Source organism: Ambystoma mexicanum, chromosome 1q (genome assembly GCF_040938575.1).
Source record: "Ambystoma mexicanum isolate Mex_15411 chromosome 1q, UKY_AmexF1_1, whole genome shotgun sequence".
Lineage (NCBI taxonomy): Eukaryota > Metazoa > Chordata > Amphibia > Caudata > Ambystomatidae > Ambystoma > Ambystoma mexicanum.
This window is the reverse complement of record NC_090922.1, coordinates 2852253-2924341: the sequence shown is the minus strand read 5'-3', so window position 1 is coordinate 2924341 and position 72089 is coordinate 2852253.

Below are 72089 nucleotides of genomic sequence, written 5' to 3'. Positions count from 1 at the left end.
TTTGACCCTCCTTTGTATGGGAGAAGAGTGGTTCAAAAGACCAGGATTCGACTGAACAAACGCACGAACAGAGTACAAAATGGGAATCCACCAGAATTCGCATTTACCAAAACGCGAGAAAAGTACATTTTCGAGCTGTTTCTGCTCGTTTTTAGCACGTTTCAATACGTCTAGCGGGTTACAGCTATATGTTGAATAATGGGGTTATAAAGCATTCTGAACACTATCTTGTGGAGCTCATTGGAAGGCTGTAGGAAGAGGAGAGAAGGCAGGGAACACGCATCTAAACCAGAGAGCTGGGAAGCGAGTACATGCAACGCGGAACGGTGCAGGGAGCAGGGACAGAAAGGATGAACGCCTATGAGGAGGAGCAGCTGGTAGTCAGCCTGCTCTGGAGAGGAGAATGTGATCACCAGGGGAGTGCAGCCTGTGAAGTAGAAGGGACGATGAACACAGGGCGACTGCATTAACAGATGGCAAATACACGTTCCAAAACAGTCAGGAAAGCTGATAATGCCTTGAAGATTTCAGCCGTATACATTCAGCCTGTGAACAGCAGTAGACGTTGACCCCCCCTTGTATGGGAGAACAGTGGTTAAAAACTTCAGGATTCGACAACAAACGCACGGACAGTACATACATGGGAACCCATCAGAATTAGCATTTACAAAAACGCGAGGAAAGTACATTTTCTAGCTGTTTTTGCTAGTTTACAGCACGTTTCAATACGTCTAGCGGGTTACGGCTATATGTTGAATAATGGGTGTTATAGAGCATTCTGAGCACTGTGTATCTTTTGGAGCTCATTTTTTGATTTGAAGGCAGCGGGAAGAGGAGAGAAGGCAGGGAACACGCGTATAAACCAGAGAGCTGGGAAGCGAGTACTTGCAACGCGAAAAGGGCAGAAAGGAAGAAGGCCTCTGAGAAGGAAAAGCGTCTAAGCCAGAGAGCAGGAAAGCGAGGGTTTGCAACGCGAAACTGTGCAGGGAGCGGGGACAGAAAGGGAGAACTCCTCTAAGGAGGAATAGCTGGCAGTTAGCCTTCTTTGGAGATGAGAACTTGATCACCACGGGAGAGGATTGTTGAGAGGGTTACAGAGGGGGAGGTCTGAGATCAGAAAATCCTGAGTGTTAAGACGGATTTCTGAACTCTGTCCTGGTGGCGCAGAAGTTCAGAAGGCCAACCTAATTACTTGGAACAGGGTAACCTCTGGACAAGCCAGACCAATCAAGGTAGCGATCGCGGCGGTCAAGACTAGGTCTCAAGAGGGGTGAGGGTGACTGAAAGCCCGCAATGAGCACACAAAGCAAGAGCGCTTACAAACTACTCCAAACAGTTGTTATATCAAAAATATAAACACATTTATTTTAAGGCCTTTAAAACAACGACCGTAGCGAGAAAATCACAATAACACAGTATTAAGCCAACACATACCAAATCAACACAATATATATACAAATACACAGTCGCAAGCGTTTAAAGCATGACATATGTAGTCCACCTGCCAGGGAAGGAAAACAGGCAGTGCGATAACGCTTTAGAGTCAGTTCGCCTTTAGAGGCACCTAACTAGATGGAAGTCCGAGCCCTGCGAAGAGTGGAGCCTTGTGCTCAAAGTACCTGCCACGCCGGTGCCAACGGGCAAAAGGGGAAGCTCTTCGGAGGAAGTCAGGCAGTTCGGGTTAGTGCACAGCAGAAGGAGAACAGGTTCCGAAACTCAAGCGCAGCCTCCACAGCGAGCAGAAGCAGAGCGCGAGTACGGCCAAAAGGGTGCTGTTTTTACACAGCAGGGGAAAAGCAATGGGATACTGCAGGAGGGCGACCAGATCCTAGCTAAGCTACTCACCGGTCCCCGAAGCAAGCAGGCCCAGGCTTCTCCACGTTAGTTTCAGCAGCTGGCAGGTTCAGAAGAGCAGGGAACGCCTCGTAGTCGTGTAGAGCAAAAAGACGTCCCAATCGACGAAACCAGCACAGTTTTGTTGCCGCAGCAGGACAACGGAGCGGCTGTGTGTATTCAAGCCAAATGTACACTCCTCCCTTCAGACTTGGGAACGCCAAGTGTACGAAGCGTGGGAGAGTGACAAGGACTCGAAATACAACACAACCTGGCGGCAGTTACAGAGCAGGACTCCCTTGTAAGCTGGTCAGTCAACTGGATGGCCCAGAGACACTTCCGAAGGCTTACTTGGCAGGAGATGATGAAGTCGCCGGGAATAGCTGTTCCTGCTATTCCAAAGGTCGAAGCACCAGCACAGGCCTTCTGGTTCGATCCAAGGAGGAAAGGGCTTCACAGGACGACAGCAGTGCAAAGGAGGATTCCTTCAGCGGGTCACCAGCGATTCCTCGGTCCAGCCTCTTGGTTGCAGGATACTTGGCTCCTGTATTCCTTCGTTCGTGAGAACTCAGGAGATCGACATGGTAGTGGTGTTTCTAGCCCCCTCTTATCCACGGTTCCCTTCGCGCCAAAACGGAGGGGAGCCAATGGGAGATCCGCTCATCAAAACACATACCATACGTGGACCAATCACGGACCACGGTGGTCCCAGGCATTCACCCCACCCCAGACTCTCTGGCACCCAGGATGTGTATTGGGACCAGACATCCCAGCCCACACCCTGGAGGCACACAAACGACATGTAGAAGCCCGCGAAAGCAACCACGTTTCGCGGGAAAGTACATGCCCAAATAAGGAAGGCCCCGGGTCGCCCGACCTGGGGAAGGTGAAGGGAGCAAGACGGTCAGTGGACAAGACAAAGGAGCCTCGTGGTCTGGCCATTTTGGGAGCCAGGCCACCATTTTGGGTTCAGTGCGAAAAACGTGCTCAGAACGCCAAAAGGAGCTCAAAATAAACAAAACGATCGCTGCCACCATTCGAGTCCCTGAATGACTTGCACCGATCAAATACCATCCTAAAAGAGTATCTAGGGCCTGTAGAAGGCTAGAGACCCAAGAGAGCTGTAACTTAGCTTACAGTGCCCTCTTGTGTCGTGTTGCACTAAAGCTGCGACACGATAAAAGAAACTACGGGAAACAGCGTTCCCCGGCACTGACTGTCTTAAGGGCATGTCAGTTTCCCCATAAGAAAAGGAGCGAAAGCCCAGAGAAGTGCGGCAGAAGGCTGTACTTCTCTGGCAAAGTCAAGAACAAGGTTAAAAACAATAGCAAAAAGTTTAGGGGTTGCCACATGGAAGGAAAATTCCCTACAATTACGAAATATTTCCTAACACTCGCCCCTCCCAGACTATGGACAGGGGGAACTAATCCACCCCTGGATGAGTCTCTTGTTCAGGTCGGTAAAACATTCTGGACAACCCATCAGCATTGCTATGTTGGACACCTGGCCTATGCTCAATAGTGAAGTCGAAGCCTTGTAGACTTATGGACCACCTAAGCAACTTTGGATTCTCCCCCTTCATGTTCATTAGCCACTTTAACGGCTTATGGTCAGTCTGCACAGTGAAGTGGGTCCCATAGAGGTAGGGCCTCAGCTTCCTTAGGGCCCACACAACAGAGAAACATTCTTTCTCTACCGTGGACCATCTGAGCTCTCTGTCCTTAAGCTGGCAACTAATTAAACCGATAGGGTGTTCCTTACCCTTCTCATCTACTTGTGATAGTACAGCTCCTATCCCAGTGTCAGAGGCGTCCGTCTGCACGATAAAAGGTCTTTGATAATCAGGGGCCCTGAGGACAGGGGCCTGGCACAGGAGTCTTTTAAGCCATTGAAGGCCTTCTCACACTCGTCGGTCCAAGTTACCTTCTTGGGTTTCTTCGGAGTTGTGAGGGCAGTCAGAGGAGCAGCTATGGTGCCATAGTCTGCCACAAAATTGCGATAATAACCCGTGAGTCCTAAGAAGGCTCTCACTTGGGTTTGCGTAGTGGGGGTAGGCCAGTCTTGTACTGCTTGTACTTTACTGGGTAGAGGCTGTATCCTCCCTCCACCTACTTCATGTCCAAGGTAAACCACTGAGCCTTGTCCAATCTGGCATTTACTAGCCTTTATGGTCAAGTGGGCTTTCTGAAGAGCCTGGAGCACAATCCTGAGGTGTTTCACATGGTCTTCCCAGGTGGCACTGAAAACTGCTATATCGTCCAGATATGCAAGGCAGAATTCGTCCAACCCATTCAACACATGATTCACAAGCCTCTGGAAAGTGGCAGGTGCATTCTTCAATCCAAACGGCATTACCAGGAATTGGTAAAGGCCATCTGGAGTAGAAAATGCTGTCTTCTCCTTGGCATGTTCTGCTAAAGCTATTTGCCAATAGCCAGCAGTGAGGTCAAACGTGCTGAGGTACTTGGAGGCACCCAAAGTATCCACCAGCTCATCTGTTCGAGGCAAGGGGTGTGCGTCTGTCTTGGTGACAGCATTCAGAGCCCTGTAATCCACACAGAACCTCAATTCAGAAGTGCCTGCCTTTGGAACCAAGACCACAGGACTGGACCAAGGACTACTAGAGGGTTCAATCACCCCAAGGTCTAACATCTTGTTGACCTCGGTCTTAATATAAGACCGTACTTTATCTGACATCCTGTATCCCCTACTTTTGGTAGGTACACTGTCTCCTGTGTCAATGTTATGTTTGCACCAAGGTGTCAAACCAGGGGACTGTGAAAACAGGGGGGAAAACTGCCTAAGCAAACTTTTCACCTCAGCCTGCTGATCAGAAGTCAGGTGAGGGGCCACTCGGACACCCTCAACGGAGCTATCTGAAGGACCGCTCTGGAACAGGTCGGGGGGAGGTTCTGACTCCTCTTCGTCAACATCTGAAGCCAGTAGCAGTGCTGCGATTTCGACTCTTGGGACGAAAGCCTTCAGCCTATTCACGTGGAACACTTTTGGAGCCTGTCCAGGCCTTCCAAGGTCCACTAAATAGTTCACCTCACCCAGGGGCTCCACCACTATGTAAGTGCCTGACCATTTGTCCTGTAAAGCTCGAGGCCTTATTGGATTCATGATCAGGACTTGCTGACCAGGTGTAAAGTTGATGAGGGAAGCTTTCTGGTCGTACCAATGTTTCACCAGCGCTTGCCCTGCCTTCAATTTATCACTAGCCAAGCCCATCAGAAGTACCATCCGTTTTCTGAGCCCTAGCACATAGTCAACTACATTGGTAGTAACAGGGGGAGTGGGCATCTCCCATCCCTCTTTGACGATGGCTAAGGGTCCCCGTACGGGATGACCGAACAGAAGTTCGAAGGGGCTGAAGCCAACACCTTCCTGTGGTACCTCTCGGTAGGCAAACAGTAGGCATGGTAAAAGAAGATCCCATTTTCTTCTCTGAGGCTCCTCCAGAGCCCCAATCATGCTCTTTAACGTTCTGTTGAAACGTTCCACCAGACCATTGGTCTGGGGGTGATATGCAGAAGAGAACTTGTAGGTGACCCCACATTCTTTCCACATAGCCTGCATATACTTCGACATAAAGTTGCTGCCACGATCTGACACAACTTCTTTAGGGAAGCCAACCCTAGTAAATATGCCGAGTAAAGCTTTTGCAACTGACTTGGCAGTTACAGTTTTCAATGGGATGGCCTCAGGGTACCTGGTTGCATGGTCGACCAGCACCAGGATAAACCTATTGCCCGAGGATGTTTGCGGGTCAAGGGGACCAACGATGTCGATCCCTACCCTTTCAAATGGTACCCCCACAACTGGGAGCGGTACCAACGGAGCTTGGATTGTCGCGCCAACTTTACCAGACAACTGGCAGGAGGCACAACTCCTGCAGTGACTTTCTACTTGCACCCCCATCTTGGGCCAGTAGAAGTGCATGGATAACCTTTGCTTGGTCCTCTTAATACCAAGGTGACCAGCAAGGGGAACTTCATGCGCCAACTGCAGGAGGAAGGGCCTAACAGCAAGGGGAACCACCAACCTCCTATGGTCTCCTTCTGTAGACTCTGTGGGCTCACTATACAGGAGTCCACCTTCCCAATAAATCCTATGCTTCCCAGGAGGCTCACCCTCAAGCTGGGAGCAGGCCTGTCTCCTTAGGCCTTCCAGAGATGGGCACTCACGTTGGCCTTTACTGAATTCGTCCCTATCAGGACCTCCTTCAACTAACAAGTCTTTTAGTTCAGGATGATCGTTGGGGTCGAATACTTCAGGCATCGCCACCTCCTCGTCAGGCTCGGGCGATTGACCAACTTCCTCCACCGCAGTGGTAGGCGAGCTCGGGGGAATATTCTTTTTCCCCCGTCTTGACTTGTAGACTCCTTTCGCCTTGGGTTTCCCCTTCGGCTGGGGCGGCGTATTGGACTTGGCCAATGCTGCCCGTGCTTGAGACCGTGTGTAGGGTCTTTCGGCAGTGTCTCCTACGAGCCCTAAAGCTCTGAGATCATTGCCCAACAAGACCTTTCCTGGGACGTTTCTCTGAATGCTCACTGGAATCCTGACTGCTGTACCATTTAAAGTAAGATTTACAGGGATCACGGGAAACATACGGAGGGGGCCGTCAGCCAACTTAGTGGGCATCAGAGTAGCTCTGGCAACTTCCTCTGAGTCTACCAAGGTAGAATCCACTACAGTTCGACTGCACCCACTATCCCTAAGAGCTGGAGTATCCACTCCATTGATCAGCACACTGTCTTTAAAGTAGTGCTTGGTATTATCCGGAATCCTAGCATAAGCCTCTGCGACTTTAGGCTCCCAGGAACCCAGGGACACTAAAACTACCTCAGCCTCTATTCCGCTGGGAAATGAGTCTGAGGAGAAGGATGCTCCTGTAATCTCTTCTTCCTCGTAGGAGGAGAAGGCCAGATTAGCGGAGTGGACCCCCAAAGGTCTAACCTTACAACGGGGATCCCCCTTCACATGGTCAGTTGCTCCACAAGAAAAACAAGCCCCAGTGGGTCTGTTTACGTAGGGAGGCTTATTGTAACCAGAGTTCTGTTTCGGAGGCGCACCTCCACTACCCTGTGAGTTCTCTTGTGTCTTACCCTTGTTTTTCTTTTTGTGGCCCTTTTGGGAAGAAGATTTAGCAGATTCCCCACCCTCCATATCTTTGGACTTTTTCCCCTCCTCCTGCTTACCAGGATGAGTTTTGTCCTTATGGGACACTCGATGTGACACCCATAAGTCTGCTGCAATGGCCAGCTTCTTAGGATCTATCTCCTTCGAATCGGCCAAATGCTGCTTAAGCTCCGGGGAAGAAGAAGCAAAAATGTGTTCCAGCATGACAAGATTTATCATGCCGTCGAAGGTAGAAACCTTATAGCCTTCGACCCAGCCAGTTAAGTTTTTCAAAGATTCAGCGACATAAGATACCCAAGTACCACCTTCCTTTTTCTTATACTCTCGAAAACGCTTTAAATATTGGGCCGGAGTCTTCCCAAACTTTAAAATGAGAGTCTGCTTTAACATTGCGAAATCAGCCCGCTCAGCCTTCGACATTTCCATAATGGCACTACAGCCAGAATGGTGCAGTCTACTGAGCAACCACGCAATCTTATCAGCATTGTCAACTTCCTGGACCTCGCATGCATACTCAAACGCATTCAGCCAGTCCATAATGTCATTCCTCTCTTCATACACACTGAGCAGATCTTTTGGAAACCGTGGATGAGAGGAAGCCCCAGAACCATGTCCAGGACCCTTGGATCCATTTGCAACCTGAAGCTTGGCCAGTTCCAACTGGTGATCCCTGTCTTTTTGTTTTTCTGCCTGTTCGATTTTTAGTTTGGCTATGCTGAATTCAAGCTCCTGCTGCCTAAACCGCAGCTCTTGCTTCTTGAATTCAAGCATAGCCTCCCCATCAACACTGGCAGAGGAAACATTAGACATTACATCCTCCGTGTCCTCGTGGTCGCGATGGATCAGTGCAGCGGCAGAACCGTCGGTTCTACCAGTGAGAGCAGCCCCACCACCTTCTGCACTGTCCTCGGAAGTTATAGCGTCAAGCTGCGCTTCTTGCCACGCCACGATTCTCTGGATCATTTCCAATTTTGTGCCTTGAGAGGAAACACCTCTCTCCGCACACATCTTTTTCAGCGTTTCTGATTTGGAAGCATTTAAAGTTAACAAGGTATTTGCTTCCATACTGTTTGATAGGACTATGGCCTTTTTAAAGTTATATTACAACAATTCACTACGTGTACTGTTTGGAATAACCTGAAATGCCTTAGTTCGAGCGCAACACTGGATACCTTCAGTCGTATCCCACCGCTGTACACCAATTTGTTAAGACGGATTTCTGAACTCTGTCCTGGTGGCGCAGAAGTTCAGAAGGCCAACCTAATTACTTGGAACAGGGTAACCTCTGGACAAGCCAGACCAATCAAGGTAGCGATCGCGGCGGTCAAGACTAGGTCTCAAGAGGGGTGAGGGTGACTGAAAGCCCGCAATGAGCACACAAAGCAAGAGCGCTTACAAACTACTCCAAACAGTTGTTATATCAAAAATATAAACACATTTATTTTAAGGCCTTTAAAACAACGACCGTAGCGAGAAAATCACAATAACACAGTATTAAGCCAACACATACCAAATCAACACAATATACAGTCGCAAGCGTTTAAAGCATGACATATGTAGTCCACCTGCCAGGGAAGGAAAACAGGCAGTGCGATAACGCTTTAGACTCAGTTCGCCTTTAGAGGCACCTAACTAGATGGAAGTCCGAGCCCTGCGAAGAGTGGAGCCTTGTGCTCAAAGTACCTGCCACGCCGGTGCCAACGGGCAAAAGGGGAAGCTCTTCGGAGGAAGTCAGGCAGTTCGGGTTAGTGCACAGCAGAAGGAGAACAGGTTCCGAAACTCAAGCGCAGCCTCCACAGCGAGCAGAAGCAGAGCGCGAGTACGGCCAAAAGGGTGCTGTTTTTACACAGCAGGGGAAAAGCAATGGGATACTGCAGGAGGGCGACCAGATCCTAGCTAAGCTACTCACCGGTCCCCGAAGCAAGCAGGCCCAGGCTTCTCCACGTTAGTTTCAGCAGCTGGCAGGTTCAGAAGAGCAGGGAACGCCTCGAAGTCGTGTAGAGCAAAAAGACGTCCCAATCGACGAAACCAGCACAGTTTTGTTGCCGCAGCAGGACAACGGAGCAGCCGTGTGTATTCAAGCCAAATGTACACTCCTCCCTTCAGACTTGGGAACGCCAAGTGTACGAAGCGTGGGAGAGTGACAAGGACTCGAAATACAACACAACCTGGCGGCAGTTACAGAGCAGGACTCCCTTGTAAGCTGGTCAGTCAACTGGATGGCCCAGAGACACTTCCGAAGGCTTACTTGGCAGGAGATGATGAAGTCGCCGGGAATAGCTGTTCCTGCTATTCCAAAGGTCGAAGCACCAGCACAGGCCTTCTGGTTCGATCCAAGGAGGAAAGGGCTTCACAGGACGACAGCAGTGCAAAGGAGGATTCCTTCAGCGGGTCACCAGCGATTCCTCGGTCCAGCCTCTTGGTTGCAGGATACTTGGCTCCTGTATTCCTTCGTTCGTGAGAACTCAGGAGATCGACATGGTAGTGGTGTTTCCAGCCCCCTCTTATCCACGGTTCCCTTCGCGCCAAAACGGAGGGGAGCCAATGGGAGATCCGCTCATCAAAACACATACCATACGTGGACCAATCACGGACCACGGTGGTCCCAGGCATTCACCCCACCCCAGACTCTCTGGCACCCAGGATGTGTATTGGGACCAGACATCCCAGCCCACACCCTGGAGGCACACAAACGACATGTAGAAGCCCGCGAAAGCAACCACGTTTCGCGGGAAAGTACATGCCCAAATAAGGAAGGCCCCGGGTCGCCCGACCTGGGGAAGGTGAAGGGAGCAAGACGGTCAGTGGACAAGACAAAGGAGCCTCGTGGTCTGGCCATTTTGGGAGCCAGGCCACCATTTTGGGTTCAGTGCGAAAAACGTGCTCAGAACGCCAAAAGGAGCTCAAAATAAACAAAACGATCGCTGCCACCATTCGAGTCCCTGAATGACTTGCACCGATCAAATACCATCCTAAAAGAGTATCTAGGGCCTGTAGAAGGCTAGAGACCCAAGAGAGCTGTAACTTAGCTTACAGTGCCCTCTTGTGTCGTGTTGCACTAAAGCTGCGACACGATAAAAGAAACTACGGGAAACAGCGTTCCCCGGCACTGACTGTCTTAAGGGCATGTCAGTTTCCCCATAAGAAAAGGAGCGAAAGCCCAGAGAAGTGCGGCAGAAGGCTGTACTTCTCTGGCAAAGTCAAGAACAAGGTTAAAAACAATAGCAAAAAGTTTAGGGGTTGCCACATGGAAGGAAAATTCCCTACAATTACGAAATATTTCCTAACACTGAGTATTCCCTGCAGTGTGTAGGGCCAGCGACATGAAGAGTTGCAGATCTCGTAAAAGTCCAGGTCAGGAAGCATACAGGTTCATGTTGAATTCTCCAAGTAGGCGGAGTTGAGTGGTAGGAGGCTAAGATGGAGAAGTCCATCCACTGAGAGAGGAAGGGGGTAGGCAAATAGCCACGGTGAGCGAATGGCCAGGAGAGAATGCATGCAGACAAGGCATTCGTGACAGGAGTCGGCCTGCAAAGGAAATCAATTTACTACAGGAATCAAGGATAAGCATTGAGATGGCACATCTCATGCTATAGGGTCTCAGGATTGGAATGGGAAGGATTTAGATATCACATATGCTATAGGGAGGGTCTCAGTTTTGATATTAGAAGCATTAAGATATCACATCTCATGCTATCGGAAGTGTCTCAGGATTGGAATGGGAAGGAGCTGGATATCACATCTCATGCTAAAGGAAGGGTCTCAGGTTTGGAACGGGAAGGAGTTGGATATCACATCTCATGTTATAGGAAGGGTCTCAGGTTTGGTATAAACATTGAGATATCACATCTCTGCTATCCGAAGTGTCTCAGGATTGGAATGGGAAGGAGTTGGATATCCCATCTCATGTTATAGGACGGGTCTCAGGTTTTTTATCAAAATCATTGAGATATCATATTGCATGCTGTAGGAAGGGTCTAAGGATTGGAATGGAAGGAGTTGGATATCACATCTCATGTTAAAGGAAGGATCTCAGGTTTGGTATTAGAAGCATTGAGACATCACATCTCATGCTATAGGAAGGGTCTCAGGATTGGAATGGGATGGAGTTGGATATCACATCTCATGCTATAGGAAGGGTCTCAGGATTGGAATGGGAAGGAGTTGGATATCACATCTCATGTTATAGGAAGGGTCTCAGGTTTGGTATAAACATTGAGATATCACATCTCTGCTATCGGAAGTGTCTCAGGATTGGAATGGGAAGGAGTTGGATATCCCCTCTCATGTTATAGGACGGGTCTCAGGTTTTTTATTAAAATCATTGAGATATCATATTGCATGCTGTAGGAAGGGTCTAAGGATTGGAATGGGAAGGAGTTGGATATTCCCATCTCATGTTATAGGAAGGGTCTCAGGTTTGGTATTAGAAGCATTGAGATATCACATCTCATGCTATAGGAAGGGTCTCAGGATTGGAATGGGAAGGACTTGGATATCACATCTCATGCTACAGGGAGGGTCTCAAGTTTGATAGAAGCATTGAGATATCACATTTCATGATATCGGAAGGGTCTCAAGATTGGAATGGGAAGGAGTTGGATATCACATCTCATGATAAAGGAAGGGTCTAAGGTTTGGAAGGGGAAGGATTTGGATATCACATCTCATGTTATAGGACGGGTCTCAGGTTTGGTATTAGAAGCATTGAGATATCAAGTCTCATGGTATAGGAAGGGTCTCAGAATTGGAATGGGAAGGAGTTTGATATCACATCTCATGCCATAATATGGGTCTCAGGTTTGGTAGAAGCATTGGGTTATCACATCTCATGCTATCGGAAGGGTATCGGGATTGGATTTGGAAGGAGTTGGATATCCCATCTCATGCTATAGGAAGGGTCTCAGGTTGGAATGGGAAGGAGTTGGATATCACATCTCATGTTATAGGAAGGGTCTCAGGATTGGAATGGGAAGGACTTGGATATCACATCTCATGCTATAGGAAGGCTCTCAGGTTTGCAAGGGGAAAGAGTTGGATATCACATTTCATGTTAGAGGTAGGATCTCAGGTTTGGTATTAGAAGCATTGAGATATCACATCTCATGCTATCAGAAGGATCTCAGGTTTGGTATAGAAGCATTGAGATATCATATCTTATGCTATCAGAAGAGTCTCAGGATTGGAATGGGAAGGAGTTGGATATCACATCTCATGGTAAAGGGAGGGTCTCAGGTTTGGAAGATAAGGATTTGGATATCACATCTCATGTTATAGGAAGGATCTCAGGTTTGGTATTAGAAGTATTGAGATATCACATCTCATGCTATCGGAAGGATCTCAGGTTTGGTATAGAAGCATTGAGATATCATATCTTATGCTATCAGAAGGGTCTCAGGATTGGAATGGGAAGGAGTTGGATATCACATCTCATGCTATAGGGAGGGTCTCAAGTTTGATAGAAGCATTGAGATATCACATTTCATGATATCGGAAGGGTCTCAAGATTGGAATGGGAAGGAGTTGGATATCACATCTCATGATAAAGGAAGGGTCTAAGGTTTGGAAGGGGAAGGATTTGGATATCACATCTCATGTTATAGGACGGGTCTCAGGTTTGGTATTAGAAGCATTGAGATATCAAGTCTCATGGTATAGGAAGGGTCTCAGAATTGGAATGGGAAGGAGTTGGATATCACATTTCAAGCTATAGGAAGGGTCTCAGGATTAGAATGGGAAGGAGTTTGATATCACATCTCATGCCATAATATGGGTCTCAGGTTTGGTAGAAGCATTGGGTTATCACATCTCATGCTATCGGAAGGGTATCGGGATTGGATTTGGAAGGAGTTAGATATCCCATCTCATGCTATAGGAAGGGTCTCAGGTTGGAATGGGAAGGAGTTGGATATCACATCTCATGTTATAGGAAGGGTCTCAGGATTGGAATGGGAAGGACTTGGATATCACATCTCATGCTATAGGAAGGCTCTCAGGTTTGCAAGGGGAAAGAGTTGGATATCACATTTCATGTTAGAGGTAGGATCTCAGGTTTGGTATTAGAAGCATTGAGATATCACATCTCATGCTATCAGAAGGATCTCAGGTTTGGTATAGAAGCATTGAGATATCATATCTTATGCTATCAGAAGAGTCTCAGGATTGGAATGGTAAGGAGTTGGATATCACATCTCATGGTAAAGGGAGGGTCTCAGGTTTGGAAGATAAGGATTTGGATATCACATCTCATGTTATAGGAAGGATCTCAGGTTTGGTATTAGAAGTATTGAGATATCACATCTCATGCTATCGGAAGGATCTCAGGTTTGGTATAGAAGCATTGAGATATCATATCTTATGCTATCAGAAGGGTCTCAGGATTGGAATGGGAAGGAGTTGGATATCACATCTCATGCTAAAGGGAGGGTCTCAGGTTTGGAAGGGGAAGGATTTGGATATCACATCTCATGTTATAGGATGGATCTCAGGTTTGGTATTAGAAGTATTGAGATATCACATCTCATGTTATCGGAAGGATCTCAGGTTTGGTATTAGAAGTATTTAGATATCACATCTCATGCTATAGGAAGGGTCTCAGGATTGGAATGGGAAGGAGTTGGATATCACATCTCATGCTAAAGGAAGGGTCTCAGGTTTGGTAGAAGCATTGAGATATCACATCTCATGCTATAGGAAGGGTCTCAGGATTGGAATGGGAAGGACTTAGATATCACATATCATGCTATAGGGAGGGTCTCAGTTTTGATATTAGAAGCATTGAGATATCACATCTCATGCTATCGGAAGTGTCTCAGGATTGGAATGGGAAGGAGCTGGATATCACATCTCATGCTAAAGGAAGGGTCTCAGGTTTGGAACGGGAAGGAGTTGGATATCACATCTCATGTTATAGGAAGGGTCTCAGGTTTGGTATAAACATTGAGATATCACATCTCTGCTATCGGAAGTGTCTCAGGATTGGAATGGGAAGGAGTTGGATATCCCATCTCATGTTATAGGACGGGTCTCAGGTTTTTTATTAGAATCATTGAGATATCATATTGCATGCTGTAGGAAGGGTCTAAGGATTGGAATGCGAAGGACTTGGATATCACATCTCATGCTATAGATAGGCTCTCAGGTTTGGAAAGTGAAGGAGTTGGATATCACATTTCATGTTAGAGGAAGGATCTCAGGTTTGGTATTAGAGGCATTGAGATATCACATCTCAGGCTATAGGAAGGGTCTCAGGATTGGAATGGAAGGAGTTGGATATCACATCTCATGTTATAGGAAGGATCTCAGGTTTGTTATTAGAAGCATTGAGACATCACATCTCATGCTATAGGAAGGGTCTCAGGATTGGAATGGGAAGGAGTTGGGTATCAAATCTCATGCTATAGGAAGGGTCTCAGGATTGGAATGGGAAGGAGTTGAATATGACATCTCATGCCGTAGGAAGGGTCTCAGGTTTGGTATAAACATTGAGATATCACATCTCTGCTATCAAAAGGGTCTCAGGATTGGAATTGGAAGGAGTTGGATATCCCATCTCATGTTATAGGAAGAGTCTCAGGTTTGGTATTAGAAGCATTGAGATATCACATCTCATGCTATAGGAAGTGTCTCAGGATTGGAATGGGAAGGACTTGGATATCACATCTCATGCTATAGGTAGGGTCTCAAGTTTGACATTAGAAGCATTGAGATATCACATCTCATGCTATAGGAAGGGTCTGAGGATTGGAATGGGAAGGAGTTGGATATCACATCTCCTGCTATGGGAAGGGTCTCAGGTTTGGTATAAGCAGTGAGATATCACATCTCATGCTATAGGAAGTGTCTCAGGATTGGAATGGGAAGGAGTTGGATATCACATCTCATGTTATAGGAAGGATCTCAGGTGTGGTATAAGCATTGAGATATCACATCTCTGCTATCGGAAGGGTCTCAAGATTGGAATGGGAAGGAGTTGGATATTCCCATCTCATGTTATAGGAAGGGTCTCAGGTTTGGTATTAGAAGCATTGAGATATCACATCTCATGCTATAGGAAGGGTCTCAGGATTGGAATGGGAAGGACTTGGATATCACATCTCATGCTATAGGGAGGGTCTCAAGTTTGATAGAAGCATTGAGATATCACATTTCATGATATCGGAAGGGTCTCAAGATTGGAATGGGAAGGAGTTGGATATCCCTTCTCATGCTTTAGGAAGTGTCTCAGGTTGGAATGGGAAGGAGTTGGATATCACATCTCATGTTATAGGAAGGGTCTCAGGATTGGAATGGGAAGGATTTGGATATCACATCTCTTGCTATAGGAAGGGTCTCAGGATTGGAATGGGTAGGAGTTGGATATTACTTTCTTGCTATAGGAAGGGTCTCATGTTTGGAATGGGAAGGAGTTGGATATCACATATGCTATAGTTAGTGTCTCAGGTTTGGAACGGGAAGGAGTTGGATATCACATCTCATGTTATAGGAAGGGTCTCAGGTTTGGTATAAGCATTGAGATATCACATCTCTGCTATCGGAAGCGGCTCAGGATTGGAATGGGAAGGAGTTGGATATCCCATCTCATGTTATAGGAAGAGTCTCTGGTTTGGTATTAGAATCATTGAGATATCACATCGCATGCTGTAGGAAGGGTCTAAGGATTGGAATGGGATGGACTTGGATATCACATCTCATGTTATAGGTAGGCTCTCAGGTTTGGTATAAGCATTGAGATATCACATCTCATGCTATAGGGAGGGTCTCAGGATTGGAATGGGAAGGAATTGGATATCACATCTCATGCTATAGGAAGGGTCTCAGATTTGGTATAAGCATTGAGATATCACATCTCATGCTAAAGGAAGGGTCTCAGGATTGGAATGGGAAGGAGTTGTATATGACATCTCAGGCCATGACATCTCAGGCCATAGGAAGGTTCTCAGGTTTGGTATAAGCATTGAGATATCATATTGCATGCTGTAGGAAGGGTCTAAGGATTGGAATGGGAAGGACCTGGATATTACATCTCATGCTATAGAACGGCTCTCAGGTTTGGAAAGGGAAGGAGTTGGATATCACATCTCATGTTATAGGATGGATCTCAGGTTTGGTATTAGAAGTATTGAGATATCACATCTCATGTTATCGGAAGGATCTCAGGTTTGGTATTAGAAGTATTGAGATATCACATCTCATGCTATAGGAAGGGTCTCAGGATTGGAATGGGAAGGAGTTGGATATCACATCTCATGCTAAAGGAAGGGTCTCAGGTTTGGTAGAAGCATTGAGATATCACATCTCATGCTATAGGAAGGGTCTCAGGATTGGAATGGGAAGGACTTAGATATCACATATCATGCTATAGGGAGGGTCTCAGTTTTGATATTAGAAGCATTGAGATATCACATCTCATGCTATCGGAAGTGTCTCAGGATTGGAATGGGAAGGAGCTGGATATCACATCTCATGCTAAAGGAAGGGTCTCAGGATTGGAATGGGAAGGAGTTGAATATGACATCTCATGCCGTAGGAAGGGTCTCAGGTTTGGTATAAACATTGAGATATCACATCTCTGCTATCAAAAGGGTCTCAGGATTGGAATGGGAAGGAGTTGGATATCCCATCTCATGTTATAGGAAGAGTCTCAGGTTTGGTATAAACATTGAGATATCACATCTCTGCTATCGGAAGTGTCTCAGGATTGGAATGGGAAGGAGTTGGATATCCCATCTCATGTTATAGGACGGGTCTCAGGTTTGTTATTGGAATCATTGAGATATCATATTGCATGCTGTAGGAAGGGTCTAAGGGTTGGAATGTGAAGGACTTGGATATCACATCTCATGCTATAGATAGGCTCTTAGGTTTGGAAAGGGAAGGAGTTGGATCTCACATTTCATGTTAGAGGAAGGATCTCAGGTTTGGTATTAGAAGCATTGAGATATCACATCTCATGCTATAGGAAGGGTCTCAGGATTGGAATGGGAAGGAGTTGGATATCACATCTCATGCTATAGGAAGGGTCTCAGGTTTGGTATAAGCATTGAGATATCACATCTCATGCTATAGGAAGGGTCTCAGGATTGGAATGGAAGGAGTTGGATATCACATCTCATGTTATAGGAAGGATCTCAGGTTTGGTATTAGAAGCATTGAGACATCACATCTCATGCTATAGGAAGGGTCTCAGGATTGGAATGGGAAGGAGTTGGATATCAAATCTCATGCTATAGGAAGGGTCTCAGGATTGGAATGGGAAGGAGTTGAATATGACATCTCATGCCGTAGGAAGGGTCTCAGGTTTGGTATAAACATTGAGATATCACATCTCTGCTATCAAAAGGGTCTCAGGATTGGAATGGGAAGGAGTTGGATATCCCATCTCATGTTATAGGAAGAGTCTCAAGTTTGGTATTAGAAGCATTGAGATATCACATCTCATGCTATAGGAAGTGTCTTAGGATTGTAATGGGAAGGACTTGGATATCACATCTCATGCTATAGGTAGGGTCTCAAGTTTGACATTAGAAGCATTGAGATATCACATCTCATGCTATAGGAAGGGTCTGAGGATTGGAATGGGAAGGAGGTGGATATCACATCTCCTGCTATGGGAAGGGTCTCAGGTTTGGTATAAGCAGTGAGATATCACATCTCATGCTATAGGAAGTGTCTCAGGATTGGAATGGGAAGGAGTTGGATATCACATCTCATGTTATAGGAAGGATCTCAGGTTTGGTATAAGCATTGAGATATCACATCTCTGCTATCGGAAGGGTCTCAAGATTGGAATGGGAAGGAGTTGGATATTCCCATCTCATGTTATAGGAAGGGTCTCAAGTTTGGTATTAGAAGCATTGAGATATCACATCTCATGCTATAGGAAGGGTCTCAGGATTGGAATGGGAAGGACTTGGATATCACATCTCATGCTATAGGGAGGGTCTCAAGTTTGATATTAGAAGCTTTGAGATATCACATCTCATGATATCGGAAGGGTCTCAGGATTGGAATGGGAAGGAGTTGGATATCACATCTCATGATAAAGGAAGGGTCTAAGGTTTGGAAGGGGAAGGATTTGGATATCACATCTCATGTTATATTACGGGTCTCAGGTTTGGTATTAGAAGCATTGAGATATCAAGTCTCATAGTATAGGAAGGGTCTCAGAATTGGAATGGGAAGGAGTTGGATATCCCATCTCATGTTATAGGAAGAGTCTCTGGTTTGGTATTAGAATCATTGAGATATCACATCGCATGCTGTTTAAAGGGTCTAAGGATTGGAATGGGATGGACTTGGATATCACATCTCATGCTTTAGGTAGGCTCTCAGGTTTGGTATAAGCATTGAGATATCACATCTCATGCTATAGGAAGGGTCTCAGAATTGGAATGGGAAGGAGTTGGATATCACATCTCAAGCTATAGGAAGGGTCTCAGTATTGGAATGGGAAGGACTTGGATATCACATCTCATGCTATAGGAAGGCTCTCAGGTTTGGAAGGGGAAAGAGTTGGATATCTCATTTCATGTTAGAGGTAGGATCTCAGGTTTGGTATTATCTTCTTTTACTATGCTTAATGTTTGCCTACCGAGAGGTACCACAGGAGGGTGTTGGCTTCAGCCCCTTCAAACTTCTGTTTGGTCATCCTGTACGGGGACCCTTAGCCATAGTCAAAGAGGGATGGGAGATGCCCACTCCCCCTGTTACTACCAACGTAGTTGATTATGTGCTAGGGCTCAGAAAACGGATGGTACTTCTGATGGGCTTGGCTAGTGATAAATTGAAGGCAGTACAAGCGCTGGTGAAACATTGGTACGACCAGAAAGCTTCCCTCATCAACTTTACACCTGGTCAGCAAGTCCTGATCATGAATCCCATAAGGCCTTGAGCTTTACAGGACAAATGGTCAGGCCCTTACACAGTGGTGGAGCCCCTGGGTGAGGTTAACTATTTAGTGGACCTTGGAAGGCCTGGACAGGCTCCAAAAGTGTTTCACGTGAATAGGCTGAAGGCTTTCGTCCCAAGAGTCAAAATCGCAGCACTGTTACTGGCTTCAGATGTTGAGGAAGAGGAGTCTGAACCTCTCCCCGACCTGTTCCAAAGCGGTCCTTCAGATAGCTCCTTTGAGGGTGTCCGAGTGGCCCCTCACCTGACTTCTGATCAGCAGGCTGAGGTGAAAAGTTTGCTTAGGCAGTTTTCCCCCCTGTTTTCACAGTCGCCTGGTTTGACACCTTGGTGCAAACATAACATAGACACAGGAGACAGTGTACCTACCAAAAGTAGGGGATACAGGATGTCAGACAAAGTACGGTCTTATATTAAGACCGAGGTCAACAAGATGTTAGACCTTGGGGTGATTGAACCCTCTAGTAGTCCTTGGTCCAGTCCTGTGGTTTTCGTTCCAAAGGCAGGCACTTCTGAATTGAGGTTCTGTGTGGATTACAGGGCTCTGAATGCTGTCACCAAGACAGATGCACACCCCTTGCCTCGAACAGATGAGCTGGTGGATACTTTGGGTGCCTCCAAGTACCTCAGCACGTTTGACCTCACTGCTGGCTATTGGCAAATAGCTTTAGCAGAACATGCCAAGGAGAAGACAGCGTTTTCTACTCCAGACGGCCTTTACCAATTCCGGGTAATGCCGTTCGGGTTGAAGAATGCACCTGCCACTTTCCAGAGGCTTGTGCATCATGTTTTGAATGGGTTGGACGAATTCTGTCTTGCATATCTGGACGATATAGCAGTTTTCAGTGCCACCTGACCATGTGAAACACCTCGGGATTGTGCTCCAGGCTCTTCAGAAAGCACACTTGACCATAAAGGCTAGTAAACGCCAGATTGGACAAGGCTCAGTGTTTTACCTTGGACATGAAGTAGGTGGAGGGAGGATACAGCCTCTACCCAGTAAAGTACAAGCAGTACAAGACTGGCCTACCCCCACTACACAAACCCAAGTGAGAGCCTTCTTAGGACTCACGGGGTATTACCGCAATTTTGTGGCAGACTATGGCACCATAGCTGCCCCTCTGACTGCCCTCACAACTCTGAAGAAACCCAAGAAGGTAACTTGGACCGACGAGTGTGAGAAGGCCTTCAATGGCTTAAAAGACTCCTGTGCCAGGCCCCTGTCCTCAGGGCCCCTGATTATCAAAGACCTTTTATCGTGCAGACGGACGCCTCTGACACTGGGATAGGAGCTGTACTATCGCAAGTAGATGAGAAGGGTAAGGAACACCCTATTGGTTTTATTAGTCGCCAGTTTAAGGACAGAGAGCTCAGATGGTCCACGGTAGAGAAAGAATGTTTCTCTGTTGTGTGGGCCCTAAGGAAGCTGAGGCCCTACCTCTATGGGACCCACTTCACTGTGCAAACTGACCATAAGCCCTTAAAGTGGCTAATAAACATGAAGGGGGAGAATCCAAAGTTGCTTAGGTGGTCCATAAGTCTACAAGGCTTCGACTTCACTATTGAGCATAGGCCAGGTGTCCAACATAGCAATGCTGATGGGTTGTGGAGAATGTTTAACCGACCTGAACAAGAGACTCATCCAGGGGTGGATTAGTTCCCCCTGTCCATAGTCTGGGAGGGGCGAGTGTTAGGAAAGATTTCGTAATTGTAGGTAATTTTCCTTCCATGTGGCAACCCCTAAACTTTTTGCTGTTGTTTTTCACCTTGTTCTCGACTTTGCCCGAGAAGTGCAGCCTTCTGCCGCACTCCTCTGGGCTTTCGCTCCTTTCTTACGGGGAAACTGTCATGCCCTTAAGACAGTCAGTACCAGGAAACGCTGGTTTCCGTAGTTTCTTGTATCATGTTGCAGCTTTCGTGCAACATGACACAAGAGGGCACTGTAAGCTAAGTTACTGCTCTCTTGGGTCTCTAGCCTTCTACAGGCCCTAGATACTCTTTCAGGATTGTAAATGATTGGTGCAAGTGATTCACGGACGGGAATGGTGGCAGCGATCGTTTCTTGTGTTTTGAGATCCTTTTGGCGTGCTAAGCGCGTTTCTCGCGCTTAACCCAAAATGGTGGCCTAGATCCCAAAATGGCCAGACCACGAGGCTCCTTTGTCCTGTCCGCTGACCGTCTTGCTCCCTTCACCTTCCCCAGGTCGAGCCGACCTGGGGCCTTCCTTATTTGGGCATGTGCTTTCCCGCGAAACACAGATGCTTTCGCAGGCTTCTACATGTCTTGTGTGTGCCTCCAGGATGTGGGCTGGGATGTCTGGTCCCAATACACATCCTGGGTGCCAGAGAGTCTAGGGTGGTGTGAATGCCTGGGACCACCGTGGTCCGTGATAGGTCCACGAATGGTGTGAGTGTTGATGAGCGGATCTCCCATTGGGTCCCCTCCGTTTTGGCGCGAAGGGAACCGTGGATAAGAGGGGGCTGGAAACACCACTACCATGTCGATCTCCTGAGTTCTCACGAACGAAGGAATACAGGAGCCAAGTATCCTGCAACCAAGAGGCTGAACCGAGGAATCGCTGGTGACCCGCTGAAGGACTGCTCCTCTGCACTGCTGTCGCCTTGTGAAACCCTTTTCACCTTTGATCGAACCAGAAGGCCTGTACTGGTACTTCGACCCTTGGAATAGCGGGGACAGCTATTCTCGGCATTTTCACCATCTCCTGCTAGTAAGCCTTCGGAAGCGTCTCTGGGCCATCCAGCAGACTGACCAGCCTACACAGGAGTCTTGCTCTGTAACCGCCGCCAGGTTGTGTAGTATATCGAGTCCTTGTCACTCTCACATGATTCGTACACTTGGCGTTCCCAGGTCTGAAGTGAGTAGTGTTATTGCATGCTGTAGGAAGGGTCTAAGGATTGGAATGGGAAGGACTTGGATATCACATCTCATGCTATGGATAGGCTCTCAGGTTTGGAAAGGGAAGGAGTTGGATATCACATTTCATGTTAGAGGAAGGATCTCAGGTTTGGTATTAGAGGCATTGAGATATCACATCTCATGCTATAGGAAGGGTCTCAGGATTGGAATGGGAAGGAGTTGGATATCACATCTCATGCTAAAGGAAGGGTCTCAGGTTTAGTATAAGCATTGAGATATCACATCTCATGCTATAGGAAGGGTCTCAGGATTGGAATGGAAGGAGTTGGATTTCACATCTCATGTTATAGGAAGGATCTCAGGTTTGGTATTAGAAGCATTTAGACATCACATCTCATGCTATAGGAAGGGTCTCAGGATTGGAATGGGAAGGAGTTGGATATCACATCTCATGCTATAGGAAGGGTCTCAGGTTTGGTATAAGCATTGAGATATCACATCTCATGCTATAGGAAGGGTCTCAGGATTGGAATGGGAAGGAGTTGTATATGACATCTCATGCCGTAGGAAGGGTCTCAGGTTTGGTATAAGCATTGAGATATCAAATCTCATGCTATCGGAAGGGTATCAGGATTGGAATTCCAAGGAGTTGGATATCCCATCTCATGCTATAGGAAGGGTCTCAGGTTGGAATGGGAAGGAGTTGGATATCACATCTCATGCTAAAGGGAGGGTCTCAGGTTTGGAAGGGGAAGGATTTGGATATCACATCTCATGTTATAGGAAGGATCTCAGGTTTGGTATAAGAAGCATTGAGATATCACATCTCATGCTATCGGAAAAATCTCAGATTTGGTATTAGAGGCATTGAGATATCACATCTCATGCTATCATAAGGGTCTCAGGATTGGAATGGGAAGGAGTTGGATATCACATCACATGCTATAGGAAGGGTCTCAGGTTTGGAATGGGAAGGAGTTGGATATCACATCTCATGTTATAGGAAGAGTCTCAGGTTTGGTATAAGCATTGAGATATCAAATCTCTGCAATCGGAAGTGTCTCAGGATTGGGATGGGAAGGAGTTGGATATCACATCTCATGCTATAGGAAGGGTCTCAGGTTTGGAACGGGAAGGAGTTGGATATCCCATCTCATGTTATAGGACTGGTCTCAGGTTTGGTATTAGAAGCATTGAGATATCACATCTCTGCTATCGGAAGTGTCTCAGGATTGGAATGGGAAGGAGTTGGATATCACATCTCATGTTATAGGACGGGTCTCAGGTTTGTTATTAGAATCATTGAGATATCATATTGCATGCTGTAGGAAGGGTCTAAGGATTGGAATGGGAAGGACTTGGATATCACATCTCATGCTATAGGTAGGCTCTCAGGTTTGGAAAGGGAAGGAGTTGGATATCACATTTAATGTTAGAGGAAGGATCTCAGGTTTGATATTAGAGCCATTGGATATCACATCTCATGCTATAGGAATGGTCTCAGGATTGGAATGGGAAGGAGTTGGATATCACATCTCATGCTATAGGAAGGGTTTTAGGTTTGGTATACGCATTGAGATATCACATCTCATGCTATAGGAAGGGTCTCAGGATTGGAATGGGAAGGATCTGTATATGACATCTCATGCCATAGGAAGGGTCTCAGGTTTGGTATAAGCATTGAGATATCACATCTCTGCTTTCGGAAGGGTCTCAGGATTGTAATGGGAAGGAGTTGGATATCCCATCTCATGTTATAGGAAGAGTCTCAGGTTTGGTATTAGAAGCATTGAGATATCACATCTCATGCTATAGGAAGTGTCTCAGGATTGGAATGGGAAGGACTTGGATATCACATCTCATGCTATAGGGAGGGTCTCAAGTTTGATATTAGAAGCATTGAGATATCACATCTCATGCTATAGGAAGGGTCTCAGTATTGGAATGGGAAGGAGTTGGATATCACATCTCATGCTATAGGAAGGGTCTCAGGTTTGGTATAAGCATTGAGATATCACATCTCTCCTATGGGAAGGGTCTCAGGATTGGAATGAGAAGGAGTTGGATATTCCCATCTCATGTTATAGGAAGGGTCTATCAGGTCTTAGCATGAGACTCTTCCTATAACATGAGATGTGATATCCAACTCCTTCCCGTTCCTAACCTGAGACCCTTCCTATAGCATGAGATGTGATATCCAACTCCTTCCCATTCCAATCCTGAGACCCTTCCGATAGCTTGAGATGTGATATCTCAATGCTTCTAATATCAATACTGAGACCTCCCTATAGCATTAGATGTGATATCTAAGTCCTTCCCATTCCAATCCTGAGACCCTTCCGATAGCAGAGATGTGATATCTCAATGCTTATACCAAACCTGAGACCCTTCCTATAGCATGAGATGTGATATCCAACTCCTTCCCATTCCAATCCTGAGACCCTTCCTATAGCATGAGATGTGATATCCAACGCCTTCCCTTTCCAAACCTGAGAGCCTACCTATAGCATGAGATGTGATATCCAAGTCCTTCCCATTCCAATCCTTAGACCCTTCCTACAGCATCCAATATGATATCTCAATGATTCTAATAACAAACCTGAGACCCATCCTATAACATGAGATGGGATATCCAACTTCTTCCCATTCCAATCCTGAGACACTTCCGATAGCAGAGATGTGATATCTCAATGCTTATATCAAACCTGAGACGCTTCCTACAACATGAGATGTGATATCCAACTCCTTCCCGTTCCAAACCTGAGACCCTTCCTATACCATATGTGATATCCAACTCCTTCCCATTCCAAACATGAGACCCTTCCTATAGCAAGAATGTAATATCCAACTCCTTCCCATTCCAATCCTGAGACCATTCCTATAGCATGAGATGTGATATCTCAATGCTTCTAATACCAAACCTGAGATCCTTCCGATAGCATGAGATGTGATATCCAATTCCATCCCATTCTAAACCTGAGACCCTTCCTACAACATGCAATGTGATATCTCAATGCTTCTAATACCAAACCTGAGACCAGTCCTATAACATGAGATGGGATATCCAACTCCTTCCCGTTCAAAACCTGAGACCCTTGCTATAGCATGAGATGTGATATCTCAATGCTTCTAATGCCAAACCTGAGATCCTTCCGATAGCATGAGATGTGATATCTCAATGCTTCTAATACCAAACCTGAGATCCTTCCGATAGCATGAGATGTGATATCTCAATGCTTCTAATACCAATCCTGAGATCCTTCCTATAACATGAGATGTGATATCCAAATCCTTCCCCTTTCAAACCTGAGACCCTCCCTTTAGCATGAGGTCTCAGGTTTGGTATTAGAAGCATTGAGATATCACATCTCATGCTATAGGAAGGGTCTCAGGATTGGAATGGGAAGGACTTGGATGTCACATCTCATGCTATAGGGAGGGTCTCAAGTTTGATATTAGAAGCAATGAGATAACAAATCTCATGATATCGGAAGGGTCTCAGGATTGGAATGGGAAGGAGTTGGATATCACATCTCATGATAAAGGAAGAGTCTAAGGTTTGGAAGGGGAAGGATTTGGATATCACATCTCATGTTATAGGACGGGTCTCAGGTTTGGTATTAGAAGCATTGAGATATCAAGTCTCATGGTATAAGAAGGGTCTCAGAATTGGAATGGGAAGGAGTTGGATATCACATCTCAAGCTATAGGAAGGGTATCAGTATTGGATTTGGAAGGAGTTGGATATCCCATCTCATGCTATAGGAAGGGTCTCAGGTTGGAATGGGAAGGAGTTGGATATCATATCTCATGCTATAGGAAGGTTCTCAGGTTTGGAAAGGGAAGGAGTTGGATATCACATTTCATGTTAGAGGAAGGATCTCAGGTTTGGTATTAGAGGCCTTGAGATATCACATCTCATGCTATCGGAAGGGTCACAGGATTGGAATGGGAAGGAGTTGGATATCACATCTCAAGCTATAGGAAGGGTCTCAGGTTTGGTATAAGCATTGAGATATCACATCTCATGCTATAGGAAGGGTCTCTGGATTGGAATGGGAAGAAGTTGGATATCACATCTCATGCTATAGGAAGGGTCTCAGGTTTGGTATAAGCATTGAGATATCACATCTGATGCTATAGGAAGGGTCTCAGGATTGGAATGGGAAGGAGTTGTATATGACATCTCATGCCATAGGAAGGGTCTCAGGTTTGGTATAAGCATTGAGATATCACATCACATGCTATAGGAAGGGTCTCAGGATTGGAATGGGAAGGACTTGGATATCACATCTCATGCTATAGGCAGGGTCTCAGGTTTGGAAAGGGAAGGAGATGGATATCACATTTCATGTTAGAGGTAGGATCTCAGGTTTGGTATTAGAGGCATTGAGATATCACATCTCATGCTATCAGAAGGGTCTCAGGATTGGAATGGGAAGGAGTTGGATATCACATCTCATGCTAAAGGGAGGGTCTCAGGTTTGGAAGGGGAAGGATTTGGAAATCACATCTCATATTATAGGAAGGATCTCAGGTTTGGTATTAGAAGCATTGAGATATCACATCTCATGCTATCGGAAGGATCTCAGGTTTGGTATAAGAGGCATTGAGATATCACATCTCATGCTATCATAAGGGTCTCAGGATTGGAATGGGAAGGAGTTGGATATCACATCTCATGTTATAGGAAGGATCTCAGGTTTGGTACTAGAAGCATTGAGACATCACATCTCATGCTATAGGAAGGGTCTCAGGATTGAAATGGGAAGGAGTTGGATATCACATCTCATGCTACAGGAAGGGTCTCAGATTTGGTATAAGCATTGAGATATCACATCTCATGCTATAGGAAGGGTCTCAGGATTGGAATGGGAAGGAGTTGTATATGACATCTCAGGCCATAGGAAGGGTCTCAGGTTTGATATAAGCATTGAGATATCACATCTCTGCTATCGGAAGGGTCTCAGGATTGGAATGGGAAGGAGTTGGATATCCCATCTGAGTTGGATATCCCATCTCATGTTATAGGAAGGGTCTCAGGTTTGGTATTAGAAGCATTGAGATATCACATCTCATGCTATAGGAAGGGTCTCAGGATTGGAATGGGGAGGACTTGGATGTCACATCTCATGCTATAGGGAGGGTCTCAGGTTTGATATTAGAAGCATTGAGATAACAAATCTCATGATATCGGAAGGGTCTCAGGATTGGAATGGGAAGGAGTTGGATATCACATCTCATGATAAAGGAAGGGTCTAAGGTTTGGAAGGGGAAGGATTTGGATATCACATCTCATGTTATAGGACGGGTCTCAGGTTTGGTATTAGAAGCATTGAGATATCAAGTCTCATGGTATAGGAAGGGTCTCAGAATTGGAATGGGAAGAAATTGGATATCACATCTCAAGCTTTAGGAAGGGTCTCAGGATTGGAATGGGAAGGAGTTTGATATCACATCTCATGCCATAGTATGGGTCTCAGATTTGGTAGAAGCATTGGGATATCACATCTCATGCTATCGGAATGGTATCAGTATTGGATTTGGAAGGAGTTGGATATCCCATCTCATGCTATAGGAAAGGTCTCAGGTTGGAATGGGATGGAGTTGGATATCACATTTCATGTTATAGGAAGGGTCTCAGGTTTGGAATGGGAAGGAGTTGGATATCACATTTCATGTTAGAGGAAGGATCTCAGGTTTGGTATTAGAGGCCTTGAGATATCACATTTCATGTTATAGGAAGGGTCTCAGGTTTGGAATGGGAAGGAATTGGATATCACATCTCATGTTATAGGAAGGATCTCAGGTTTGGTATTAGAACCATTGAGATATCACATCTCATGCTATAGGAAGGGTCTCAGGATTGGAATGCGAAGGATTTGGATATCACATCTCATGCTAAAGGAAGGGTCTCAGGTTTGGTAGAAGCGTTGAGATATCACATCTCTGCTATCGGAAGGGTCTCAGGATTGGATTGGGAAGGAGTTGGATATCCCTTCCCATGCTATAAAAGGGTCTCAGGATTTGAATGGCAAGGAGTTGGATATCACATATCATGCCATAGGAAGGGTCTCAGGTTTGGTATAAGCATTGAGATATCACATCTCTGCTATCGGAAGGGTCTCCGGATTGGATTGCGAAGGAGTTGGATATCCCTTCTCATGCTATAGGAAGTGTCTCAGGTTGGAATGGGAAGGAGTTGGATATCACATCTCATGTTATAGGAAGGGTCTCAGGATTGGAATGGGAAGGATTTGGATATCACATCTCTTGCTATAGGAAGGGTCTCAGGATTGGAATGGGTAGGAGTTGGATATTACATTCTTGCTATAGGAAGGGTCTCATGTTTGGAATGGAAGGAGTTGGATATCACATATGCTATAGGAAGTGTCTCAGGTTTGGAACGGGAAGGAGTTGGATATCACATCTCATGTTAGAGGAAGGATCTCAGGTTTGGTATTAGAGGCCTTGAGATATCACATCTCATGCTATAGGAAGGGTCTCAGGTTTGGTATAAGCATTGAGATATCACATCTCATGCTATAGGAAGGGTCCCAGGATTGGAATGGGAAGGAGTTGTATATGACATCTCATGCCATAAGAAGGGTCTCAGGTTTGGTATAAGCATTGAGATATCACATCACATGCTACAGGAAGGGTCTCATGATTGGAATGGGAAGGACTTGGATATCACAGCTCATGCTAAAGGCAGGGTCTCAGGTTTGGAAAGGGAAGGAGATGGATATCACATTTCATGTTAGAGGTAGGATCTCAGGTTTGGTATTAGAGGCATTCAGATATCACATCTCATGCTATCAGAAGGGTCTCAGGATTGGAATGGGAAGGAGTTGTATATCACATCTCATGCTAAAGGGAGGGTCTCAGGTTTGGAAGGGGAAGGATTTGAATATCACATCACATGTTATAGGAAGGATCTCAGGTTTGGTATTAGAGGCATTGAGATATCACATCTCATGCTATTGGAAAGGTCTCAGGATTGGAATGGGAAGGAGTTGGATATCACATCTCATGCTATAGGAAGGGTCTCAGGTTTGGAACGGGAAGGAGTTGGATATCACATCTCGTGTTATAGGAAGAGTCTCAGGTTTGGTATAAGCATTGAGATATCACATCTCTGCAATTGGAAGTGTCTCAGGATTGGGATGGGAAGGATTTGGATATCACATCTCATGCTATAGGAAGGGTCTCAGGTTTGGAACGGGAAGGAGTTGGATATCACATCTTATGTTATAGGAAGAGTCTCAGGTTTGGTATAAGCATTGAGATATCAAATCTCTGCAATCGGAAGTGTCTCAGGATTGGAACGGGAAGGAGTTGGATATCCCATCTCATGTTATAGGACTGGTCTCAGGTTTGGTATTAGAAGCATTGAGATATCACATTGCATGCTGTAGGAAGGGTCTCAGGTTTGGAATGGGAAGGAATTGGATAGCACATCTCATGTCATAGGAAGGATCTCAGGTTTGGTATTAGAAGCATTGAGATATCACATCTCATGCTATAGGAATGGTCTCAGGATTGGAATGGGAAGGAGTTGGATATTACATTCTTGCTATGGGAAGGGTCTCATGTTTGGAATTGGAAGGAGTTGGATATCACATATGCTATAGGAAGGGTCTCAGGTTTGGAATGGGAAGGAGTTGGATATCACATCTCATGTTATAGGAAGGGTCTCAGGTTGGTATACGCATTGAGATATCACATCTCTGCTATCGGAAGGGTCTCAGGATTGGAATGGGAAGGAGTTGGATATCCCATCTCATGTTATAGGAAGGGTCTCAGGTTTGGTATTAGAAGCATTGAGATATCACATCTTATGCTATAGGAAGGGTCTCAGGATTGGAATGGGGAGGACTTGGATGTCACATCTCATGCTATAGGGAGGGTCTCAAGTTTGATATTAGAAGCATTGAGATAACAAATCTCATGATATCGGAAGGGTCTCAGGAGTGGAATGGGAAGGAGTTGGATATCACATCTCATGATAAAGGAAGGGTCTAAGGTTTGGAAGGGGAAGGATTTGGATATCACATCTCATGTTATTGGACGGGTCTCAGGTTTGGTATTAGAAGCATTGAGATATCAAGTCTCATGGTATAGGAAGGGTCTCAGAATTGGAATGGGAAGGAGTTGGATATCACATCTCAAGCTATAGGAAGGGTCTCAGGATTGGAAAGGGAAGGCTTTTGATATCACATTTTATGCCATAGTATGGGTCTCAGGTTTGGTAGAAGCATTGGGATATCACATCTCATGCTATTGGAAGGGTATCAGTATTGGATTTGGAAGGAGTTGGATATCCCATCTCATGCTATAGGAAGGGTCTCAGGTTGGAATGGGAAGGAGTTGGATATCACATTTCATGTTATAGGAAGGGTCTCAGGATTGGAATGGGAAGGACTTGGATATCATATCGCATGCTATAGGAAGGCTCTCAGGTTTGGAAGGGGAAGGAGTTGGATATCACATTTCATGTTAGAGGAAGGATCTCAGGTTTGGTATTAGAGGCCTTGAGATATCACATCTCATGCTATAGGAAGGGTCTCGGGATTGGAATGGGAAGGAGTTCGATATCACATCTCAAGCTATAGGAAGGGTCTCAGGTTTGGTATAAGCATTGAGATATCACATCTCATGCTATAGGAAGGGTCTCAGGATTGGAATGGGAAGGAGTTGGATATCACATCTCATATTATAGGAAAGATCTCAGGTTTGGTATTAGAAGCATTGAGACATCACATCTCATGTTATAGGAAGGGTCTTAGGATTGGAATGGGAAGAAGTTGGATATCACATCTCATGCTATAGGAAGGGTCTCAGGTTTGGTATAAGCATTGAGATATCAGATCTCATGCTATAGGAAGGGTCTCAGGATTGGAATGGGAAGGAGTTGTATATGACATCTCATGCCATAGGAAGGGTCTCAGGTTTGGTATAAGTATTGAGGTATCACATCACATGCTATAGGAAGGGTCTCAGGATTGGAATGGGAAGGACTTGAATATCACATCTCATGCTATAGGCAGGGTCTCAGGTTTGGAAAGGGAAGGAGATGGATATCACATTTCATGTTAGAGGTAGGATCTCAGGTTTGGTATTAGAGGCATTGAGATATCACATCTCATGCTATCGGAAGTATCTCAGGTTTGGTATTAGAGGCATTGAGATATCACATCTCATGCTATCATAAGGGTCTCAGGATTGGAATGGGAAGGAGTTGGATATCACATCTCATGCTATAGGAAGGGTCTCAGATTCAGTATAAGCATTGAGATATCACATCTCATGCTATAGGAAGGGTCTCAGGATTGGAATGGGAAGGAGTTGGATATCACATCTCATGCTATAGGAAGGGTCTCAGGTTTGGAACGGGAAGGAGTTAGATATCACATCTCATGTTATAGGAAGAGTCTCAGGTTTGGTATAAGCATTGAGATATCACATCTCTGCTATCGGAGGTGTCTCAGGATTGGGATGGGAAGGAATTGGATATCACATCTCATGTTATAGGAAGGGTATCAGGTTTGGAATGGGAAGGAGTTGGATATCTCATCTCATGTTATAGGACAGGTCTCAGGTTTGATATTAGAAGCATTGAGATATCACATCTCTGCTATTGGAAGGGTCTCAGGATTGGAATGGGAAGGACTTGGATATCAGAATTCATGTTATAGGAAGGGTCTCAGGTTTGGTATTAGAAGCATTGAGATATCACATCTCATGCTATAGGAAGTGTCTCAGGATTGAAATGGGAAGGACTTGGATATCACATCTCATGTTATAGGAAGGGTCTCAGGTTTGGTATTAGAAGCATTGAGATATCACATCTCATGCTATAGGAAGGGTCTCAGGAATGGAATGGGAAGGACTTGGATATCACATCTCATGATAAAGGAAGGGTCGAAGGTTTGGAAGGGGAAGGATTTGGATATCACATCTCATGTTATTGGACCGGTCTCAGGTTTGGTATTAGAAGCATTGAGATATCAAGTCTCATGGTATAGGACGGGAGTTTGATATCACATCTCATGCCATGGTATGGGTATCAGGATTGGTTTTGGAAGGAGTTGGATATCCCATCTCATGCTATAGGAAGGGTCTCAGGTTGGAATGGGAAGGAGTTGGATATGACATCTCATGTTATAGGAAGGGTTTTAGGATTGGAATGGGAAGGACTTGGATATCACATCTCATGCTGTAGGAAGGCTCTCAGGTTTGGAAAGGGAAGGAGTTGGATATCACATTTCATCTTAGAGGTAGGATCTCAGGTTTGGTATTAGAGGCATTGAGATATCACATCTCATGCTATCAGAAGGGTATCAGGATTGGAATGGGAAGGAGTTGGATATCACATCTCATGCTAAAGGGAGGGTCTCAGGTTCGGAAGGGGAAGGATTTGGATATCACATCTCATGCTATCGGAAGGATCTCAGGTTTGGTATTAGAAGCATTGAGATATCACATCTCATGCTATCGGAAGGATCTCAGGTTTGGTATTAGAAGCATTGAGATATCACATCTCATGCTATATGAAGGGTCTCAGGATTGGAATGGGAAGTAGTTGGATATCACATCTCATGCTATAGGAAGGGTCTCAGGTTTGGTATAAGCATTGAGATATCACATCTCATGCTATAGGACAGGTCTCAGGATTGGAATGGAAGGAGTTGGATATCACATCTCATGTTATAGGAAGGATCTCAGGTTTGGTATTAGAAGCATTGAGACATCACATCTCATGCTATAGGAAGGGTCTCAGTATTGGATTGGGAAGGAGTTAGATATCCCTTCTCATGCTATAGGAAGTGTCTCAGGTTGGAATGGGAAGGAGTTGGATATCACATCTCATGTTATAGGAAGGGTCTCAGGATTGGAATGGGAAGGACTTGGATGTCACATCTCATGCTATAGGGAGGGTCTCAAGTTTGATATTAGAAGCATTGAGATAACAAATCTCATGATATCGGAAGGGTCTCAGGATTGGAATGGGAAGGAGTTGGATATCACATCTCATGATAAAGGAAGGGTCTAAGGTTTGGAAGGGTAAGGATTTGGATATCACATCTCATGTTATAGGACGGGTCTCAGGTTTGGTATTAGAAGCATTGAGATATCAAGTCTCATGGTATAAGAAGGGTCTCAGAATTGGAATGGGAAGGAGTTGGATATCACACCTCAAGCTATAGGAAGGGTCTCAGGATTGGAATGGGAAGGAGTTTGATATCACATCTCATGCCATAGTATGGGTCTCAGGTTTGGTAGAAGCATTGGGATATCACATCTCATGCTATCGGAAGGGTATCAGTATTGGATTTGGAAGAAGTTGGATATCCCATCTCATGCTATAGGAAGGGTCTCAGGTTGGAATGGGAAGGAGTTGGATATCACATTTCATGTTATAGGAAGGGTCTCAGGATTGGAATGGGAAGGACTTGGATATCATATCTCATGCTATAGAACGGGTCTCAGGTTTGTTATTAGAATCATTGAGATATCATATTGCATGCTGTAGGAAGGGTCTAAGGATTGGAATGGGAAGGACTTGGATATCACATCTCATGCTATAGATAGGCTCTTAGGTTTGGAAAGGGAAGGAGTTGGATATCACATTTCATGTTAGAGGAAGGATCTCAGGTTTGGTATTAGAAGCATTGAGATATCACATCTCATGCTATATGAAGGGTCTCAGGATTGGAATGGGAAGTAGTTGGATATCACATCTCATGCTATAGGAAGGGTCTCAGGTTTGGTATAAGCATTGAGATATCACATCTCATGCTATAGGACAGGTCTCAGGATTGGAATGGAAGGAGTTGGATATCACATCTCATGTTATAGGAAGGATCTCAGGTTTGGTATTAGAAGCATTGAGACATCACATCTCATGCTATAGGAAGGGTCTCGGGGTTGGAATGGGAAGGAGTTGGATATCACATCTCATCCAATAGGAAGGGTCTCAGGTTTGGAATGGGAAGGAATTGGATATCACATCTCATGTTATAGGAAGGATCTCAGGTTTGGTATTAGAAGCATTGAGATATCACATCTCATGCTATAGGAAGGGTCTCAGGATTGGAATGTGAAGGATTTGGATATCACATCTCATGCTAAAGGAAGGGTCTCAGGTTTGGTAGAAGCATTGAGATATCACGTCTCTGCTATCGGAAGGGTCTCAGGATTGGATTGGGAAGGAGTTGGATATCCCTTCTCATGCTATAGGAAGGGTCTCAGGATTTGAATGGCAAGGAGTTGGATATCACATCTCATGCCATAGGAAGGGTCTCAGGTTTGGTATAAGCATTGAGATATCACATCTCTGCTATCGGAAGGGTCTCAGGATTGGAATGGGAAGGATTTGGATATCACATCTCATGTTATAGGAAGGATCTCAGGTTTGGTATTAGAAGCATTGAGATATCACATCTCATGCTATCGGAAGGATCTCAGGTTTGGTATTAGAAGCATTGAGATATCACATCTCATGCTATAGGAAGGGTCTCAGGATTGGAATGGGAAGGAGTTGGATATCACATCTCATGATAAAGGAAGGGTCTAAGGTTTGGAAGGGGAAGGATTTGGATATCACATCTCATGTTATAGGACGGGTCTCAGGTTTGGTATTAGAAGCATTGAGATATCAAGTCTCATGGTATAGGAAGGGTCTCAGAATTGGAATGGGAAGGAGTTTGATGTCACATCTTATGCCATAGTATGGGTCTCAGGTTTGGTAGAAGCATTGGGATATCACATCTCATGCTATTGGAAGGGTATCAGTATTGGATTTGGAAGGAGTTGGATATCCCATCTCATGCTATAGGAAGGGTCTCAGGTTGGAATGGGAAGGAGTTGGATATCACATTTCATGTTATAGGAAGGGTCTCAGGATTGGAATGGGAAGGACTTGGATATCATATCTCATGCTATAGGAAGGCTCTCAGGTTTGGAAGGGGAAGGAGTTGGATATCACATTTCATGTTAGAGGAAGGATCTCAGGTTTGATATTAGAGGCCTTGAGATATCACATCTCATGCTATAGGAAGGGTCTCAGGATTGGAATGGGAAGGAGTTGGATATCACATCTCAAGCTATAGGAAGGGTCTCAGGTTTGGTATAAGCATTGAGATATCACATCTCATGCTATAGGAACGGTCTCAGGATTGGAATGGGAAGGAGTTGGATATCACATCTCATGTTATAGGAAAGATCTCAGGTTTGGTATTAGAAGCATTGAGACATCACATCTCATGTTATAGGAAGGGTCTTAGGATTGGAATGGGAAGAAGTTGAATATCACATCTCAAGCTATAGGAAGGGTCTCAGGTTTGGTATAAGCATTGAGATATCACATCTCTGCTATCGGAAGGGTCTCAGGATTGGAATGGGAAGGAGTTGTATATGACATCTCATGCCATAGGAAGGGTCTCAGGTTTGGTATTAGAAGCATTGAGATATCACATCTCATGCTATAGGAAGGGTCTCAGGATTGGAATGGGAAGGACTTGGATATCACATCTCATGCTATAGGGAGGGTCTCAAGTTTGATATTAGAAGCTTTGAGATATCACATCTCATGATATCGGAAGGGTCTCAGGATTGGAATGGGAAGGAGTTGGATATCACATCTCATGATAAAGGAAGGGTCTAAGGTTTGGAAGGGGAAGGATTTGGATATCACATCTCATGTTATATTACGGGTCTCAGGTTTGGTATTAGAAGCATTGAGATAGCAAGTCTCAGAGTATAGGAAGGGTCTCAGAATTGGAATGGGAAGGAGGTGGATATCACATCTCAAGCTATAGGAAGGGTCTCAGGATTGGAATGGGAAGGACTTGGATATCACATCTCATGCTATAGGAAGGCTCTCAGGTTTGGAAGGGGAAAGAGTTGGATATCACATTTCATGTTAGAGGTAGGATCTCAGGTTTGGTATTAGAGGCATTGAGATATCACATCTCATGCTATCAGAAGGGTCTCGGGAATGGAATGGGAAGGAGTTGGATATCACATCTCATGCTAAAGGGAGGGTCTCAGGTTTGGAAGGGGAAGGATTTGGATATCACATCTCATGTTATAGGAAGGATCTCAGGTTTGGTATTAGAAGCATTGAGATATCACATCTCATGCTATCGGAAGGATCTCAGGTTTGGTATTAGAAGCATTGAGATATCACATCTCATGCTATCAGAAGGGTCTCAGGATTGGAATGGGAAGGAGTTGGATATCACATCTCATGCTAAAGGGAGGGTCTCAGGTTTGGAAGGGGAAGGATTTGGATATCACATCTCATGTTATCGGAAGGATCTCACGTTTGGTATTAGAAGTATTGAGATATCATATCTCATGCTATAGTAAGGGTCTCAGGATTGGAATGGGAAGGAGTTGGATATCACATCTCATGCTATAGGAAGTGTCTCAGGATTGTAATGGGAAGGACTTGGATATCACATCTCATGCTATAGGTAGGGTCTCAAGTTTTATATTAGAAGCATTGAGATATCACATCTCATGCTATAGGAAGGGTCTGAGGATTGGAATGGGAAGGAGTTGGATATCACATCTCATGCTATGGGAAGGGTCTCAGGTTTGGTATAAGCAGTGAGATATCACATCTCATGCTATAGGAAGTGTCTCAGGATTGGAATGGGAGGGAGTTGGATATCACATCTCATGTTATAGGAAGGATCTCAGGTTTGGTATAAGCATTGAGATATCACATCTCTGCTATCGGAAGGGTCTCAGGATTGGAATGGGAAGGAGTTGGATATTCCCATCTCATGTTATAGGAAGGGTCTCAGGTTTGGTATTAGAAGCATTGAGATATCACATCTCATGCTATAGGAAGGGTCTCAGGATTGGAATGGGAAGGACTTGGATATCACATCTCATGCTATAGGGAGGGTCTCAAGTTTGATATTAGAAGCTTTGAGATATCACATCTCATGATATCGGAAGGGTCTCAGGATTGGAATGGGAAGGAGTTGGATATCACATCTCATGATAAAGGAAGGGTCTAAGGTTTGGAAGGGGAAGGATTTGGATATCACATCTCATGTTATATTACGGGTCTCACGTTTGTATTAGAAGCATTGAGATATCAAGTCTCATAGTATAGGAAGGGTCTCAGAATTGGAATGGGAAGGAGTTGGATATCACATCTCAAGCTATAGGAAGGGTCTCAGGATTGGAATGGGAAGGACTTGGATATCACATCTCATGCTATAGGAAGGCTCTCAGGTTTGGAAGGGGAAGAGTTGGATATCACATTTCATGTTAGAGGTAGGATCTCAGGTTTGGTATTAGAGGCATTGAGATATCACATCTCATGCTATCAGAAGGGTCTCAGGAATGGAATGGGATGGAGTTGGATATCACATCTCATGCTAAAGGGAGGGTCTCAGGTTTGGAAGGGGAAGGATTTGGATATCACATCTCATGTTATAGGAAGGATCTCAGGTTTGGTATTAGAAGCATTGAGATATCACATCTCATGCTATCGGAAGGATCTCAGGTTTGGTATTAGAAGCATTGAGATATCACATCTCATGCTATCAGAAGAGTCTCAGGATTGGAATAGGAAGGAGCGGGATATCACATCTCATGCTAAAGGGAGGGTCTCAGGATTGGAAGGGGAAGGATTTGGATATCACATCTCATGTTATCGGAAGGATCTCACGTTTGGTATTAGAAGTATTGAGATATCATATCTCATGCTATAGGAAGGGTCTCAGGATTGGAATGGGAAGGAGTTGGATATCACATCTCATGCTATAGGGAGGGTCTCAGGATTGGAATGGGAAGGACTTAGATATCACATATCATGCTATAGGGAGGGTCTCAGTTTTGATATTAGAAGCATTGAGATATCACATCTCATGCTATAGGAAGTGTCTCAGGATTGGAATGGGAAGGTGCTGGATATCACATCTCATGCTAAAGGAAGGATCTCAGGTTTGGAACGGGAAGGATTTGGATATCACATCTCATGTTATAGGAAGGGTCTCAGGTTTGGTATAAGCATTGAGATATCACATCTCTGCTATCGGAAGTGTTTCAGGATTGGAATGGGAAGGAGTTGGATATCCCATCTCATGTTATAGGACGGGTCTCAGGTTTGTTATTAGAATCATTGAGATATCATATTGCATGCTGTAGGAAGGGTCTAAGGGTTGGAATGGGAAGGACTTGGATATCACATCTCATGCTATAGATAGGCTCTTAGGTTTGGAAAGGGAAGGAGTTGGATATCACATTTCATGTTAGAGGAAGGATCTCAGGTTTGGTATTAGAAGCATTGAGATATCACATCTCATGCTATAGGAAGGGTCTCAGGATTGGAATGGGAAGCAGTTGGATATCACATCTCATGCGATAGGAAGGGTCTCAGGTTTGGTATAAGCATTGAGATATCACATCTCATGCTATAGGACGGGTCTCAGGATTGGAATGGAAGGAGTTGGATATCACATCTCATGTTATAGGAAGGATCTCAGGTTTGGTATTAGAAGCATTGAGACATCACATCTCATGCTATAGGAAGGGTCTCAGGGTTGGAATGGGAAGGAGTTGGATATCACATCTCATCCAATAGGAAGGGTCTCAGGTTTGGAATGGGAAAGAATTGGATATCACATCTCATGTTATAGGAAGGATCTCAGGTTTGGTATTAGAAGCATTGAGATATCACATCTCATGCTATAGGAAGAGTCTCAGGATTGGAATGTGAAGGATTTGGATATCACATCTCATGCTAAAGGAAGGGTCTCAGGTTTGGTAGAAGCATTGAGAGATCACGTCTCTGCTATCGGAAGGGTCTCAGGATTGGATTGGGAAGGAGTTGGATATCACATCTCATGCCATAGGAAGGGTCTCAGGTTTGGTATAAGCATTGAGATGTCACATCTCTGCTATCGGAAGGGTCTCAGGATTGGATTGGGAAGGAGTTGGATATCCCTTCTCATGCTATAGGAAGTGTCTCAGGTTGGAATGGGAAGGAGTTGGATATCACATCTCATGTTATAGGAAGGGTCTCAGGATTGGAATGGGAAGGATTTGGATATCACATCTCTTGCTATAGGAAGGGTCTCAGGATTGGAATGGGTAGGAGTTGGATATTACTTTCATGCTATAGGAAGGGTCTCATGTTTGGAATGGGAAGGAGTTGGATATCACATATGCTATAGTTAGTGTCTCAGGTTTGGAACGGGAAGGAGTTGGATATCACATCTCATGTTATAGGAAGGGTCTCAGGTTTGGTATAAGCATTGAGATATCACATCTCTGCTATCGGAAGCGGCTCAGGATTGGAATGGGAAGGAGTTGGATATCCCATCTCATGTTATAGGAAGAGTCTCTGGTTTGGTATTAGAATCATTGAGATATCACATCGCATGCTGTAGGAAGGGTCTAAGGATTGGAATGGGATGGACTTGGATATCACATCTCATGCTATAGGTAGGCTCTCAGGTTTGGTATAAGCATTGAGATATCACATCTCATGCTATAGGAAGGGTCTCAGGATTGGAATGGGAAGGAATTGGATATCACATCTCATGCTATAGGAAGGGTCTCAGATTTGGTATAAGCATTGAGATATCACATCTCATGCTAAAGGAAGGGTCTCAGGATTGGAATGGGAAGGAGTTGTATATGACATCTCAGGCCATAGGAAGGTTCTCCGGTTTGGTATAAGCATTGAGATATCACATCTCTGCTATCGGAAGGGTCTCAGGATTGGAATGGGAAGGAGTTGGATATCCCATCTCATGTTATAGGAAGGGTCTCAGGTTTGGTATTAGAAGCATAGAGATATCACATCTCATTCTATAGGAAGGGTCTCAGGATTTGAATGGCAAGGAGTTGGATATCACATCTCATGCCATAGGAAGGGTCTCAGGTTTGGTATAAGCATTGAGATATCACATCTCTGCTATCGGAAGGGTCTCAGGATTGGATTGGGAAGGAGTTAGATATCCCTTCTCATGCTATAGGAAGTGTCTCAGGTTGGAATGGGAAGGAGTTGGATATCACATCTCATGTTATAGGAAGGGTCTCAGGATTGGAATGGGAAGGACTTGGATGTCACATTTCATGCTATAGGGAGGGTCTCAAGTTTGATATTAGAAGCATTGAGATAACAAATCTCATGATATCGGAAGGGTCTCAGGATTGGAATGGGAAGGAGTTGGATATCACATCTCATGATAAAGGAAGGGTCTAAGGTTTGGAAGGGTAAGGATTTGGATATCACATCTCATGTTATAGGACGGGTCTCAGGTTTGGTATTAGAAGCATTGAGATATCAAGTCTCATGGTATAAGAAGGGTCTCTGAATTGGAATGGGAAGGAGTTGGATATCACACCTCAAGCTATAGGAAGGGTCTCAGGATTGGAATGGGAAGGAGTTTGATATCACATCTCATGCCATAGTATGGGTCTCAGGTTTGGTAGAAGCATTGGGATATCACATCTCATGCTATCGGAAGGGTATCAGTATTGGATTTGGAAGAAGTTGGATATCCCATCTCATGCTATAGGAAGGGTCTCAGGTTGGAATGGGAAGGAGTTGGATATCACATTTCATGTTATAGGAAGGGTCTCAGGATTGGAATGGGAAGGACTTGGATATCATATCTCATGCTATAGGACGGGTCTCAGGTTTGTTATTAGAATCATTGAGATATCATATTGCATGCTGTAGGAAGGGTCTAAGGATTGGAATGGGAAGGACTTGGATATCACATCTCATGCTATAGATAGGCTCTTAGGTTTGGAAAGGGAAGGAGTTGGATATCACATTTCATGTTAGAGGAAGGATCTCAGGTTTGGTATTAGAAGCATTGAGATATCACATCTCATGCTATATGAAGGGTCTCAGGATTGGAATGGGAAGAAGTTGGATATCACATCTCATGCTATAGGAAGGGTCTCAGGTTTGGTATAAGCATTGAGATATCACATCTCATGCTATAGGACAGGTCTCAGGATTGGAATGGAAGGAGTTGGATATCACATCTCATGTTATAGGAAGGATCTCAGGTTTGGTATTAGAAGCATTGAGACATCACATCTCATGCTATAGGAAGGGTCTCAGGGTTGGAATGGGAAGGAGTTGGATATCACATCTCATCCAATAGGAAGGGTCTCAGGTTTGGAATGGGAAGGAATTGGATATCACATCTCATGTTATAGGAAGGATCTCAGGTTTGGTATTAGAAGCATTGAGATATCACATCTCATGCTATAGGAAGGGTCTCAGGATTGGAATGTGAAGGATTTGGATATCACATCTCATGCTAAAGGAAGGGTCTCAGGTTTGGTAGAAGCATTGAGATATCACGTCTCTGCTATCGGAAGGGTCTCAGGATTGGATTGGGAAGGAGTTGGATATCCCTTCTCATGCTATAAGAAGGGTCTCAGGATTTGAATGGCAAGGAGTTGGATATCACATCTCATGCCATAGGAAGGGTCTCAGGTTTGGTATAAGCATTGAGATATCACATCTCTGCTATCGGAAGGGTCTCAGGATTGGAATGGGAAGGAGTTGGATATTCCCATCTCATGTTATAGGAAGGGTCTCAGGTTTGGTATTAGAAGCATTGAGATATCACATCTCATGCTATAGGAAGGGTCTCAGGATTGGAATGGGAAGGACTTGGATATCACATCTCATGCTATAGGGAGGGTCTCAAGTTTGATATTAGAAGCTTTGAGATATCACATCTCATGATATCGGAAGGGTCTCAGGATTGGAATGGGAAGGAGTTGGATATCACATCTCATGATAAAGGAAGGGTCTAAGGTTTGGAAGGGGAAGGATTTGGATATCACATCTCATGTTATATTACGGGTCTCAGGTTTGGTATTAGAAGCATTGAGATATCAAGTCTCAGAGTATATTAAGGGTCTCAGAATTGGAATGGGAAGGAGTTGGATATCACATCTCAAGCTATAGGAAGGGTCTCAGGATTGGAATGGGAAGGACTTGGATATCACATCTCATGCTATAGGAAGGCTCTCAGGTTTGGAAGGGGAAAGTGTTGGATATCACATTTCATGTTAGAGGTAGGATCTCAGGTTTGGTATTAGAGGCATTGAGATATCACATCTCATGCTATCAGAAGGGTCTCAGGAATGGAATGGGAAGGAGTTGGATATCACATCTCATGCTAAAGGGAGGGTCTCAGGTTTGGAAGGGGAAGGATTTGGATTTCGCATCTCATGTTATAGGAAGGATCTCAGGTTTGGTATTAGAAGCATTGAGATATCACATCTCATGCTATCGGAAGGATCTCAGGTTTGGTATTAGAAGCATTGAGATATCAAATCTCATGCTATCAGAAGGGTCTCAGGATTGGAATGGGAAGGAGTTGGATATCACATCTCATGCTAAAGGGAGGGTCTCAGGTTTGGAAGGGGAAGGATTTGGATATCACATCTCATGTTATCGGAAGGATCTCACGTTTGGTATTAGAAGTATTGAGATATCATATCTCATGCTATAGGAAGGGTCTCAGGATTGGAATGGGAAAGAGTTGGATATCACATCTCATGCTATAGGGAGTGTCTCAGGATTGGAATGGGAAGGACTTAGATATCACATATCATGCTATAGGGAGGGTCTCAGTTTTGATATTAGAAGCATTGAGATATCACATCTCATGCTATAGGAAGTGTCTCAGGATTGGAATGGGAAGGAGCTGGATATCACATCTCATGCTAAAGGAAGGGTCTCAGGTTTGGAACGGGAAGGATTTGGATATCACATCTCATGTTATAGGAAGGGTCTCAGGTTTGGTATAAGCATTGAGATATCACATCTCTGCTATCGGAAGTGTCTCAGGATTGGAATGGGAAGGAGTTGGATATCACATCTCATGTTATAGGACGGGTCTCAGGTTTGGTATTAGAATCATTGAGATATCATATTGCATGCTGTAGGAAGGGTCTAAGGGTTGGAATGGGAAGGACTTGGATATCACATCTCATGCTATAGATAGGCTCTTAGGTTTGGAAAGGGAAGGAGTTGGATATCACATTTCATGTTAGAGGAAGGATCTCAGGTTTGGTATTAGAAGCATTGAGATATCACATCTCATGCTATATGAAGGGTCTCAGGATTGGAATGGGAAGTAGTTGGATATCACATCTCATGCTATAGGAAGGGTCTCAGGTTTAGTATAAGCATTGAGATATCACATCTCATGCTATAGGACGGGTCTCAGGATTGGAATGGAAGGAGTTGGATATCACATCTCATGTTATAGGAAGGATCTCAGGTTTGGTATTAGAAGCATTGAGACATCACATCTCATGCTATAGGAAGGGTCTCAGGGTTGGAATGGGAAGGAGTTGGATATCACATCTCATCCAATAGGAAGGGTCTCAGGTTTGGAATGGGAAGGAATTGGATATCACATCTCATGTTATAGGAAGGATCTCAGGTTTGGTATTAGAAGCATTGAGATATCACATCTCATGCTATAGGAAGGGTCTCAGGATTGGAATGTGAAGGATTTGGATATCACATCTCATGCTAAAGGAAGGGTCTCAGGTTTGGTAGAAGCATTGAGATATCACGTCTCTGCTATCGGAAGGGTCGCAGGATTGGATTGGGAAGGAGTTGGATATCCCTTCTCATGCTATAGGAAGGGTCTCAGGATTTGAATGGCAAGGAGTTGGATATCACATCTCATGCCATAGGAAGGGTCTCAGGTTTGGTATAAGCATTGAGATATCACATCTCTGCTATCGGAAGGGTCTCAGGATTGGATTGGGAAGGAGTTGGATATCCCTTCTCATGCTATAGGAAGTGTCTCAGGTTGGAATGGGAAGGAGTTGGATATCACATCTCATGTTATAGGAAGGGTCTCAGGATTGGAATGGGAAGGATTTGGATATCACATCTCTTGCTATAGGAAGGGTCTCAGGATTGGAATGGGTAGGAGTTGGATATTACTTTCTTGCTATAGGAAGGGTCTCATGTTTGGAATGGGAAGGAGTTGGATATCACATATGCTATAGTTAGTGTCTCAGGTTTGGAACGGGAAGGAGTTGGATATCACATCTCATGTTATAGGAAGGGTCTCAGGTTTGGTATAAGCATTGAGATATCACATCTCTGCTATCGGAAGCGGCTCAGGATTGGAATGGGAAGGAGTTGGATATCCCATCTCATGTTATAGTAAGAGTCTCTGGTTTGGTATTAGAATCATTGAGATATCACATCGCATGCTGTAGGAAGGGTCTAAGGATTGGAATGGGATGGACTTGGATATCACATCTCATGCTATAGGTAGGCTCTCAGGTTTGGTATAAGCATTGAGATATCACATCTCATGCTATAGGAAGGGTCTCAGGATTGGAATGGGAAGGATTTGGATATCACATCTCATGCTATAGGAAGGGTCTCAGATTTGGTATAAGCATTGAGATATCACATCTCATGCTAAAGGAAGGGTCTCAGGATTGGAATGGGAAGGAGTTGTATATGACATCTCAGGCCATAGGAAGGGTCTCAGGTTTGGTATAAGCATTGAGATATCACATCTCTGCTATCGGAAGGGTCTCAGGATTGGAATGGGAAGGAGTTGGATATCCCATCTCATGTTATAGGAAGGGTCTCAGGTTTGGTATTAGAAGCATAGAGATATCACATCTCATGCTATAGGAAGGGTCTCAGGATTGGAATGGGAAGGACTTGGATGTCACATCTCATGCTATAGGGAGGATCTCAAGTTTGATATAAAAGCATTGAGATAACAAATCTCATGATATCGGAAGGGTCTCAGGATTGGAATGGGAAGGAGTTGGATACCACATCTCATGATAAAGGAAGGGTCTAAGGTTTGGAAGGGGAAGGATTTGGATACCACATCTCATGTTATAGGACGGGTCTCAGGTTTGGTATTAGAAGCATTGAGATATCAAGTCTCATGGTATAAGAAGGGTCTCAGGATTGGAATGGGAAGGAGTTTGATATCACATCTCATGCCATAGTATGGGTCTCAGGTTTGGTAGAAGCATTGGGATATCACATCTCATGCTATCGGAAGGGTATCAGTATTGGATTTTGAAGAAGTTGGATATCCCATCTCATGCTATAGGAAGGGTCTCAGGTTGGAATGGGAAGGAGTTGGATATCACATTTCATGTTATAGGAAGGGTCTCAGGATTGGAATGGGAAGGACTTGGATATCATATCTCATGCTATAGGACGGGTCTCAGGTTTGTTATTAGAATCATTGAGATATCATATTGCATGCTGTAGGAAGGGTCTAAGGATTGGAATAGGAAGGACCTGGATATCACATCTCATGCTATAGATAGGCTCTTAGGTTTGGAAAGGGAAGGAGTTGGATATCACATTTCATGTTAGAGGAAGGATCTCAGGTTTGGTATTAGAAGCATTGAGATATCACATCTCATGCTATAGGAAGGGTCTCAGGATTGGAATGGGAAGTAGTTGGATATCACATCTTATGCTATAGGAAGGGTCTCAGGTTTGGTATAAGCATTGAGATATCACATCTCATGCTATAGGACGGGTCTCAGGATTGGAATGGAAGGAGTTGGATATCACATCTCATGTTATAGGAAGGATCTCAGGTTTGGTATTAGAATCATTGAGACATCACAGCTCATGCTATAGGAAGGGTCTCAGGGTTGGAATGGGAAGGAGTTGGATATCACAACTCATCCAATAGGAAGGGTCTCAGGTTTGGAATGGGAAGGAATTGGATATCACATCTCATGTTATAGGAAGGATCTCAGGTTTGGTATTAGAAGCATTGAGATATCACATCTCATGCTATAGGAAGGGTCTCAGGATTGGAATGTGAAGGATTTGGATATCACATCTCATGCTAAAGGAAGGGTCTCAGGTTTGGTAGAAGCATTGAGATATCACGTCTCTGCTATCGGAAGGGTCTCAGGATTGGATTGGGAAGGAGTTGGATATCCCTTCTCATGCTATAGGAAGGGTCTCAGGATTTGAATGGCAAGGAGTTGGATATCACATCTCATGCCATACGAAGGGTCTCAGGTTTGGTATAAGCATTGAGATATCACATCTCTGCTATCGGAAGGGTCTCAGGATTGGAATGGGAAGGAGTTGGATATTCCCATCTCATGTAATAGGAAGGGTCTCAGGTTTGGTATTAGAAGCATTGAGATATCACATCTCATGCTATAGGAAGGGTCTCAGGATTGGAATGGGAAGGACTTGGATATCACATCTCATGCTATAGGGAGGGTCTCAAGTTTGATATTAGAAGCTTTGAGATATCACATCTCATGATATCGGAAGGGTCTCAGGATTGGAATGGGAAGGAGTTGGATATCACATCTCATGATAAAGGAAGGGTCTAAGGTTTGGAAGGGGAAGGATTTGGATATAACATCTCATGTTATATTACGCGTCTCACGTTTGTATTAGAAGCATTGAGATATCAAGTCTCATAGTATAGGAAGGGTCTCAGAATTGGAATGGGAAGGAGTTGGATATCACATCTCAAGCTATAGGAAGGGTCTCAGGATTGGAATGGGAAGGACTTGGATATCACATCTCATGCTATAGGAAGGCTCTCAGGTTTGGAAGGGGAAAGAGTTGGATATCACATTTCATGTTAGAGGTAGGATCTCAGGTTTGGTATTAGAGGCATTGAGATATCACATCTCATGCTATCAGAAGGGTCTCAGGAATGGAATGGGAAGGAGTTGGATATCACATCTCATGCTAAAGGGAGGGTCTCAGGTTTGGAAGGGGAAGGATTTGGATATCACATCTCATGTTATAGGAAGGATCTCAGGTTTGGTATTAGAAGCATTGAGATATCACATCTCATGCTATCGGAAGGATCTCAGGTTTGGTATTAGAAGCATTGAGATATCACATCTCATGCTATCGGAAGGATCTCAGGTTTGGTATTAGAAGCATTGAGATATCACATCTCATGCTATCAGAAGGGTCTCAGGATTGGAATGGGAAGGAGTTGGATATCACATCTCATGCTAAAGGGAGGGTCTCAGGTTTGGAAGGGGAAGGATTTGGATATCACATCTCATGTTATCGGAAGGATCTCACGTTTGGTATTAGAAGTATTGAGATATCATATCTCATGCTATAGGAAGGGTCTCAGGATTGGAATGGGAAGGAGTTGGATATCACATCTCATGCTATAGGAAGGGTCTGAGGATTGGAATGGGAAGAAGTTGGATATCACATCTCATGCTATGGGAAGGGTCTCAGATTTGGTATAAGCAGTGAGATATCACATCTCATGCTATAGGAAGTGTCTCAGGATTGGAATGGGAAGGAGTTGGATATCACATCTCATGTTATAGGAAGGATCTCAGGTTTGGTATAAGCATTGAGATATCACATCTCTGCTATCGGAAGGGTCTCAGGATTGGAATGGGAAGGAGTTGGATATTCCCATCTCATGTTATAGGAAGGGTCTCAGGTTTGGTATTAGAAGCATTGAGATATCACATCTCATGCTATAGGAAGGGTCTCAGGATTGGAATGGGAAGGACTTGGATATCACATCTCATGCTATAGGGAGGGTCTCAAGTTTGATATTAGAAGCTTTGAGATATCACATCTCATGATATCAGAAGGGTCTCAGGATTGGAATGGGAAGGAGTTGGATATCACATCTCATGATAAAGGAAGGGTCTAAGGTTTGGAAGGGGAAGGATTTGGATATCACATCTCATGTTATATTACGGGTCTCACGTTTGTATTAGAAGCATTGAGATATCAAGTCTCATAGTATAGGAAGGGTCTCAGAATTGGAATGGGAAGGAGTTGGATATCACATCTCAAGCTATAGGAAGGGTCTCAGGATTGGAATGGGAAGGACTTGGATATCACATCTCATGCTATAGGAAGGCTCCCAGGTTTGGAAGGGGAAAGAGTTGGATATCACATTTCATGTTAGAGGTAGGATCTCAGGTTTGGTATTAGAGGCATTGAGATATCACATCTCATGCTATCAGAAGGGTCTCAGGAATGGAATGGGAAGGAGTTGGATATCACATCTCATGCTAAAGGGAGGGTCTCAGGTTTGGAAGGGGAAGGATTTGGATATCACATCTCATGTTATAGGAAGGATCTCAGGTTTGGTATTAGAAGCATTGAGATATCACATCTCATGCTATCGGAAGGATCTCAGGTTTGGTATTAGAAGCATTGAGATATCACATCTCATGCTATCAGAAGAGTCTCAGGATTGGAATAGGAAGGAGTTGGATATCACATCTCATGCTAAAGGGAGGGTCTCAGGTTTGTTATTAGAATCATTGAGATATCATATTGCATGCTGTAGGAAGGGTCTAAGGGTTGGAATGGGAAGGACTTGGATATCACATCTCATGCTATAGATAGGCTCTTAGGTTTGGAAAGGGAAGGAGTTGGATATCACATTTCATGTTAGAGGAAGGATCTCAGGTTTGGTATTAGAAGCATTGAGATATCACATCTCATGCTATAGGAAGGGTCTCAGGATTGGAATAGGAAGGAGTTGGATATCACATCTCATGCTAAAGGGAGGGTCTCAGGATTGGAAGGGGAAGGATTTGGATATCACATCTCATGTTATCGGAAGGATCTCACGTTTGGTATTAGAAGTATTGAGATATCATATCTCATGCTATAGGAAGGGTCTCAGGATTGGAATGGGAAGGAGTTGGATATCACATCTCATGCTATAGGGAGGGTCTCAGGATTGGAATGGGAAGGACTTAGATATCACATATCATGCTATAGGGAGGGTCTCAGTTTTGATATTAGAAGCATTGAGATATCACATCTCATGCTATAGGAAGTGTCTCAGGATTGGAATGGGAAGGTGCTGGATATCACATCTCATGCTAAAGGAAGGGTCTCAGGTTTGGAACAGGAAGGATTTGGATATCACATCTCATGTTATAGGAAGGGTCTCAGGTTTGGTATAAGCATTGAGATATCACATCTCTGCTATCGGAAGTGTCTCAGGATTGGAATGGGAAGGAGTTGGATATCCCATCTCATGTTATAGGACGGGTCTCAGGTTTGTTATTAGAATCATTGAGATATCATATTGCATGCTGTAGGAAGGGTCTAAGGGTTGGAATGGGAAGGACTTGGATATCACATCTCATGCTATAGATAGGCTCTTAGGTTTGGAAAGGGAAGGAGTTGGATATCACATTTCATGTTAGAGGAAGGATCTGAGGTTTGGTATTAGAAGCATTGAGATATCACATCTCATGCTATAGGAAGGGTCTCAGGATTGGAATGGGAAGCAGTTGGATATCACATCTCATGCTATAGGAAGGGTCTCAGGTTTGGTATAAGCATTGAGATATCACATCGCATGCTATAGGACGGGTCTCAGGATTGGAATGGAAGGAGTTGGATATCACATCTCATGTTATAGGAAGGATCTCAGGTTTGGTATTAGAAGCATTGAGACATCACATCTCATGCTATAGGAAGGGTCTCAGGGTTGGAATGGGAAGGAGTTGGATATCACATCTCATCCAATAGGAAGGGTCTCAGGTTTGGAATGGGAAGGAATTGGATATCACATCTCATGTTATAGGAAGGATCTCAGGTTTGGTATTAGAAGCATTGAGATATCACATCTCATGCTATAGGAAGGGTCTCAGGATTGGAATGTGAAGGATTTGGATATCACATCTCATGCTAAAGGAAGGGTCTCAGGTTTGGTAGAAGCATTGAGATATCACGTCTCTGCTATCGGAAGGGTCTCAGGATTGGATTGGGAAGGAGTTGGATATCACATCTCATGCCATAGGAAGGGTCTCAGGTTTGGTATAAGCATTGAGATATCACATCTCTGCTATCGGAAGGGTCTCAGGATTGGATTGGGAAGGAGTTGGATATCCCTTCTCATGCTATAGGAAGTGTCTCAGGTTGGAATGGGAAGGAGTTGGATATCACATCTCATGTTATAGGAAGGGTCTCAGGATTGGAATGGGAAGGATTTGGATATCACATCTCTTGCTATAGGAAGGGTCTCAGGATTGGAATGGGTAGGAGATGGATATTACTTTCTTGCTATAGGAAGGGTCTCATGTTTGGAATGGGAAGGAGTTGGATATCACATATGCTATAGTTAGTGTCTCAGGTTTGGAACGGGAAGGAGTTGGATATCACATCTCATGTTATAGGAAGGGTCTCAGGTTTGGTATTAGAAGCATAGAGATATCACATCTCATGCTATAGGAAGGGTCTCAGGATTTGAATGGCAAGGAGTTGGATATCACATCTCATGCCATAGGAAGGGTCTCAGGTTTGGTATAAGCATTGAGATATCACATCTCTGCTATCGGAAGGGTCTCAGGATTGGATTGGGAAGGAGTTAGATATCCCATCTCATGTTATAGGAAGAGTCTCTGGATTGGTATTAGAATCATTGAGATATCACATCGCATGCTGTAGGAAGGGTCTAAGGATTGGAATGGGATGGACTTGGATATCACATCTCATGCTATAGGTAGGCTCTCAGGTTTGGTATAAGCATTGAGATATCACATCTCATGCTATAGGAAGTGTCTCAGGATTGGAATGGGAAGAAATTGGATATCACATCTCATGCTATAGGAAGGGTCTCAGATTTGGTATAAGCATTGAGATATCACATCTCATGCTAAAGGAAGGGTCTCAGGATTGGAATGGGAAGGAGTTGTATATGACATCTCAGGCCATAGGAAGGTTCTCAGGTTTGGTATAAGCATTGAGATATCACATCTCTGCTATCGGAAGGGTCTCAGGATTGGAATGGGAAGGAGTTGGATATCCCATCTCATGTTATAGGAAGGGTCTCAGGTTTGGTATTAGAAGCATAGAGATATCACATCTCATGCTATAGGAAGGGTCTCAGGATTTGAATGGCAAGGAGTTGGATATCACATCTCATGCCATAGGAAGGGTCTCAGGTTTGGTATAAGCATTGAGATATCACATCTCATGTTATAGGAAGGGTCTCAGTATTGGAATGGGAAGGACTTGGATGTCACATCTCATGCTATAGGGAGGGTCTCAAGTTTGATATTAGAAGCATTGAGATAACAAATCTCATGATATCGGAAGGGTCTCAGGATTGGAATGGGAAGGAGTTGGATATCACATCTCATGATAAAGGAAGGGTCTAAGGTTTGGAAGGGGAAGGATTTGGATATCACATCTCATGTTATAGGACGGGTCTCAGGTTTGGTATTAGAAGCATTGAGATATCAAGTCTCATGGTATAAGAAGGGTCTCAGAATTGGAATGGGAAGGAGTTGGATATCACACCTCAAGCTATAGGAAGGGTCTCAGGATTGGAATGGGAAGGACTTGGATATCACATCTCATGCTATAGGGAGGGTCTCAAGTTTGATATTAGAAGCTTTGAGATATCACATCTCATGATATCGGAAGGGTCCCAGGATTGGAATGGGAAGGAGTTGGATATCACATCTCATGATAAAGAAGGGTCTAAGGTTTGGAAGGGGAAGGATTTGGATATCACATCTCATGTTATATTACGGGTCTCACGTTTGTATTAGAAGCATTGAGATATCAAGTCTCATAGTATAGGAAGGGTCTCAGAATTGGAATGGGAAGGAGTTGGATATCACATCTCAAGCTATAGGAAGGGTCTCAGGATTGGAATGGGAAGGACTTGGATATCACATCTCATGCTATAGGAAGGCTCTCAGGTTTGGAAGGGGAAAGAGTTGGATATCACATTTCATGTTAGAGGTAGGATCTCAGGTTTGGTATTAGAGGCATTGAGATATCACATCTCATGCTATCAGAAGGGTCTCAGGAATGGAATGGGAAGGAGTTGGATATCACATCTCATGCTAAAGGGAGGGTCTCAGGTTTGGAAGGGGAAGGATTTGGATATCACATCTCATGTTATAGGAAGGATCTCAGGTTTGGTATTAGAAGCATTGAGATATCACATCTCATGCTATCGGAAGGATCTCAGGTTTGGTATTAGAAGCATTGAGATATCACATCTCATGCTATCAGAAGAGTCTCAGGATTGGAATAGGAAGGAGTTGGATATCACATCTCATGCTAAAGGGAGGGTCTCAGGATTGGAAGGGGAAGGATTTGGATATCACATCTCATGTTATCGGAAGGATCTCACGTTTGGTATTAGAAGTATTGAGATATCATATCTCATGCTATGGGAAGGGTCTCAGGATTGGAATGGGAAGGAGTTGGATATCACATCTCATGCTATAGGGAGGGTCTCAGGATTGGAATGGGAAGGACTTAGATATCACATATCATGCTATAGGGAGGGTCTCAGTTTTGATATTAGAAGCATTGAGATATCACATCTCATGCTATAGGAAGTGTCTCAGGATTGGAATGGGAAGGTGCTGGATATCACATCTCATGCTAAAGGAAGGGTCTCAGGTTTGGAACGGGAAGGATTTGGATATCACATCTCATGTTATAGGAAGGGTCTCAGGTTTGGTATAAGCATTGAGATATCACATCTCTGCTATCGGAAGTGTCTCAGGATTGGAATGGGAAGGAGTTGGATATCCCATCTCATGTTATAGGACGGGTCTCAGGTTTGTTATTAGAATCATTGAGATATCATATTGCATGCTGTAGGAAGGGTCTAAGGGTTGGAACGGGAAGGACTTGGATATCACATCTCATGCTATAGATAGGCTCTTAGGTTTGGAAAGGGAAGGAGTTGGATATCACATTTCATGTTAGAGGAAGGATCTCAGGTTTGGTATTAGAAGCATTGAGATATCACATCTCATGCTATAGGAAGGGTCTCAGGATTGGAATGGGAAGCAGTTGGATATCACATCTCATGCTATAGGAAGGGTCTCAGGTTTGGTATAAGCATTGAGATATCACATCTCATGCTATAGGACGGGTCTCAGGATTGGAATGGAAGGAGTTGGATATCACATCTCATGTTATAGGAAGGATCTCAGGTTTGGTATTAGAAGCATTGAGACATCACATCTCATGCTATAGGAAGGGTCTCAGGGTTGGAATGGGAAGGAGTTGGATATCACATCTCATCCAATAGGAAGGGTCTCAGGTTTGGAATGGGAAGGAATTGGATATCACATCTCATGTTATAGGAAGGATCTCAGGTTTGGTATTAGAAGCATTGAGATATCACATCTCATGCTATAGGAAGGGTCTCAGGATTGGAATGTGAAGGATTTGGATATCACATCTCATGCTAAAGGAAGGGTCTCAGGTTTGGTAGAAGCATTGAGATATCACGTCTCTGCTATCGGAAGGGTCTCAGGATTGGATTGGGAAGGAGTTGGATATCACATCTCATGCCATAGGAAGGGTCTCAGGTTTGGTATAAGCATTGAGATATCACATCTCTGCTATCGGAGGGTCTCAGGATTGGATTGGGAAGGAGTTGGATATCCCTTCTCATGCTATAGGAAGTGTCTCAGGTTGGAATGGGAAGGAGTTGGATATCACATCTCATGTTATAGGAAGGGTCTCAGGATTGGAATGGGAAGGATTTGGATATCACATCTCTTGCTATAGGAAGGGTCTCAGGATTGGAATGGGTAGGAGTTGGATATTACTTTCTTGCTATAGGAAGGGTCTCATGTTTGGAATGGGAAGGAGTTGGATATCACATATGCTATAGTTAGTGTCTCAGGTTTGGAACGGGAAGGAGTTGGATATCACATCTCATGTTATAGGAAGGGTCTCAGGTTTGGTATAAGCATTGAGATATCACATCTCTGCTATCGAAAGCGGCTCAGGATTGGAATGGGAAGGAGTTGGATATCCCATCTCATGTTATAGTAAGAGTCTCTGGTTTGGTATTAGAATCATTGAGATATCACATCGCATGCTGTAGGAAGGGTCTAAGGATTGGAATGGGATCGACTTGGATATCACATCTCATGCTATAGGTAGGCTCTCAGGTTTGGTATAAGCATTGAGATATCACATCTCATGCTATAGGAAGGGTCTCAGGATTGGAATGGGAAGGATTTGGATATCACATCTCATGCTATAGGAAGGGTCTCAGATTTGGTATAAGCATTGAGATATCACATCTCATGCTAAAGGAAGGGTCTCAGGATTGGAATGGGAAGGAGTTGTATATGACATCTCAAGCCATAGGAAGGGTCTCAGGTTTGGTATAAGCATTGAGATATCACATCTCTGCTATCGGAAGGGTCTCAGGATTGCAATGGGAAGGAGTTGGATATCCCATCTCATGTTGTAGGAAGAGTCTCAGGTTTGGTATTAGAAGCATTGAGATATCACATCTCATGCTATAGGAAGTGTCTCAAGATTGGAATGGGAAGGACTTGGATATCACATCTCATGCTATAGGGAGGGTCTCAAGTTTGATATTAGAAGCATTGAGATATCACATCTCATGCTATAGGAAGGGTCTCAGGATTGGAATGGGAAGGAGTTGGATATCACATCTCATGCTATAGGAAGGGTCTCAGGTTTGGTATAAGCAGTGAGATATCACATCTCATGCTATAGGAAGTGTCTCAGGATTGGAATGGGAAGGAGTTGGATATCACATCTCATGTTATAGGAAGGATCTCAGGTTTGGTATAAGCATTGAGATATCACATGTTTGCTATCGGAAGGGTCTCAGGATTGGAATGGGAAGGAGTTGGATATTCCCATCTCATGTTATAGGAAGGGTCTCAGGTTTGGTATTAGAAGCATTGAGACATCACATCTCATGCTATAGGAAGGGTCTCAGGATTGGAATGGGAAGGACTTGGATATCACATCTCATGCTATAGGGAGGGTCTCGAGTTTGATATTAGAAGCATTGAGATATCACATCTCATGATATCGGAAGGGTCTCAGGATTGGAATGGGAAGGAGTTGGATATCACATCTCATGATAAAGGAAGGGTCTAAGGTTTGGAAGGGGAAGGATTTGGATATCACATCTCATGTTATAGGACGGGTCTCAGGTTTGGTATTAGAAGCATTGAGATATCAAGTCTCATGGTATAGGAAGGGTCTCAGAATTGGAATGGGAAGGAGTTGGATATCACATCTCAAGCTATAGGAAGGGTCTCAGGATTGGAATGGGAAGGAGTTTGATATCACATCTCATGCCATAGTATGGGTCTCAGGTTTGGTATAAGCATTGGGATATCAAATCTCATGCTATCGGAAGGGTATCAGGATTGGAATTCCAAGGAGTTGGATATCCCATCTCATGCTATAGGAAGGGTCTCAGGTTGGAATGGGAAGGAGTTGGATATCACATCTCATGCTAAAGGGAGGGTCTCAGGTTTGGAAGGGGAAGGATTTGTATATCACATCTCATGTTATAGGAAGGATCTCAGGTTTGGTATAAGAAGCATTGAGATATCACATCTCATGCTATCGGAAGAATCTCAGATTTGGTATTAGAGGCATTGAGATATCACATCTCATGCTATCATAAGGGTCTCAGGATTGGAATGGGAAGGAGTTGGATATCACATCTCATGCTATAGGAAGGGTCTCAGGTTTGGAACGGGAAGGAGTTGGATATCACATCTCATGTTATAGGAAGAGTCTCAGGTTTGGTATAAGCATTGAGATATCAAATCTCTGCAATCGGAAGTGTCTCAGGATTGGGATGGGAAGGAGTTGGATATCACATCTCATGCTATAGGAAGGGTCTCAGGTTTGGAACGGGAAGGAGTTGGATATCCCATCTCATGTTATAGGACTGGTCTCATGTTTGGTATTAGAAGCATTGAGATATCACATCTCTGCTATCGGAAGGGTCTCAGGATTGGAATGGGAAGGAGTTGGATATCCCATCTCATGTTATAGGAAGGGTCTCAGGTTTGGTATTAGAAGCATAGAGATATCACATCTCATGCTATAGGAAGGGTCTCAGGATTTGAATGGCAAGGAGTTGGATATCACATCTCATGCCATAGGAAGGGTCTCAGGTTTGGTATAAGCATTGAGATATCACATCTCTGCTATCGGAAGGGTCTCAGGATTGGATTGGGAAGGAGTTAGATATCCCTTCTCAGGCTATAGGAAGTGTCTCAGGTTGGAATGGGAAGGAGTTGGATATCACATCTCATGTTATAGGAAGGGTCTCAGGATTGGAATGGGAAGGACTTGGATGTCACATCTCATGCTATAGGGAGGGTCTCAAGTTTGATATTAGAAGCATTGAGATAACAAATCTCATGATATCGGAAGGGTCTCAGGATTGGAATGGGAAGGAGTTGGATATCACATCTCATGATAAAGGAAGGGTCTCAGGTTTGGAAGGGGAAGGGTTTGGATATCACATCTCATGTTATAGGACGGGTCTCAGGTTTGGTATTAGAAGCATTGAGATATCAAGTCTCATGGTATAAGAAGGGTCTCAGAATTGGAATGGGAAGGAGTTGGATATCACACCTCAAGCTATAGGAAGGGTCTCAGGATTGGAATGGGAAGGAGTTTGATATCACATCTCATGCCATAGTATGGGTCTCAGGTTTGGTAGAAGCATTGGGATATCACATCTCATGCTATCGGAAGGGTATCAGTATTGGATTTGGAAGAAGTTGGATATCCCATCTCATGCTATAGGAAGGGTCTCAGGTTGGAATGGGAAGGAGTTGGATATCACATTTCATGTTATAGGAAGGGTCTCAGGATTGGAATGGGAAGGACTTGGATATCATATCTCATGCTATAGGACGGGTCTCAGGTTTGTTATTAGAATCATTGAGATATCATATTGCATGCTGTAGGAAGGGTCTAAGGATTGGAATGGGAAGGACTTGGATATCACATCTCATGCTATAGATAGGCTCTTAGGTTTGGAAAGGGAAGGAGTTGGATATCACATTTCATGTTAGAGGAAGGATCTCAGGTTTGGTATCAGAAGCATTGAGATATCACATCTCATGCTATATGAAGGGTCTCAGGATTGGAATGGGAAGTAGTTGGATATCACATCTCATGCTATAGGAAGGGTCTCAGGTTTGGTATAAGCATTGAGATATCACATCTCATGCTATAGGACAGGTCTCAGGATTGGAATGGAAGGAGTTGGATATCACATCTCATGTTATAGGAAGGATCTCAGGTTTGGTATTAGAAGCATTGAGACATCACATCTCATGCTATAGGAAGGGTCTCAGGGTTGGAATGGGAAGGAGTTGGATATCACATCTCATCCAATAGGAAGGGTCTCAGGTTTGGAATGGGAAGGAATTGGATATCACATCTCATGTTATAGGAAGGATCTCAGGTTTGGTATTAGAAGCATTGAGATATCACATCTCATGCTATAGGAAGGGTCTCAGGATTGGAATGTGAAGGATTTGGATATCACATCTCATGCTAAAGGAAGGTCTCAGGTTTGGTAGAAGCATTGAGATATCACGTCTCTGCTATCGGAAGGGTCTCAGGATTGGATTGGGAAGGAGTTGGATATCCCTTCTCATGCTATAGGAAGGGTCTCAGGATTTGAATGGCAAGGAGTTGGATATCACATCTCATGCCATAGGAAGGGTCTCAGGTTTGGTATAAGCATTGAGATATCACATCTCTGCTATCGGAAGGGTCTCAGGATTGGAATGGGAAGGAGTTGGATATTCCCATCTCATGTTATAGGAAGGGTCTCAGGTTTGGTATTAGAAGCATTGAGATATCACATCTCATGCTATAGGAAGGGTCTCAGGATTGGAATGGGAAGGACTTGGATATCACATCTCATGCTATAGGGAGGGTCTCAAGTTTGATATTAGAAGCTTTGAGATATCACATCTCATGATATCGGAAGGGTCTCAGGATTGGAATGGGAAGGAGTTGGATATCACATCTCATGATAAAGGAAGGGTCTAAGGTTTGGAAGGGGAAGGATTTGGATATCACATCTCATGTTATATTACGGGTCTCAGGTTTGGTATTAGAAGCATTGAGATATCAAGTCTCAGAGTATAGGAAGGGTCTCAGAATTGGAATGGGAAGGAGTTGGATATCACATCTCAAGCTATAGGAAGGGTCTCAGGATTGGAATGGGAAGGACTTGGATATCACATCTCATGCTATAGGAAGGCTCTCAGGTTTGGAAGGGGAAAGAGTTGGAAATCACATTTCATGTTAGAGGTAGGATCTCAGGTTTGGTATTAGAGGCATTGAGATATCACATCTCATGCTATCAGAAGGGTCTCAGGAATGGAATGGGAAGGAGTTGGATATCACATCTCATGCTAAAGGGAGGGTCTCAGGTTTGGAAGGGGAAGGATTTGGATATCACATCTCATGTTATAGGAAGGATCTCAGGTTTGGTATTAGAAGCATTGAGATATCACATCTCATGCTATCGGAAGGATCTCAGGTTTGGTATTAGAAGCATTGAGATATCACATCTCATGCTATCAGAAGGGTCTCAGGATTGGAATGGGAAGGAGTTGGATATCACATCTCATGCTAAAGGGAGGGTCTCAGGTTTGGAAGGGGAAGGATTTGGATATCACATCTCATGTTATCGGAAGGATCTCATGTTTGGTATTAGAAGTATTGAGATATCATATCTCATGCTATAGGAAGGGTCTCAGGATTGGAATGGGAAAGAGTTGGATATCACATCTCATGCTATAGGGAGTGTCTCAGGATTGGAATGGGAAGGACTTAGATATCACATATCATGCTATAGGGAGGGTCTCAGTTTTGATATTAGAAGCATTGAGATATCACATCTCATGCTATCGGAAGTGTCTCAGGATTGGAATGGGAAGGAGCTGGATATCACATCTCATGCTAAAGGAAGCGTCTCAGGTTTGGAACGGGAAGGATTTGGATATCACATCTCATGTTATAGGAAGGGTCTCAGGTTTGGTATAAGCATTGAGATATCACATCTCTGCTATCGGAAGTGTCTCAGGATTGGAATGGGAAGGAGTTGGATATCACATCTCATGTTATAGGACGGGTCTCAGGTTTGTTATTAGAATCATTGAGATATCATATTTTATGCTGTAGGAAGGGTCTAAGGGTTGGAATGGGAAGGACTTGGATATCACATCTCATGCTATAGATAGGCTCTTAGGTTTGGAAAGGGAAGGAGTTGGATATCACATTTCATGTTAGAGGAAGGATCTCAGGTTTGGTATTAGAAGCATTGAGATATCACATCTAATGCTATAGGAAGGGTCTCAGGATTGGAATGGGAAGTAGTTGGATATCACATCTCATGCTATAGGAAGGGTCTCAGGTTTAGTATAAGCATTGAGATATCACATCTCAGGATCTCAGGTCAGGTCTCAGGATTGGAATGGAAGGAGTTGGATATCACATCTCATGTTATAGGAAGGATCTCAGGTTTGGTATTAGAAGCATTGAGACATCACATCTCATGCTATAGGAAGGGTCTCAGGGTTGGAATGGGAAGGAGTTGGATATCACATCTCATCCAATAGGAAGGGTCTCAGGTTTGGAATGGGAAGGAATTGGATATCACATCTCATGTTATAGGAAGGATCTCAGGTTTGGTATTAGAAGCATTGAGATATCACATCTCATGCTATAGGAAGGGTCTCAGGATTGGAATGTGAAGGATTTGGATATCACATCTCATGCTAAAGGAAGGGTCTCAGGTTTGGTAGAAGCATTGAGATATCACGTCTCTGCTATCGGAAGGGTCGCAGGATTGGATTGGGAAGGAGTTGGATATCCCTTCTCATGCTATAGGAAGGGTCTCAGGATTTGAATGGCAAGGAGTTGGATATCACATCTCATGCCATAGGAAGGGTCTCAGGTTTGGTATAAGCATTGAAATATCACATCTCTGCTATCGGAAGGGTCTCAGGATTGGATTGGGAAGGAGTTGGATATCCCTTCTCATGCTATAGGAAGTGTCTCAGGTTGGAATGGGAAGGAGTTGGATATCACATCTCATGTTATAGGAAGGGTCTCAGGATTGGAATGGGAAGGATTTGGATATCACATCTCTTGCTATAGGAAGGGTCTCAGGATTGGAATGGGTAGGAGTTGGATATTACTTTCTTGCTATAGGAAGGGTCTCATGTTTGGAATGGGAAGGAGTTGGATATCACATATGCTATAGTTAGTGTCTCAGGTTTGGAACGGGAAGGAGTTGGATATCACATCTCATGTTATAGGAAGGGTCTCAGGTTTGGTATAAGCATTGAGATATCACATCTCTGCTATCGAAAGCGGCTCAGGATTGGAATGGGAAGGAGTTGGATATCCCATCTCATGTTATAGTAAGAGTCTCTGGTTTGGTATTAGAATCATTGAGATATCACATCGCATGCTGTAGGAAGGGTCTAAGGATTGGAATGGGATGGACTTGGATATCACATCTCATGCTATAGGTAGGCTCTCAGGTTTGGTATAAGCATTGAGATATCACATCTCATGCTATAGGAAGGGTCTCAGGATTGGAATGGGAAGGATTTGGATATCACATCTCATGCTATAGGAAGGGTCTCAGATTTGGTATAAGCATTGAGATATCACATCTCATGCTAAAGGAAGGGTCTCAGGATTGGAATGGGAAGGAGTTGTATATGACATCTCAAGCCATAGAAAGGGTCTCAGGTTTGGTATAAGCATTGAGATATCACATCTCTGCTATCGGAAGGGTCTCAGGATTGCAATGGGAAGGAGTTGGATATCCCATCTCATGTTGTAGGAAGAGTCTCAGGTTTGGTATTAGAAGCATTGAGATATCACATCTCATGCTATAGGAAGTGTCTCAAGATTGGAATGGGAAGGACTTGGATATCACATCTCATGCTATAGGGAGGGTCTCAAGTTTGATATTAGAAGCATTGAGATATCACATCTCATGCTATAGGAAGGGTCTCAGGATTGGAATGGGAAGGAGTTGGATATCACATCTCATGCTATAGGAAGGGTCTCAGGTTTGGTATAAGCAGTGAGATATCACATCTCATGCTATAGGAAGTGTCTCAGGATTGGAATGGGAAGGAGTTGGATATCACATCTCATGTTATAGGAAGGATCTCAGGTTTGGTATAAGCATTGAGATGTCACATGTTTGCTATCGGAAGGGTCTCAGGATTGGAATGGGAAGGAGTTGGATATTCCCATCTCATGTTATAGGAAGGGTCTCAGGTTTGGTATTAGAAGCATTGAGACATCACATCTCATGCTATAGGAAGGGTCTCAGGATTGGAATGGGAAGGACTTGGATATCACATCTCATGCTATAGGGAGGGTCTCGAGTTTGATATTAGAAGCATTGAGATATCACATCTCATGATATCGGAAGGGTCTCAGGATTGGAATGGGAAGGAGTTGGATATCACATCTCATGATAAAGGAAGGGTCTAAGGTTTGGAAGGGGAAGGATTTGGATATCACATCTCATGTTATAGGACGGGTCTCAGGTTTGGTATTAGAAGCATTGAGATATCAAGTCTCATGGTATAGGAAGGGTCTCAGAATTGGAATGGGAAGGAGTTGGATATCACATCTCAAGCTATAGGAAGGGTCTCAGGATTGGAATGGGAAGGAGTTTGATATCACATCTCATGCCATAGTATGGGTCTCAGGTTTGGTATAAGCATTGGGATATCAAATCTCATGCTATCGGAAGGGTATCAGGATTGGAATTCCAAGGAGTTGGATATCCCATCTCATGCTATAGGAAGGGTCTCAGGTTGGAATGGGAAGGAGTTGGATATCACATCTCATGCTAAAGGGAGGGTCTCAGGTTTGGAAGGGGAAGGATTTGTATATCACATCTCATGTTATAGGAAGGATCTCAGGTTTGGTATAAGAAGCATTGAGATATCACATCTCATGCTATCGGAAGAATCTCAGATTTGGTATTAGAGGCATTGAGATATCACATCTCATGCTATCATAAGGGTCTCAGGATTGGAATGGGAAGGAGTTGGATATCACATCTCATGCTATAGGAAGGGTCTCAGGTTTGGAACGGGAAGGAGTTGGATATCACATCTCATGTTATAGGAAGAGTCTCAGGTTTGGTATAAGCATTGAGATATCAAATCTCTGCAATCGGAAGTGTCTCAGGATTGGGATGGGAAGGAGTTGGATATCACATCTCATGCTATAGGAAGGGTCTCAGGTTTGGAACGGGAAGGAGTTGGATATCCCATCTCATGTTATAGGACTGGTCTCATGTTTGGTATTAGAAGCATTGAGATATCACATCTCTGCTATCGGAAGTGTCTCAGGATTGGAATGGGAAGGAGTTGGATATCACATCTCTTGTTATAGGACGGGTCTCAGGTTTGTTATTAGAATCATTGAGATATCATATTGCATGCTGTAGGAAGGGTCTAAGGATTGGAATGGAAGGACTTGGATATCACATCTCATGCTATAGGTAGGCTCTCAGGTTTGGAAAGGGAAGGAGTTGGATATCACATTTAATGTTAGAGGAAGGATCTCAGGTTTGATATTAGAGCCATTGGATATCACATCTCAATCTATAGGAAGGGTCTCAGGATTGGAATGGGAAGGAGTTGGATATCACATCTCATGCTATAGGAAGGGTTTTAGGTTTGGTATAAGCATTGAGATATCACATCTCATGCTATAGGAAGGGTCTCAGGATTGGAATGGGAAGGATCTGTATATGACATCTCATGCCATAGGAAGGGTCTCAGGTTTGGTATAAGCATTGAGATATCACATCTCTGCTTTCGGAAGGGTCTCAGGATTGTAATGGGAAGGAGTTGGATATCCCATCTCATGTTATAGGAAGAGTCTCAGGTTTGGTATTAGAAGCATTGAGATATCACATCTCATGCTATAGGAAGTGTCTCAGGATTGGAATGGGAAGGACTTGGATATCACATCTCATGCTATAGGAAGGGTCTCAGGTTTGGTATAAGCAGTGAGATATCACATCTCATGCTATAGAAAGTGTCTCAGGATTGGAATGGGAAGGAGTTGGATATCACATCTCATGTTATAAGAAGGATCTCAGGTTTGGTATAAGCATTGAGATATCACATGTTTGCTATCGGAAGGGTCTCAGGATTGGAATGAGAAGGAGTTGGATATTCCCATCTCATGTTATAGGAAGGGTCTCAGGTTTGTTATTAGAATCATTGAGATATCATATTGCATGCTGTAGGAAGGGTCTAAGGATTGGAATGGGAAGGACTTGGATATCACATCTCATGCTATAGGTAGGCTCTCAGGTTTGGAAAGGGAAGGAGTTGGATATCACATTTAATGTTAGAGGAAGAGTCTCAGGTTTGGTATTAGAAGCATTGAGATATCACATCTCATGCTATAGGAAGTGTCTCAGGATTGGAATGGGAAGGACTTGGATATCACATCTCATGCTATAGGAAGGGTCTCAGGGTTGGAATGGGAAGGAGTTGGATATCACATCTCATCCAATAGGAAGGGTCTCAGGTTTGGAATGGGAAGGAATTGGATATCACATCTCATGTTATAGGAAGGATCTCAGGTTTGGTATTAGAAGCATTGAGATATCACATCTCATGCTATAGGAAGGGTCTCAGGATTGGAATGTGAAGGATTTGGATATCACATCTCATGCTAAAGGAAGGGTCTCAGGTTTGGTAGAAGCATTGAGATATCACGTCTCTGCTATCGGAAGGGTCTCAGGATTGGATTGGGAAGGAGTTGGATATCACATCTCATGCCATAGGAAGGGTCTCAGGTTTGGTATAAGCATTGAGATATCACATCTCTGCTATCGGAAGGGTCTCAGGATTGGATTGGGAAGGAGTTGGATATCCCTTCTCATGCTATAGGAAGTGTCTCAGGTTGGAATGGGAAGGAGTTGGATATCACATCTCATGTTATAGGAAGGGTCTCAGGATTGGAATGGGAAGGATTTGGATATCACATCTCTTGCTATAGGAAGGGTCTCAGGATTGGAATGGGTAGGAGATGGATATTACTTTCTTGCTATAGGAAGGGTCTCATGTTTGGAATGGGAAGGAGTTGGATATCACATATGCTATAGTTAGTGTCTCAGGTTTGGAACGGGAAGGAGTTGGATATCACATCTCATGTTATAGGAAGGGTCTCAGGTTTGGTATAAGCATTGAGATATCACATCTCATGCTAAAGGAAGGGTCTCAGGATTGGAATGGGAAGGAGTTGTATATGACATCTCAGGCCATAGGAAGGTTCTCAGGTTTGGTATAAGCATTGAGATATCACATCTCTGCTATCGGAAGGGTCTCAGGATTGGAATGGGAAGGAGTTGGATTTCCCATCTCATGTTATAGGAAGGGTCTCAGGTTTGGTATTAGAAGCATAGAGATATCACATCTCATGCTATAGGAAGGGTCTCAGGATTTGAATGGCAAGGAGTTGGATATCACATCTCATGCCATAGGAAGGGTCTCAGGTTTGGTATAAGCATTGAGATATCACATCTCTGCTATCGGAAGGGTCTCAGGATTGGATTGGGAAGGAGTTAGATATCCCATCTCATGTTATAGGAAGAGTCTCTGGATTGGTATTAGAATCATTGAGATATCACATCGCATGCTGTAGGAAGGGTCTAAGGATTGGAATGGGATGGACTTGGATATCACATCTCATGCTATAGGTAGGCTCTCAGGTTTGGTATAAGCATTGAGATATCACATCTCATGCTATAGGAAGTGTCTCAGGATTGGAATGGGAAGGAATTGGATATCACATCTCATGCTATAGGAAGGGTCTCAGATTTGGTATAAGCATTGAGATATCACATCTCATGCTAAAGGAAGGGTCTCAGGATTGGAATGGGAAGGAGTTGTATATGACATCTCAGGCCATAGGAAGGTTCTCAGGTTTGGTATAAGCATTGAGATATCACATCTCTGCTATCGGAAGGGTCTCAGGATTGGAATGGGAAGGAGTTGGATATCCCATCTCATGTTATAGGAAGGGTCTCAGGTTTGGTATTAGAAGCATAGAGATATCACATCTCATGCTATAGGAAGGGTCTCAGGATTTGAATGGCAAGGAGTTGGATATCACATCTCATGCCATAGGAAGGGTCTCAGGTTTGGTATAAGCATTGAGATATCACATCTCTGCTATCGGAAGGGTCTCAGGATTGGATTGGGAAGGAGTTAGATATCCCTTCTCATGCTATAGGAAGTGTCTCAGGTTGGAATGGGAAGGAGTTGGATATCACATCTCATGTTATAGGAAGGGTCTCAGTATTGGAATGGGAAGGACTTGGATGTCACATCTCATGCTATAGGGAGGGTCTCAAGTTTGATATTAGAAGCATTGAGATAACAAATCTCATGATATCGGAAGGGTCTCAGGATTGGAATGGGAAGGAGTTGGATATCACATCTCATGATAAAGGAAGGGTCTAAGGTTTGGAAGGGGAAGGATTTGGATATCACATCTCATGTTATAGGACGGGTCTCAGGTTTGGTATTAGAAGCATTGAGATATCAAGTCTCATGGTATAAGAAGGGTCTCAGAATTGGAATGGGAAGGAGTTGGATATCACACCTCAAGCTATAGGAAGGGTCTCAGGATTGGAATGGGAAGGACTTGGATATCACATCTCATGCTATAGGGAGGGTCTCAAGTTTGATATTAGAAGCTTTGAGATATCACATCTCATGATATCGGAAGGGTCCCAGGATTGGAATGGGAAGGAGTTGGATATCACATCTCATGATAAAGAAGGGTCTAAGGTTTGGAAGGGGAAGGATTTGGATATCACATCTCATGTTATATTACGGGTCTCACGTTTGTATTAGAAGCATTGAGATATCAAGTCTCATAGTATAGGAAGGGTCTCAGAATTGGAATGGGAAGGAGTTGGATATCACATCTCAAGCTATAGGAAGGGTCTCAGGATTGGAATGGGAAGGACTTGGATATCACATCTCATGCTATAGGAAGGCTCTCAGGTTTGGAAGGGGAAAGAGTTGGATATCACATTTCATGTTAGAGGTAGGATCTCAGGTTTGGTATTAGAGGCATTGAGATATCACATCTCATGCTATCAGAAGGGTCTCAGGAATGGAATGGGAAGGAGTTGGATATCACATCTCATGCTAAAGGGAGGGTCTCAGGTTTGGAAGGGGAAGGATTTGGATATCACATCTCATGTTATAGGAAGGATCTCAGGTTTGGTATTAGAAGCATTGAGATATCACATCTCATGCTATCGGAAGGATCTCAGGTTTGGTATTAGAAGCATTGAGATATCACATCTCATGCTATCAGAAGAGTCTCAGGATTGGAATAGGAAGGAGTTGGATATCACATCTCATGCTAAAGGGAGGGTCTCAGGATTGGAAGGGGAAGGATTTGGATATCACATCTCATGTTATCGGAAGGATCTCACGTTTGGTATTAGAAGTATTGAGATATCATATCTCATGCTATGGGAAGGGTCTCAGGATTGGAATGGGAAGGAGTTGGATATCACATCTCATGCTATAGGGAGGGTCTCAGGATTGGAATGGGAAGGACTTAGATATCACATATCATGCTATAGGGAGGGTCTCAGTTTTGATATTAGAAGCATTGAGATATCACATCTCATGCTATAGGAAGTGTCTCAGGATTGGAATGGGAAGGTGCTGGATATCACATCTCATGCTAAAGGAAGGGTCTCAGGTTTGGAACGGGAAGGATTTGGATATCACATCTCATGTTATAGGAAGGGTCTCAGGTTTGGTATAAGCATTGAGATATCACATCTCTGCTATCGGAAGTGTCTCAGGATTGGAATGGGAAGGAGTTGGATATCCCATCTCATGTTATAGGACGGGTCTCAGGTTTGTTATTAGAATCATTGAGATATCATATTGCATGCTGTAGGAAGGGTCTAAGGGTTGGAACGGGAAGGACTTGGATATCACATCTCATGCTATAGATAGGCTCTTAGGTTTGGAAAGGGAAGGAGTTGGATATCACATTTCATGTTAGAGGAAGGATCTCAGGTTTGGTATTAGAAGCATTGAGATATCACATCTCATGCTATAGGAAGGGTCTCAGGATTGGAATGGGAAGCAGTTGGATATCACATCTCATGCTATAGGAAGGGTCTCAGGTTTGGTATAAGCATTGAGATATCACATCTCATGCTATAGGACGGGTCTCAGGATTGGAATGGAAGGAGTTGGATATCACATCTCATGTTATAGGAAGGATCTCAGGTTTGGTATTAGAAGCATTGAGACATCACATCTCATGCTATAGGAAGGGTCTCAGGGTTGGAATGGGAAGGAGTTGGATATCACATCTCATCCAATAGGAAGGGTCTCAGGTTTGGAATGGGAAGGAATTGGATATCACATCTCATGTTATAGGAAGGATCTCAGGTTTGGTATTAGAAGCATTGAGATATCACATCTCATGCTATAGGAAGGGTCTCAGGATTGGAATGTGAAGGATTTGGATATCACATCTCATGCTAAAGGAAGGGTCTCAGGTTTGGTAGAAGCATTGAGATATCACGTCTCTGCTATCGGAAGGGTCTCAGGATTGGATTGGGAAGGAGTTGGATATCACATCTCATGCCATAGGAAGGGTCTCAGGTTTGGTATAAGCATTGAGATATCACATCTCTGCTATCGGAGGGTCTCAGGATTGGATTGGGAAGGAGTTGGATATCCCTTCTCATGCTATAGGAAGTGTCTCAGGTTGGAATGGGAAGGAGTTGGATATCACATCTCATGTTATAGGAAGGGTCTCAGGATTGGAATGGGAAGGATTTGGATATCACATCTCTTGCTATAGGAAGGGTCTCAGGATTGGAATGGGTAGGAGTTGGATATTACTTTCTTGCTATAGGAAGGGTCTCATGTTTGGAATGGGAAGGAGTTGGATATCACATATGCTATAGTTAGTGTCTCAGGTTTGGAACGGGAAGGAGTTGGATATCACATCTCATGTTATAGGAAGGGTCTCAGGTTTGGTATAAGCATTGAGATATCACATCTCTGCTATCGGAAGCGGCTCAGGATTGGAATGGGAAGGAGTTGGATATCCCATCTCATGTTATAGGAAGAGTCTCTGGTTTGGTATTAGAATCATTGAGATATCACATCGCATGCTGTAGGAAGGGTCTAAGGATTGGAATGGGATGGACTTGGATATCACATCTCATGCTATAGGTAGGCTCTCAGGTTTGGTATAAGCATTGAGATATCACATCTCATGCTATAGGAAGGGTCTCAGGATTGGAATGGGAAGGAATTGGATATCACATCTCATGCTATAGGAAGGGTCTCAGATTTGGTATAAGCATTGAGATATCACATCTCATGCTAAAGGAAGGGTCTCAGGATTGGAATGGGAAGGAGTTGTATATGACATCTCAGGCCATAGGAAGGTTATCAGGTTTGGTATAAGCATTGAGATATCACATCTCTGCTATCGGAAGGGTCTCAGGATTGGAATGGGAAGGAGTTGGATATCCCATCTCATGTTATAGGAAGGGTCTCAGGTTTGGTATTAGAAGCATAGAGATATCACATCTCATGCTATAGGAAGGGTCTCAGGATTTGAATGGCAAGGAGTTGGATATCACATCTCATGCCATAGGAAGGGTCTCAGGTTTGGTATAAGCATTGAGATATCACATCTCTGCTATCGGAAGGGTCTCAGGATTGGATTGGGAAGGAGTTAGATATCCCTTCTCATGCTATAGGAAGTGTCTCAGGTTGGAATGGGAAGGAGTTGGATATCACATCTCATGTTATAGGAAGGGTCTCAGGATTGGAATGGGAAGGACTTGGATGTCACATCTCATGCTATAGGGAGGGTCTCAAGTTTGATATTAGAAGCATTGAGATAACAAATCTCATGATATCGGAAGGGTCTCAGGATTGGAATGGGAAGGAGTTGGATATCACATCTCATGATAAAGGAAGGGTCTCAGGTTTGGAAGGGGAAGGGTTTGGATATCACATCTCATGTTATAGGACGGGTCTCAGGTTTGGTATTAGAAGCATTGAGATATCAAGTCTCATGGTATAAGAAGGGTCTCAGAATTGGAATGGGAAGGAGTTGGATATCACACCTCAAGCTATAGGAAGGGTCTCAGGATTGGAATGGGAAGGAGTTTGATATCACATCTCATGCCATAGTATGGGTCTCAGGTTTGGTAGAAGCATTGGGATATCACATCTCATGCTATCGGAAGGGTATCAGTATTGGATTTGGAAGAAGTTGGATATCCCATCTCATGCTATAGGAAGGGTCTCAGGTTGGAATGGGAAGGAGTTGGATATCACATTTCATGTTATAGGAAGGGTCTCAGGATTGGAATGGGAAGGACTTGGATATCATATCTCATGCTATAGGACGGGTCTCAGGTTTGTTATTAGAATCATTGAGATATCATATTGCATGCTGTAGGAAGGGTCTAAGGATTGGAATGGGAAGGACTTGGATATCACATCTCATGCTATAGATAGGCTCTTAGGTTTGGAAAGGGAAGGAGTTGGATATCACATTTCATGTTAGAGGAAGGATCTCAGGTTTGGTATCAGAAGCATTGAGATATCACATCTCATGCTATATGAAGGGTCTCAGGATTGGAATGGGAAGTAGTTGGATATCACATCTCATGCTATAGGAAGGGTCTCAGGTTTGGTATAAGCATTGAGATATCACATCTCATGCTATAGGACAGGTCTCAGGATTGGAATAGAAGGAGTTGGATATCACATCTCATGTTATAGGAAGGATCTCAGGTTTGGTATTAGAAGCATTGAGACATCACATCTCATGCTATAGGAAGGGTCTCAGGGTTGGAATGGGAAGGAGTTGGATATCACATCTCATCCAATAGGAAGGGTCTCAGGTTTGGAATGGGAAGGAATTGGATATCACATCTCATGTTATAGGAAGGATCTCAGGTTTGGTATTAGAAGCATTGAGATATCACATCTCATGCTATAGGAAGGGTCTCAGGATTGGAATGTGAAGGATTTGGATATCACATCTCATGCTAAAGGAAGGGTCTCAGGTTTGGTAGAAGCATTGAGATATCACGTCTCTGCTATCGGAAGGGTCTCAGGATTGGATTGGGAAGGAGTTGGATATCCCTTCTCATGCTATAGGAAGGGTCTCAGGATTTGAATGGCAAGGAGTTGGATATCACATCTCATGCCATAGGAAGGGTCTCAGGTTTGGTATAAGCATTGAGATATCACATCTCTGCTATCGGAAGGGTCTCAGGATTGGAATGGGAAGGAGTTGGATATTCCCATCTCATGTTATAGGAAGGGTCTCAGGTTTGGTATTAGAAGCATTGAGATATCACATCTCATGCTATAGGAAGGGTCTCAGGATTGGAATGGGAAGGACTTGGATATCACATCTCATGCTATAGGGAGGGTCTCAAGTTTGATATTAGAAGCTTTGAGATATCACATCTCATGATATCGGAAGGGTCTCAGGATTGGAATGGGAAGGAGTTGGATATCACATCTCATGATAAAGGAAGGGTCTAAGGTTTGGAAGGGGAAGGATTTGGATATCACATCTCATGTTATATTACGGGTCTCAGGTTTGGTATTAGAAGCATTGAGATATCAAGTCTCAGAGTATAGGAAGGGTCTCAGAATTGGAATGGGAAGGAGTTGGATATCACATCTCAAGCTATAGGAAGGGTCTCAGGATTGGAATGGGAAGGACTTGGATATCACATCTCATGCTATAGGAAGGCTCTCAGGTTTGGAAGGGGAAAGAGTTGGATATCACATTTCATGTTAGAGGTAGGATCTCAGGTTTGGTATTAGAGGCATTGAGATATCACATCTCATGCTATCAGAAGGGTCTCAGGAATGGAATGGGAAGGAGTTGGATATCACATCTCATGCTAAAGGGAGGGTCTCAGGTTTGGAAGGGGAAGGATTTGGATATCACATCTCATGTTATAGGAAGGATCTCAGGTTTGGTATTAGAAGCATTGAGATATCACATCTCATGCTATCGGAAGGATCTCAGGTTTGGTATTAGAAGCATTGAGATATCACATCTCATGCTATCAGAAGGGTCTCAGGATTGGAATGGGAAGGAGTTGGATATCACATCTCATGCTAAAGGGAGGGTCTCAGGTTTGGAAGGGGAAGGATTTGGATATCACATCTCATGTTATCGGAAGGATCTCATGTTTGGTATTAGAAGTATTGAGATATCATATCTCATGCTATAGGAAGGGTCTCAGGATTGGAATGGGAAAGAGTTGGATATCACATCTCATGCTATAGGGAGTGTCTCAGGATTGGAATGGGAAGGACTTAGATATCACATCTCATGTTATAGGAAGTGTCTCAGGATTGGAATGGGAAGGAGCTGGATATCACATCTCATGCTAAAGGAAGGGTCTCAGGTTTGGAACGGGAAGGATTTGGATATCACATCTCATGTTATAGGAAGGGTCTCAGGTTTGATATTAGAAGCATTGAGATATCACATCTCATGCTATCGGAAGTGTCTCAGGATTGGAATGGGAAGGAGCTGGATATCACATCTCATGCTAAAGGAAGGGTCTCAGGTTTGGAACGGGAAGGATTTGGATATCACATCTCATGTTATAGGAAGGGTCTCAGGTTTGGTATAAGCATTGAGATATCACATCTCTGCTATCGGAAGTGTCTCAGGATTGGAATGGGAAGGAGTTGGATATCACATCTCATGTTATAGGACGGGTCTCAGGTTTGTTATTAGAATCATTGAGATATCATATTGCATGCTGTAGGAAGGGTCTAAGGGTTGGAATGGGAAGGACTCGGATATCACATCTCATTCTATAGATAGGCTCTTAGGTTTGGAAAGGGAAGGAGTTGGATATCACATTTCATGTTAGAGGAAGGATCTCAGGTTTGGTATTAGAAGCATTGAGATATCACATCTAATGCTATAGGAAGGGTCTCAGGATTGGAATGGGAAGTAGTTGGATATCACATCTCATGCTATAGGAAGGGTCTCAGGTTTAGTATAAGCATTGAGATATCACATCTCAGGATCTCAGGTCAGGTCTCAGGATTGGAATGGAAGGAGTTGGATATCACATCTCATGTTATAGGAAGGATCTCAGGTTTGGTATTAGAAGCATTGAGACATCACATCTCATGCTATAGGAAGGGTCTCAGGGTTGGAATGGGAAGGAGTTGGATATCACATCTCATCCAATAGGAAGGGTCTCAGGTTTGGAATGGGAAGGAATTGGATATCACATCTCATGTTATAGGAAGGATCTCAGGTTTGGTATTAGAAGCATTGAGATATCACATCTCATGCTATAGGAAGGGTCTCAGGATTGGAATGTGAAGGATTTGGATATCACATCTCATGCTAAAGG